Raw genomic sequence first — 50,954 nt, 5'->3', positions numbered from 1 at the left:
ATCCATCCATCCATCCATCCATCCATCCATCCATCCATCCATCCATCTATCCATCCATCCATCCATCCATCTATCTATCCATCTAAGAGAGAGAATATGAAGCAAGCTCTACCAACTATGGGCTTTCCCACATTCATCACAAGCAAAAGGTTTCTCTCCAGTGTGAATTCTCTTATGTTCAGTAAGTCTTCCTCTCTCTACGAAGGCTTTGCCACACTCATTGCAAACAAAGGGTTTCTCTCCAGTATGAATTTTCACGTGTCCTTTAAGTGATGAGCTATTGCTAAAGAATTTCCCACATTCATTACATTTGAATTGTTTCTCTTCGGTATAAAGTTTCCACTGCTCTTTAAGGGATGCACTGAAGGCCTTTACACAGACATACCCTAAACCTTTAAGGACGCCAAGGATTTTAGGAGGGAGAGAAGCAAATGTGTTTCAAGCATTGGTGATAGCCTGTGAAAAAGCAAGGTAGGTGTGTGTGTGTGTGTGTGTGTGTGTGTGCGCGTGTGTGTGTGTACAGGAGGGATGGGCACTGAAATTCAGAATTTAGGAAGCAGTAAGCAGGCTAGTTTGGAATGTAGAGCTCATGAAAGACAGTAGTGTGAAATAAGCCTACAAGGGTAGGTGGAAGCCAGATTCTTTTTTTTTTCCCTTTTTGGTGAGGTGATCAGGGTTAAGTGACTTGCCCAAGGTCACGCAGCTAGTAAATGTTAAGCGTCTGAGACTGGATTTGAACTCAGGTCCTCCTGACTCCAAGGCCAGAGCTCTATTCACTGTGCCATCTACCTGCCCCTTGGAAGCCAGATTCTTAAGAACGAAAAGATAAGCTGGTGCTTCGGGCCTTTGCACATTTATTACATTCCGTGGGCTCCTCTGCTGTATCAAATCTTCAAATAAATTATAAGGCTTATGGCATAGGTAAAGGCTATCCCCATTAATCACGGTTTTATATTTTCTCTCCAGCATGAACTCTTTCATGTTTCCTTAGAGAAGAGCTGGTTCGAAAGGTCTTCCCACATTCATTACATTCAAAGGGCTTCTCTCCCGTATGAATTCTTTTATGTACACTAAGGTTTCCTTTTTGTATGAAGGCTTTTCCACACTCAAGACATGTAAAGGGTTTTTCTCCAGTATGAAGTCTCTGATGCTTCCTAAGGGATGAGCTTTGGTTGAAGGCTTTCCCACATTCACTACATTCAAAGGGTTTCTCTCCAGTATGAATTCTCTTATGTTCAGTAAGTCTTCCTTTTTCTATAAAGGCTTTCCCACATTCATTGCACACAAAAGGTTTCTCTCCAGTATGAGTTCTGTGATGTTTCCTAAGTGATGAGCTTTTGCAGAAGGTCTTCCCACATTCATTACATTCAAAAGGTTTCTCTCCAGTATGTATTCTTTTATGTACACTAAGGTTTCCTTTTTCTATGAAGGCTTTCCCACACTCATTGCAAGTAAAGGGTTTCTCTCCAGTATGAATTCTCTGATGCCCCCTAAGCGATGAGCTTTTGCTGAAGGCTTTCCCACATTCATCACAAGCAAAAGGTTTCTCTCCAGTGTGAATTCTCTTATGTTCAGTAAGTCTTCCTCTCTCTACGAAGGCTTTGCCACACTCATTGCAAACAAAGGGTTTCTCTCCAGTATGAATTTTCACGTGTCCTTTAAGTGATGAGCTATTGCTAAAGAATTTCCCACATTCATTACATTTGAATTGTTTCTCTTCGGTATAAAGTTTCCACTGCTCTTTAAGGGATGCACTGAAGGCCTTTCCACAGTCTTTACATTCAAAGGGTTTCTCTCCTGCATGAATTATCTGATATTCAGTAAGTTTTCCTTTCTCTATAAAGACTTTCCCACACTCATTGCATGCAAAGGGTTTCCTTCTAGCATGAATTTTCTGATGTCTGCTCAATGATGAGTTTTGCCTGAAGGTTTTCCCACATTCATCACACGCAAAGGGTTTCTCTCCTGTGTGAATTCTCTGATGTCTCTTCAATGATGAGCTTTTGCTGAAGTATTTCCCACATGCATTACATTCAAAGGATTTCTCTCCTTGGCGAATTCTCTTAAGAATACTAGGCTTTCCCCTCTGTATGCAGTCTTTTCTAAACTCATTGTGTACAAAAGGTTTTGCCCCACTATAAATTTTCTGATGTCCTCTGATAGATAGCTTTTTGCTCAAGGCTTTTGCACTTTCATTCCATTCACATGTTTTTTCTCCTATAAGTTTTTTATGATATTGAATAAGGTCAGAGTGGAAGCTAAAAGACTTCTTGGGTTTGCTGAACTTCCAATGTTTCTTACCTGAGGAGGTTTTAGGACATTTAAGAATGCTTGAATACTGTTTAGAGCTCTTTCCATGGACACCAGATTTAAAGAGACCGTTTTCTGTTGTAGTTCTCTCTTGTGAAACAAGGACTGACCCCAGGCTGAACTTTTGCCCAAACACATTATATTCACGGATGACTGTCACTGGCTTGGATTTCCTCTCCTGCTTGTCTTTCTGCTTTCTGACATCATATTTCCAGCCTTCTCCCAAATTGCAATTCCAAGGATCATCCTTTGTAAGTCTCAAAAAACTATCCTTCTCTGGAAGAGCCTCCTTGGATTCACTCCTCATCTCCTGATTAACAGAACCTGAAGAAAACAAACCAAAAAAAAAAAAAAAGGCTCAGTATTTACTGTTTCCTGTTGGGAAGAAAGAAAATCTGCTTTTTGTGATTTTTGGACTGTCTCCTCCATGAAGGACTAATGAGCAAAAATATATACAGAAAATTGTTAAGGGTTTGGGAACCACATCATGCTAAGACATGGGAAATCTCTTCCTCACAGAGAAGTGACTGGGTAAAAGTACAGAGTGACACATACACTTTCTGACATGGCCAATGAGCAAATGTATTTTCTTGACTATACATATTTCTCACAAGAGTTTTGGTTTTCTCTTTTTCAATTTGGGTCTAGGAGAGGTAGGTAGATTGGAGGAAGTATGTATTCCAAAAACAGAAAGAAAAAAGAAAACAGGGTCATTGAAGCAATTTTTAAATGAATAGAACAGAAAGAAGGCCAGAAGGAAACACAGACAAGTGGGACAGCTTTGAAAATTACAAGTTAAATGTGTTAAATACATTATATGTAAAAATAAAAGGACAATTTCATGCACAGTCCTCTTCTTTTATTCTATCTTGTATATGGAAATGCTCATTTTATTTGAGTTGCCAAGTTCCAAATAAAAAGAATAAAGTAAAAATAAAAAACCTGGAAACTCTTAAGGCTGAAGAAGAAGGGACTTGGGCAGAAGCATAGCAGCCACCCACAACAATTTAAAATCCTGTCATGGAGATTAGACATTCAGTGCTACTCTAGTGGACAACTCTGGAACCAACCCATTAGAAGCTGCAGGTAGTTGGATGTTTAACTCATTATAACAGAAGAATAAGTGAATAATTAGCTTTCAAAAAATGAACTGTCCTTTACACAAAATAGTGATAATTTCATCTGTGGAAGTATATGAGAAGAAAATGGGTAACTCCATGATAGGGATATTATAAGGCAGATCTCTGCAGGAGTTGAAAGGTTGGGCTAAATAACCTCTCAGGTCCTTTCTAACATTGAGATTTTATCGTTATTAATCTTTCTTATTCATTAGACAGTTACTTGTGAAACATAAAAGAACCAAACAAACCATTTAAGAGGTGTGTATGGGGAAAGAGGAGACACAGCTTAGAAGAAAGGAATATGGCATGTATAGGATATTAAGGAAAAAGCAAAACAAGAGTAGAGTTCATAATCTTGGAATGTAATTTTGGAGTTTCATTAGAGGCCTTGAAAATAAAGTTTACTCATTTAGATTTGGTACTTGGAACAATAATAATAATTTATTATACCCTTTTAAGGAAGGTTCTTTTTTTTCTTTTTTTTTTTCCTTTTTAGGCAATTGGGGTTAAGTGACTTGCCCAGGGTCACACAGCTAGTAAGTGTCAAGTGATTGGTCTGAGGTCGGATTTGAACTCAGATCCTCCTGACTTCAGGGTTAGTGCTTTATCCACTGTGCCACCTGGCTGCCCCTAAGGAAGGTTCTTAAGGCAAAAGATCTTTTATGTACAGCAGTCTAGCATATCAGAGACTGAAGTGAGAGACACCAAGAATCTGCTCAAGTCACCTAAGTGTGAGATGATAAGGACATAAACTGGGTTAACACAGGAACAGAGAATAAGTGAATCCAAGAGACATTAAAGGAAAAACCAAAAGGACTTAGTCATGGTTGTAATCTAGAAAAAAAAAAACTTAAAAAAAAATTTTTTAAAGAAAAAAGTAAAACCTCTTTTTTTGGACTAGTCTTTGTTCAAGAAGCTATCCGTTCCCTAGCCATGCCCCTTCTTTCTCTTGGTAGCCTATTTTTACACTGATCCTTTTCTGAACATCTATTTCTTCCTGCCCCGCTAATAACAAAGCAGCCTATGCACACCCCACTATTGCCTTTATTGACTTTACCTGAGCTGCTCTAATCACGAAGCCGTCATGGCCTAAGGAGCTGTCCTGAAGCACAAACCAAGGAGTCCCCGTGAGAACCTGAGGTAGCCATGCACCAAGTTCTAGGAGCATCTTCCCTCAAAAGCATCATAAACTCCCACTTTCTGCCACGGCCCAAAGCCTCTAGCGATGTCCCTAACTGTAACCTTTCCCTACCCTTCGCAGGCCCACTTTTAGGATGTCAGTCCAGCCCAGGTCAGGGGGAGGAGAAGGGTCAGTCAGGCTGCCTCCTTGTTACCCTTTCTCTCTCATGTTCACCTGGATGTCTTCAAGTTAGCCACGTGGCTTTCTCTTAAAGATGCCAAACAAAAGGCATATTCGTATTGTTTGTTACCTCAGCCATTTCTTCTGCGAAATCCATTTACCCCCAGAAATAGACCCTGACACAGTAACAGGTGCTATTACTTTCAGCTTTTTTTGCCTCTTCCACAAATTTCATTTATTCCTGGCACCCAAAAGATGATGACACTAATTAATGGGATACAGTGAACGAAGGAAGTCACTGCCTTGGAAAAATCCTGGATCAAATGTCAGAAATGAGAAAGTGGGTGAGGATGAATTTTGGGGGGAAAGTTAATCTGTTTTAGATAATACCATATTTGGTAAACCTTTGGTCATCCAAGTAGACATTTTGAAGGCAGACCTAAATGTAGAACTGGCGTGCCAGTGAGTGGTCAAGTAGTTAAACTCATACGTATCGATGTGAATTTGGAAATCAACACTATAGAAGGAATAGTTAAGGGCTTGAGAATGATCTGTCTAAAGGAGTGTGTGAGTGAGTGTGAGTGTGTGTGGGCGTGAGTATGTGTAAGGGGGAGGAGAACATGCATTTTATTAAGCCCCTACTAAGTGACTAGCTGCGTGACCCTAGGTAAGTCATTTCGCCTCTGTCTGCCTTAGCATCCTCATCTCTAAAATGAGAATAATAATAGCAGCTGCCTCCCAGGGTTGTTGTGAGGATCAAATGAGAAAATAACTGTAAAGCGCTTAGCATGGTGCCTGGCTCATAGTAGGGGCTTTATAAATACTTGTTCTCTTCCCCTTAGCCCCTTGAATTTCAGGAGAAGCAAGAGAGACAACACAATGTCAAGGGAAAAAGTCCCAAGATCTGGACTCAGAAAATCTGTGTTCAAGTCTCACTTCTGACACTTATGTGCCATGTCTCAGTAGGGCCAACCAAAAGTGTTTCTTTTTAAAAATACACATCAGGGGGCAGCTAGGTGGTGCAGTGGATAGAGCTCTGGCCTTGGAGTCAGGAGGACCTCAGTTCAAATCCGACCTCAGACACTTGACACTTATTAGCTGTGTGACCCTGGGCAAGTCACTTAACCCCGACTGCCTCACCAACAAAAAAAGGCAAAAAAAGGAAATGAAGAAAAATACACATCAGCCACTAGAAAAAAAAGTAAAGAAGTCTGCAACCAGGAAGAGATTAAAAACAATGCCCTGAAAACAATAGGCATTTAATAAATGGCTGTTAAACTGAATTAAACAGGAAAAAATCATGAGAGTGGGCAGGCAAGGATGGGAACCAGAGTCCAGATGAAAGTGCTAATTAAATGGAGAGAAGAGATAGTTACTTCTAAGACTGGAGTGAAATATGAGGGAGGTAGGGGGAGGAGAAGGAGACAGAGAGACAGAGAGAGAGAGAGACAGAGAGAGAGAGAGAGAGGGAGAGAGGTAGAAGCCTGTGGTAACTTTCTCAAAACTATATTTTTAACTGCAAAAGGCAAAATACAGAGATTCCAAAGGAAACCAATTATATTAAAATATAATTATGAAGATATTAAAAAACAAAACACAAGTACACAGGCCCCAGGTTAAGAACTCTTGCGCTGTACTATTGAAAAACTTGTCCAATGTCTGGGGGCCTTCAGAAGGACAGCTCCAAGGCCAGCACTTCAAAGGGGCTGTCCCATGACTAAAGAGAGGGGCTGTTACTGAAAATCGATCCCGTCTGCCTGGTTATCACTCACTTGCTCACCTGCACAAGCGCCTCTTAGCACTTCTCCCCCTGGCATCAGGGGCACTTCACCATTCTCCAACTGGGAGATCACATCTGATTGGAAAACTAGAAGACCTGCTCCCGGGGAAAAGAGAGAGAGTTATCACAGTGAACAATAACCATAACTTCTCCCACTTGTACAGTACTCCAAGGTTTGCCGAGGCCCTACATATATTATACCCCATCTGCTTTGCTGCTGCCCTAAGGACCACGGAACCTTGCCATCTGACCTCCCATGTTCATCATCAGTTCCTTGAAAGGGCCTGTCTTGATTTTCTATTTGTAACTCCAGGGTTAGCTCAATGATTCATTCAGTACCTTATTTGATCCTCACAACTCTGTGAGCTAAGTACTACTAGGATCTTCATTTTACAGATGGAGATACTGAGGCTTATAGAGATGAAGGGCCTTCCCAAGATAGTACAGCCCGTAAACACGTGAGGTGGAATTAAAACCCAGGTCTTCTGACTCTCAGAACAGTACGTACTTTATCTGCTATGCCACCCTGAGAAGTCACAGGACAGGTATACAAATCCTTTGAAAATCAGTTCATTTGCCCCACTCCCAGGATGAAAGGTTCCTTTTCTCCTTCTTCTTCACTGGGACTTTGATTTCATTGGTGCGGAGAGCTCCTAGTGAGGAAATTTTTTAACCAGTGCAGACCAGCCTCTTCCCTACAACTCAGACGCTTAGAGGGAGGCCCAAGTCACTAAACGATAAGTGACTTGCTCAAGGTCACGCAGCCCAGGGGCAGCAGAAGGGGACTTGAAAAGTCAGGCCTTGTTCACTCTGTCACATGGCCTCAAGGGTCCCTTCTTAATCTTGGAGTGTACCACCAAGGCCGTGGAGGGAGAGGGAGGCATCGCCATCAAGGCTGTACAGAGAAGGTGGAGATTCACAGTTTAGAAAACAAAGACCTGTCACCTGGGAATGACTGGAGAGCATAAACATTATTTCTCTTGACTCTAAACCAAGGGTTTTTCACCTTTTTGAGGTGTCCTGGGCCCCTCTGTCTGGTGAAGCCTATGGATCCCCTGATCAGAATCATGTTTTGAAATGCATTTAACAAAATACATAAGGAAACCAATTATACAGAAATACAATTCTCTAGATATGTATACATGTGTTTTATAAATAAAAATAAGTTCATGGTTAAGAATCCCAGCTTTAGACGATTTAGAAATCTCTCTTCTTCACTACTTGTGTCCTTACATACTCCTGGAAACCAAGCCAGGCCCTGCTGGTGGCAGGAGCAATACTCTAATGCAAGTTTGGCTAATTTTTCCTTAAAAGGTTCTGAAACCATCCTCAAGACTGTTAGCCCAGGGCACTAAAGGTTCAGGCTGTGGCATCGCTGCCTGGGTACAGCACAGCCACAAGGAGCTCCATGGACCCTCGCCTCTGTCCGGCTGGTGGATCGTGATGTGCGAGCCAGACAAGGGAGCTTCTCTCCGCTGAATCAACCTGAAGCATCCTCAATGCCATGCCTCACTGAACATTGTGAACACCCTTCTCCTGCTACAGCTCAGTACGTGTCCTTTTGTGAACTGCAGAATGATCCGAACTACCTACTAGTACAGCACCCACCTGCCTAGCCCGAGTCAGGCCCAGCCCAGAATGCCAGGCGATCACTTCAGAAACCCCACAGCCTTTTACGAGTAACAATGCACACTGCCGCCACGGAGAGCTGGAGATTCCCAGAGAAAAGCTGTCCTTACCCAAGGACACGAGGTTCTGATAGTTCTCCAGCATCACATCCCGGTACAGGTCTCTCTGAGCCGCATCCAGACGCTTCCACTCCTCCCTTGTGAAGTCCACGGCCACATCCTGGAAAGTCACTGATTCCTGAAACAGCAAACACATTCCTGCTCACCACGGGAAATTCCTCCCATGCGCCATGGAGGAGGAATGAAGCAGGCAGGATGGATAGGGATGTCTGGCGCTGAGGGGATGAGGAGGCCATATCCAGTATTTACTGGTACTCACCTAGCATCACCTTGTGGCTGAGACCTCAGCACACAGGGTGTTTTAGTTACAAACCATCACCCAAAGTGAGCCCCAAGGGAATCACAAACTTTACTGTTAAACCACAGAGTTAAGAGAATCAACATACAGATCTCATACACACATAACCCTGACATCAATTATCTCTCCAGAGATATGATTTTCCAAACAGCTATAGGACAGCAAACACTCTCCATGACTGCACCAGATCTGTGGTAGAATTACTCAGAAGACAAGGAGCAAACAGCATATTAAGAGGGGGCTCTCCCCGCTTCCTGTCACTAACGTGACCCTGATTTCTGGGCCAAACCACTGCTTCCCTTATTCAAGAATGCCCTCTCACTCTGCCTTCTGACTTCCCTGGCTTCCTTTAGGCCCCAGCTAGGATTCCAGCTTCTACAGGAAGCCTTTCCCAACCCCTTCCAATTCGAATGCCTTCCCTCTGTTAATTATTTTTCATTTATAGCTGTGTGTGTATGCATGTACATATACATATATACTATGTGTGTACAGCTATGTGTACGTATGTGCGTGTATCTCCTTCATCGGTTTGTGAGCTCCTGAGAGGCAGGAACAGTCTTTTTCCTCTTTCTGTATCTCCTGCATGTCCCACAATGCTTGCAGTAAAGGAAAAGAAAAGAACAACAGAAGTAATCCAAATTCTGAGTACCAGTAAAAATCAGTCTTACTCCATTAAAGGAGATGAAGAAAAATACTTCTCTTCTCAATAGAGGTGGAAGGCTGAGGGGGCAGAATGTTGGATAACGTCTGAGGCAGAGAGGTGTCAAACTTGTGGCCTCCTATGCTGCTCCAATTGGGAAATGTTTAACCAAATAAATAAAAATACAGTGCAACACGGATAATGTTAATTGATGGTTTTCTAAGTCAAGATGCAGCATACAGTCACTTCTATTTGAGACTGACTCCACTGGTCTAAGGTCATTATTTCAGCTGGGCTTACTTAACCATTTGGCTGGGTTACAAGGGAGTGTTTCACGCCTCAGGGCTAGAGGAGAAGGTATTTATAAATGACTCATGCACATCAAAAGGCATCAGTAAGAGGGTATTTTTTTTTTTAAACAGCATAAGCAGAGCCGCACAGGTAGGACAGTGTGGGGCATCTCTGAAGATCATGAGTCTAATCTGGCTGAAGCATGTCAACGTGGAATTAAGTGAAGTAAGTGCAGAAAGTTAAGATATGGCCAGAATGTGAAAGGAATGCCACACTTAGTTTGAGCTTCACCTAATGGGAAAGATGAAGCTACTAGAGCAGAGAAGTGATGCAATCCGGTCAGTGCATCAAGAGGAAGGACAGACTGGAGAAGGAAAATGCCCAAGGACAGCTCAGCAGCGGTCGAGGTGCAAAGTGATGAAGGCTGGCATCAGGGTGACTGCAGTGAGAATCCGCCCGGTAGCCTGTAGAAGCCCCAGCGCCCTAAGGGAACACTTCCCTTTATCCTCAAACTTTCTCATCACTTCCTTCTACCTCTCTACTGGGACAAAAAGGTAGATGTCCTTTAAATGCCCGGCCTCACATCCCCTACTGCTGAGGCCTCACATCTCTTCCTTCCCCTATACCAATGGAGGGGAAGGGGTTCTCCTGCCCCTTGCTCTCTGTGACCATTTCCAGACCAATGATCCACCAAGCTCTCTTCCTTCCAGTTGAAAAGCATGTCAATCACTGAGCATGTGCTGTCTTCAGTCCAAGTACTGCCCTCTATCCTTTGCTATCGTCTACCATTTCTACCTCCCCATATGAATTCAGCTCCTGATTCCCATTTCCACTATCACCCTCACTGATGTCAACACTCCACTGCAGGCACATGACTTGAACATTCATTGGCAGCTCTGACCACCACCTTCACCCCACGGCCAGTCGTCCATTGCCCGGCCATGGCCCAGGCCATGCCACCACATGACACTGCCTTGCCTCCCAACGTCTCAAACCTGACAGCTGGGGTTCCTTCCTTGAAAGCCACTCTCTCGCTCTCCATCATCACCTGACGATGCTCTCTGAAGCCTCCCCAGTATCTCTGATGACTCAACCCAAGCCAAAGCCCCAAAGGGATTCCAGAGCTTTAAACCAAAAAATGCCCCGCATGATTAAGAGCATGAAATACTTGAATCTGGTTGATGGCAAAGTTCATTGTATTGAAAAAAGAATAAACCTTGCATCCCCTTTTTAAACACTATGATTAACTAAGAAAGACTAACAGAGGAAAGGCTAATTAAAAAATATATAATGCTAGTAGTAGGGGGTCCATAGGTGTGATATATAACATATAATGTCAGATTTTTTTCCATGTATTTATCAATATTGCTGAATTTTTTTCTCTCTTTTTATTTAAAAAAATTATGTGTTCTAAGAGTTGACTGTCTGGAAGGGAAAAGAGAGTAGGATACAGGTGGAAATTCAGACAATGTACAAAGAAAACAGATCAATAAAATGTAGTTTAAAATAATATTGCAGAATTTAAGTGGAATCACTACCACCATTTTAAAAACAAGATTTTATGGAACGGATTTAATGGCAGATCTCAATAATATGTTGCCAAGAAAAACTCAATATTGAATACAGAATGGGAACATAATTAATACAGAGATTTAAGCTGAAAGCTTGGTACAGCCAATTAAAGCCAAGTGGTAATGGCAAGGGTGACCGTGGCATTTGCCTAATGTAAAATTCAAAGAGATCTGCGACAAACACTTTTAGTTAATCCACCTAATTTCCAGGACCTAGCAAGGACTTACACCTACAAAAGTAATTCTCACTAAAGCAAAAAGCAAAACAGGCAGCTTAGTGTAAGGGGCCCCATTGTGGAGAGATCGCGGCAGGTGGAGGTGGCAGGCCTGGATCTGAATGTGCTACTTAGGACCTGTGTGAGCCCACAGAGCTCCAGACAGCGGTCAGACTGGTTAAGTGACCAGCTTCAGTTTCATCTGAAAATAAGCCTTGGGCTAAATGATTTTTTTTCCCTCATTCTTTTAATTTTACTCTAATTTCCATGAACAAATTCAAGAATTCAAAAGTAGTAACAAGAAAGAAAACTGAAAGGAAAACCTAAACAACCCATCTAACTGTGGCTCAGACATAAAGGGTTATGAGTCTTGACTATCCCCACTCTAGCCAGGCCGGTCTCCACCCAAGTTCCCCTGGGTGACAAGTCAATCAGTCACTCACCAAGCATTTATGAAAGGCCCACTGCGTGCCTGGCACTGTGCTAAACACTGGGGTTACAATGAAAGGCAAAAAACAGCTCCGGACTGCAAGGACCTCAAAGGGGAGACAACCTCCAAATAACTAGCTACGTACAAGATATATACAGACTTGTTGTTCTCTCATTTCAGTCACATCCAACTCTTCATGACCCCACTTGGGTTTTCTTGGCAAAGATCCTGGAGTGGTTTGCCATTTCCTTCTCTAGCTCATTTCATAGATGAGAAACCCAGGCAAACAGGGTGAAGTGACTGGCCCAGGGTCACACAGCTAGGAAGTGTCTGAGGCCAGATCTAAACTCAGGAAGATGAGTCTTCCTGACTTCAGCCCCAGTGCTCTAGCTACCAAAAGGGAGAGAGGGGGACCAGAAGATGGAAAGAAGGACAAGTAATAGGAGGATGACTACAGCAGCATGGCACGGCCCTATAAACATGCCCTCAGGAATGCTAAAAAAAAAAAAAAAAAAAAAAGTAGATTGAACTGAGGAGGGCAAGGACCACCATGGACTCTAACAAACGGGGCCTTCTTCCAACACATGTCGAGAATGTAACAGATCAAAGAAGGGATATCCCCACTGTTTGGTGTGGCCGGGACAATAACGGATATGGAGAGAGCGCAGAACTATGACACTTTCATTCTCTTTTGGGGGGAATGACTTAGAATTTTCTTGGACCTAGAAAGAGTAGAACAAAAACAGCTACTACAGAGTTGGAACCCAAGGCATACTGTATGAACTGGCATCTGGGACTGCCGAGTTCCTGGCAGTGATCGCTGAAAGGGGATGGAATACTGTGGTGTGGTGAGGGACCTGGGGAGACCGGCAGGCACTGGTTCAGAGTAGAACCAGGAGAACAATGTATGTAATGACCACAATGCTACAAAAGGAAAAAACACTTTGAAAGGCTTGAGAAATGTGATCAATGGCCCATCCTGAGTCTACCAGACTGACAATAAAGCATGCTTCTTACTTCATGGCACAGAGGTGGGGGGCGACAGGCACAGAATGGAGCATTTGCTTCTGCACATGACCATTACAACACAAATCTGTTTTGCTTGACTATACTTTTGCTATAAGAAAGAGCTTTTATTTGAGGGGAAAAGGGGAAGGGAAAGGAATAAGCATTTTTATAGTGCCTAATGTGCCAGGCACTGTGCCTAAGCACTTCAGCAAATATTATCTCATTTGATCCAACCCTGTGAGGTAGGTGATGTAATTATCCCCACTTTACAGTTGAAGAAATTGAGGCAAATGTAAGTTAAATAATTTGCCCAGGATCACACAGCTAGTATCTGATGCTGAACGTGAACTCAGCTCTTCCTGACTGCAGGTCCAGGCCTCTATCCATGTACCACAAGAACACGGCCTGCCAGAATCATCCTTTTTCCTTTTTCAACAGTTACAGGGCTGGTGATCAGGAGAACAGGGTAGGTGCTCACCCCCAGTGACATCTACCATTCTACTAAGATACAAGCTCACCATCTGATAACATCACACATGCTATTCATTTGGACTCTTGGAGCACACAGTAACAGCGATATTGTAACAATAATCAGCCGTGAAAGACTTGGCTATTCTGATCAATACGACGATCCACAACAGTTCCAAAGGGCTCATGATGAAAAATGCTGTCCATCTCCAGAGACAGAACTGATGGGCTCTGACTGCAGATTGAAGCAGATTTGTTTCACTTTTTTTTTTTTTCATTTTCTGTATTTTTCTTACCTATTTTTTCCTGGCAACATGGCTAATATTGATATATGCTTTGCATGACTTCACATAATAACGAGTTTCTTATTGCTTGCCTTTTCAATGGGTGGGGTTGGCTCTGGAAGGAGGGAGATAATTTTGGAAGTCAAAATTTTAAAACGAACATAAAAAACAATAGCAATAATAAAGAAATTGGGGCATGGCAAAAACAAAAACAAAAACATAATCTACTCTCTGAGTCTTCCAGAGAGCCTGGGATTCCCTCAGCCTTCCTCACCAGCATGGTACACATGTATATCTGCAGAGTTGATTGGGACTTCTAAAGCTATACACTTTCTGCTGAATATGTGAGTGGCTATGAGTACCACCTGAGGGGCACGGTTATTTGTATTTGTTTTCTTTTACCCTTTTGTTTCTTTATTTTGTTCTTGTTTATCTATTTTTGTATTTGTAAGTGATATATGAGCAAGGTATTAATAAAATATTATAAGAAAATAAAAGGAATAGCTGGAGCAATGTGGGTCATAATACCCTTATATAGCGCACTTAGATTTGGAACTGGTTAAGTGGCTAGACCCAAACAGAGGTCACTAACTAAGGGTAAGAAAGAGGCCTCCAGGATGGCACCTGAAGAGGTCTATGCCGTACAAAAACAGCCCCTGTGCCTGTGGGGCATTGGAAATATTCCACTATTCACCCGCCCAAGTCTTGGTTTCTTCATGTGTTCAGTAAAGGGGCTGAACTACATAAAGCTTGAGACCCTGCCAGCTCTACTGATCCCAAGACTGCCTGACTTCTAAATCCTCCATCAGAAGAGAACAGTCAGTCTTCTGGGGGGTCAGGATCCCTGACTGGGCCATAGCTGACCAGAAAAGATCCAGGACAAAGGAAAGCCAAGTGTCCTCACTCTGAGAAAGAAGATGGCATCTGAGGAGAGAAGAAACCCTAACTCACCTGGTATCTGGCTGGCAGCATTGAGGACGCCATTTCTCCCTCCTTTCTCTGTGCTCCTTTCCTGAAGGGCAGAGTCTTGAGAAAGCAGAGCTGTGGAACAAGAAAAGAGGCCATGAAGGACAATCCTGCCTCGAAGCTCCCACACTGTCAGGGCAGAATTTCCCAGGTGCCAGCAGGGCAGGAGGCCCTGGCTCCTTTAGAAACAGTGGTTAAAGAGAACCTTGTGAGCAGCCCAAAATCTCTCTCTCTGCTTCAAAGCTGCCCCAGCTCCCTTTGCTTCCTGGAGCCTCAGTTTCTTCATCTGCTCTGCTAGTCCCAGATACTTGTGAGGGCAAAATGAAATCATGGAACTGGAAGCATTTTGGCAAGTGAAACACCAAAAGGCATACATCTCAGATGGATGGACCGAAGTCAGGCTGGAAGGCCGTCTCTAGGAGACACAGGCCACAACAATTTTCAACCCAAGATTTGGACTTTGGCTCAGTCAATCAACTAATACTTCTTTGGTGCCAAATCCATGGATGATAGGAAGCCAATGATGAGTACGTACCAGGAGGTGCAGGAGGAAGGGCCTCTGTCTGCCCCGGAATTCTCTCTTCTCTCCCATGGTCACCAGGTGGACTCCTGCCTCCCACACTGTCACCCATATCAATAGTTTTCCCTTCTTTCCTTAAGCACTGAGGCCAGGGTTTCCACATTTACACAGCCACCCCCTCCTCATAATTTCTTTGATATTCTACATTTACCCAAGTTCTGTCCTCAAGACTGGAGGATCAGAAACCAGTCTAGCGACAGTCCCAGGATCTGCTCCTTTCCAGAAATTTCTGCCCTGAAATTACGAGGAAAGGTCTCAGGGTAGGAAGGTCGTCATCTTGGATTGGTCCCTGCATCCCAGGGGTATTCTTTACCAACTTCTCAATCCTGGAATCTGGGGGATCAAAGACATAAAGGCCACTTTAGTTGGAACCTTCACTCTGACAGACACTTACTAGCTAGGTGAAACTGGGCAAGTCACTTCACCCTGTTTGCCTCAGTTTCCTCATATGGAAAATGAGATGGAAAAGGAAATGGCAAATCACTCACTTTCTTTGCCAAGAAAGCCCCAAAAGGGGTCACGAAAAGTCAGATACAACAGGACAGCAGCAGTAGCTTCCAGGGCTCTGCTTACATAGCCAGGGTTCCTGCCCACTCTAACAGGTCCCTGTTGAGTATCACCAATTCACCAAGCACATAATGCAAACTCGCTATGGGTTCAGCCTTGCAGTAGGTACAAGAAGGGATCAGAAACAGCTCCAAAGCCATGTGTGTGTGTACATGCACACATACACATGCTTAATATATAATAAGTAGTATATATATTTATGTATTATATAATATATATAATAAATAATAATAGTTAGCATTATATAGCACTTTAAGACTTTCAAAATACTTTATAAACTTTCATAACCTCCTGGGAGGTAGATACTATTATTATCCCCATTTTACATATGAAGAAACTGAGGTAACCAGAGGTAAAGTGACTTGCCCAGGGTCAAACAGCTAGTATGTGTTGGAGGCCAGATTTGAACTCATATCTGGTGCTCTCTGCAGTACTCCACCTGGTTGTCTGAATGAGAAACACAGAGGCACTTCAATACTACAAAGAGACATGACTCCTTCCAGGGGGGACAGTCCTTTCACAGATCCAGGTTCCAACGTCCCACTGGTGAGCCTCTGCATGAGTCGCAGTGGGTGAGAAGAAGCCACATACATGGTGACCAGGCTTCTGGGACAGAGCTCTCCACAATAACAAAGAGCAGACAGAGGATTCCGGATGAGAAGTCACTCCACCAATAGAGCTCCGATGTAGTCTCAGAGATCTGGCCGGGCACTTGGCGGGGGACACGGAGCCCCTAGGTGTCAGACGCCAGACACGAAGCCAGGCCTTTCTGGCCCCACGGCCAGCGCTGGAGCCATGGGGTCATGCTGAGTGTCTACACATCCCATTTCTCCTAAAGCCCCACTACGAGGAAGGGGAGGGAGGGAGATTACACAGCCAGCTGTCTGCAGAGCAGGACTAGAACTTCCCTGTTCTGAGGCCTTCATGCTGCTTTTTCATCTTCTTTCTAAAATGAGGAAAATTAGGCCCAGAAATATTAAGTGATTTGTCCAAGGTCACACAAATGCTATAGACAGGATTTGAACACAGGGCTTTCCAGACTCTAGGTTCAGTACCCAGAAGAATTCTGTGGATAGAGGTTTGGTCTTGGAGTCACAAAGTCCTGAGCTCAAATCAAACCTTGGCCACATACTAGCTGTGCGACCCTGGGTGAGTCTACCTTTGCCTCTGTTTCCTCAACTGTAAAATGGGGATAACAATAGCACCTACAGGGTTGTTGTAAGGATCAAATAAGATAATATGTGTAAAGGGCTTTACAAACCTTTTAAGCTATATAAATGTCAGTTGTTAGAGGCTATGTGATTGCATAAGTGTGGCTACACGTTCTGCCTCTCTGTAAATCTGCTTTAAATTGGTGCTTGGCTTCATAAAGAACAGATCTCAAAAGAGGCAAGCACAGGGGAGGCTTCTTGTAGGTGGTAGTAACTGAGCTGTGACTTGAAGAAGGCTAAGGATCCTAAGAGCATAAGATGAAGGAAGCGTGCAAGGGGCACAGCCTGTGCAAATGCATGGAGGCTGGAGCTTGAAATCACCCTTAGGTGAACCATAAGTAGTCCTAAAAAGGGAAGAATGTGAAATACTGTAGGGAAGGTCAGCTGGAGTGACAGCAGCTCTGGAGGAGGAGAGCACTTAGATGTGAGGAAGAAGAGAGAAAGGGAAGAAGGGAAACTGGGAGGAAGGAGCGAGAGGGAGGAAGAAAGGGGAGTGGGAGGGAAGGGAAGGGAGAGGAGGGAGGAGGGAAGAAGGAAGAAAAGAAGGAAGAGAGAGAGGGAAGGAAGGAGTAGGAAGGAAGGGTGAGAAGAGTAGGGTGGGGAGGAGGGAGCAGGGAGGGAGGAAGGAAGTAGGGGTGGGAGGAGGAAGGAAAAAAGGGATGGGAGGAGTGGGGAAGGTACGAAGGAAAGAAGGAAGGGAGAGAAGAAAGAAGGAAGGAAGGAAGGGAGGGAGGGAGGAAGGAAGGGAGGGAGGGAGGAAAGAAGGAAGGAAGGAAGGAAGGAAAGAAGGAAGGAAGGAAGGGAGGAAGGAAGGGAGAGAGGAAAGAAGGAAGGAAGGAAGGAAAGAAGGAAGGAAGGGAGGAAGGAAGGGAGGAAGGAGAGGAGGGGAGAGAGGAAAGAAGGAAGGAAGGAAGGAAAGAAGGAAGGAAGGGAGGGAGGGAGGAAGGAAGGGAGGGAGGAAGGAGAGAAGGAGGGGAGAGAGGAAAGAAGGAAGGAAGGAAGGAAAGAAGGAAGGAAGGAAGGGAGGAAGGAAGGAAGGGAGGAAAGGAGGAGGGAGGAAGGGAGGGAGGGATCAAGGGAGGGAGGAAAGAAGGGAAGAAGGAAGGAAGGAAGGAGCACCGCACCCAACCTGGGCCTGGACCCCCTCCCCCACCCGCGCAGAGGCCCCCTCCCCACCTCGGACACACTCACGCGTGCACCCCCGGCCCGTGAGTCACTGGGTGTCTCTGATGCTCTCGCAGGGGCCCCGCACCGTTAGCCGCGCGTGCGCACTGACTCCCTTCCCTCCCCCCCCCCCCCCCTTCGAAATGCCCCCCGAACAATAGCCCCCGAACCCCCGACCCCACAAAGAGCGGGACCGAGAGCCCACAGAACCTCCGAACTACCACTCCCAGAATCCCTCGGATTCCCAGGCGAGCTAGGCCGGCCGGGCCCTCGGAGCCGAAGGGGCCGTGCGCAGAACCTTGCGGCATACCAAGGAACTCTGGGAAATGGAGTCGCGTGACTCAAAAGAGCCTGGTACTTGTAAGCAGGTGGGTAAAACTGCGCAGGCGCATTGCGCAATCCTCAGGCACCCTGGGCTGAGCACCAGCCCGCAAACCTCGCTGTCTGAGGCGCTCAGAGAGCATGCGCAGGGGGAGCTTTGTGTGCGCCAGGTGCCTCCTTCGGGCATCGGGGTCTCATGCGACCCCTGAGCCGTGCCCGGGCTGCCGAGCTTTGAGAAAATCCCTGCTGTGCCCTTGTGACCTAGGTTATTGATAATGCACACAAATGGCCGGTGAACCTTAAAGAATCGATCTGAATCAGTGGTCAGCAGCGTTCTTCCCCCGCTCGGTGGGATCTCACCTTTTCTGCCATCACTCACCGGGTCCTTAAGCGCCTCCTATGCGACGGACCCTGCGCTGAGCCGAGGCAGCGCGGGCACAAAGCGCACGGCTGGAAGGCTCTCCCTCCTCTTCTCCATCTCCATCTGCTGGCTTCCTGCAAGACTCAGCCAAAATCCACAGAATGCCTTTAAGGAGCTCTCTTTAAAATATATGTGTGTGTGTGTGTGTGTGTGTGTGTGTGTGTATATGTATACACATATATGTATATATATATATAAGCAATACTCTTAATCCTAGTGCCTTCTATTGATTATTTCCAATTTATTCTGCACTCTTGTTTGCACAGCTATTCTCATGTTGCCTCCCCGATCAGACTGAGCTCCTTGAGAACAGGGACTTTTGCCTTTGTAGCCTGCTTTGTATAGTGCCTGGCACATAGTAGGCGCTCAGTAATGTTTGATTTACCAACAAAAAGGAATCCATACTTAATAAATGCCGGAAGGATAACTGATTAACAATAGAGAGAAAAGTTTAGATCCACAACGATACTGTTGCATGTGTTTGCTTATCTGTTGGACTAGCTGATGCCCGTTAAGCCAGCAAAGATTCAAACAGGTTTTATTCCCCCCGCAAAGTGTCGCGTACCCTCCCAGCAGTTGACAGGGAATGTGCATTCACATTCAGCTAGTATGTGAAACAAACAAGGGAATGAACAAAAAAGATGGCTGCTCATTGCAGTACATCTGGCCATACAAAGGAAATAAAATATGCTTGTTAAAAAGTATATATCATTAGCTACAGAAGATAAATAAGGGATGTGTTCTTGTTGTCATAGTAGTATAGCTAGTTTCACTAAATCAGAGGGAGCTACCTGTCCAGATAAGGAAGAAAGCTATTCCAGAGGCTAAAGTTCTCCTTTTATGTTTTTTAATTTTGTTTTGTTTTGGTAGCAGTTAGAGAGAAGCATCAATACGTTGAAGCCGGTCGACTGTGGTAGATGGCCCTGCAGTTCATGTAGGGGTCATACACAGCAAGTGTTCACTACAGAACAAAGTGGAGTCAGTTATGTTCTCCCCAAAAAGTCACTTTCAACAATACCATATACAATACATTCTAGATAGAGCCCAGCCTGAGCCCCTCATCACTTGAAGAAGGCCATAAACCTGGTCTGGCCAATTGGAGAGGATGATTTGAACCATTCTGGACTGACATACCAATAATCCTTTGCACTGCTCTGTGAGTGAACCCGAATTCCTCCTGCTGCATCAGCAATCACAAGATCGGATTAAGCTTGCACAGACATCCTGAGTCAGGGGCACTTCCTCGCCTTATGGAAACTGTAATCTTGGCTGACAAAAGGCCAGCCATCCTGAGTCAGGGGCACTTCCTTGCTTCATGGCTTTATAATCTGTGCAGCCCAACCCAAAAGGGAGCTCAGTTCTGACTGCAGCTCCGCATGCATGCATGCCCGCCCACTTGAGAGAAATAAACACACATACAGCCTAATTCTATTTGTCTTTCTTACACTAAACTCTGGAGGCTGACAATAGAGAAATGAATTCTACATAATGAATTTGTGTGTGCATCATGTTGTTATGCTTTAGGTTATGCATCTACATACAGATGTATATATACACATACTTCCATGCATTATACAACATATATATGTGGAGAGGGGGGAGGAAATTAACTAGAAGTAAATGGATGGCACTCCTTGATACAGAGGTGAGTTCATTTTTACTATTGCTTCAACACCAAAGAATTTCAGGGGCTATGCTGATAGATTTAATTATATAAAAATAATGAGCATGGCTATATAAGGATACTTGGTAGAATTTACAAGGAACCGATACCTCTGTCCAATGGAATATGCAGACAATTGACACAAGAAAATAAAAAACAATTTGGAAAGAAAAACTTTGGAAAATGTTCACCAACATCAAAGCATTACAAAGCAACACAACTATGAGGTCCCATCTCCTGCTCATTAAAGTTGTTTTTTGGGCTTTTTTGTTTGTTTGTTTGTTTGCTTATTGCAGTGTCAATAAAGCTATTAGGGGAATCTAAATTCATTAACTACTGGTTTGCGGTGGTCTTCATGGTTAGCATTCTGGAAATATTCAAATTACATGACATAAAACTGGTCATACCTGTAGAACCAATAATCCCACTACTAAGAATATATGCTTAGAAAATAATTTAAATTAATGAGGAGAGGCGAGGAAGAGACATTTAGTAAAAGACTTATAAACTTATAAATTGCTAGAGCTGGAAACAAGTTAATTTTATTTTATAAACCAGCAAACAACATGTAAGAAAACATGACATCTCAACTATCTAGTATTTAAAGTTATAAGAATGAATACAATTTACTCTAATTAATACACCCCAGAAGCTCATCAATAACATGAATTTTATGATGTCTGATGAAAAACAAATTACCTCTGAAAAGTTTTTCAGTGATCATTACATTCAAAGGGCTTTTTTCCATTTAAAAATTTTAATTTGTATTCCAAACTTTAATGCCAAAAGAGCATTTTTCTATTTATACACAGAACACAAAAAAGAATTATATAAGATACCATGAATTTCCATTTCATCCCAATTTCCTCTTTAAAAAAGTGTATAATAAATGGGAATGTAACCCTGTCTTCAAACCCATTCCTGCGGGACTCTCTCCTTGTTTGTGGAGAATGCCCTGTCCTGTGGGAGGGGTGGGCAGAGTTGGCCAGGCAGAGAGCTCAAGCCTTCCCCAGTCCTGCTTGGGGACTCTCAGGGCACATACCAGTTCATCTTCCACATTCCAGTGGAGTCACTTCTGGCTTCCAACTTCAAGAGAAAAGATAGAAGAGGCCAACCACACTTCAGGTTGCTGAAGAAAAGACTCCGGGAAGACATGAGAGGAACTGGCAGTCTCCATCATGTCCTTATTCCCAGCTTACTGCACCAGAGACTACAGGGAGTCTCCCCTTGGGTGAGATCCAGGTCTTTCTCTCTAGAGTGGGTGCATTCTCTCTCTCCCAATGAAGAGAGCCTTCATTCAGTATTATTCAGTACATTCTCCTATGTAACCTTCTCTGATTTCTGTTTAGCTACTGATTTGGAGAAATGGGTTTCTTTGCTATGTGTATTCTTTTTTTTTCTTTATATTCTCTCTCTCTCTCTCTCTCTCTCTCTCTCTCTCTCTCTCTCTCTCTCTCTCTCTCTCCCCCTCTCTCTCTCTCTCTCGGCTAGGCCAGGGTCACACAGCTAGTAAGTGTCAAGTGTCTGAGGCCAGATTTGAACTCAGGTTTTCCAGGGCCTTTTCTTTCATATATATCTATATCTATATATGTGTGTGTGTACATACATACATACACATATATATGTACATACATACATACATACATGCATTATATATATAACATGAGTATGTATGTGTATTCTTTATGTCTATTATTTTTATGTCTATTTTTAGATTTTCTTTAATTTGCTATGTGGATTCTTTGTGGACGTGGGATTTGGTGGGAAAGGGGTCAAGCCTTGGATATATATCTTGGAAGTCTCCCTCCTCCCCAGAAATGACAAAGTAATCAGAAGTAAGAATGAACCCAATCTTGTCTCCTAGACTAGCAGTATTGAAGGGAACAGATCAATATGTTTCTAGCCAAGTGCCCCCCTCTCTAGGTGAAGCTTCTGGTTCCAACTTCTTGCTTCCCATCCTGGAACAAATGAAAGTCTCCTTTGGAGAAGGATGAGGGGAGAGGAGACTAGAAATGTCTATTTGGCTTCTCTTTGAGACCCATGAAGGCTGTTCTTCATCAACATGGGCCTTTCCCCTCTACACCATATTCATTCCAAAACTGTCCTGCTCATCTGTGCTTCCTTCCGAATCTCCTTCTGTTCTCTTCTGTACATTGAAAACAGTTTTAGGATAAAAAAAATCCCTTGCTAACTCCTGCTCCCCCAATTAGGAGAGAGAAATCTTTGTAATAAATAAGCACAGTCAAGTAAAATAAATCCACACAGTGGCCATGTCCGAAAACTGTGTGTCTCTTTCTGCACTTTGTGTCCATCATCTCTTTGTTAGGAGGTGGGTAACTTGCTTCATCACAGGTCCTCTGGAGATAGATGTGATCATTGTTTTGATCAGAGTTTTTAAGTCTTTAAAAGTTGTTTTTCATTGCAACTCATATCTTTTGCCTTTTGGAATATTGTATTCCATGATCTCCTCTCATTTTTAGTATAAGCTGCTGCCTTTTCTGGGATCCTAGTGGTTTTTCGTTGGTGCTTGAACTGTTTTTCAATGCTTACAGTATGTTTTCTTTGATAGGAATGCTCTGGATTTTGACTAGAATATCCCTGGGACCTTTCCTTTGATTGATTCTTTCTTTCAAGAAGTGATTGATGGAGTTTCTCTTCAATTTGCCCTATAGTTCTAGTGTATCTGGGCAGTTTTTATTTATGACTTATTGAAATATAATGTTTAAGCCTTTTTTAAAAAAAAGTATGTTTTTCAGGGAATTTAATGATTCTTAAATGATTTCTCTTCAACTTGTCAGATATTTTGCATTTTCTTCTAGTTTTTTAATCTTTTTCTTTTGTTCTAATATTGCTGTCTCACAAAGTCATTGATTTCTGTTTAATTTAGTTTGGATTTCAAGTAGTGTGATACTGAGTAAGTTTTAATACTTTTTGTTCTTAGCTATTTATTCTCCTTCCAACTCATTCCTTTAGAGTTTTTATTCCATTTATTTTATCTCGTTTCATTTCTTCGAGGTATTCATGTAGTCTTTGTGAAAAATCCATTTTTCCCCTTTAAGTTAATGCTTTTAGTTGTCATAGAGTTGTTGTTTAGTCAATTAATTGTGTCCAACTCTTTATAAGCCCATTTGGGATTTTCTTGGCAAAATTCTGGAGCGGTTTGCCATTTCCTTCTCCAACTCATTTTGCAGATGAGGAAATGGGGTTAAGTGACTTGCCCAGGGTCACACTGCTAGAACCTGAGGCTGAAATTAAACTCAGGTCTTTCTGACTCCAGGCCTAGCGCTCTATCTCCTGCACCACCTTGCCTTCCTGCTAAACTAATGTAGGGATTATATATTTAAAGCCCTGAAAGGCTTTTTTTGTACATCTAGTGAAGCTGCTCCCTTTAATTTTGTCAGAGAAAGGTATTTGTACTTCATAATGGGATCATTCAGTATTAACTTCTTGTTAATACTTTAATACCTTGTTACCTTTGTTTTCTACTTTTTGTTTTCTATGCCATCCATCTATAGAGTAGATTTGGGGAACCAAATACCCCCTACCTTACAGGGAGATTGATGGAGTGATATTTAACACACTACTATTGGCAAACCAGGACAGCTAGGTGCTACAATGGATAGAGCACTTGGCTTAGAATCATGAAGACCCCTTTTCCTGAGTTCAAATCCTACCTCAGACACTTACTAGCTGTGTGACCCTGGGCAAGTCATTTAACCCTGATTGCTTCAGTTTCCTCATCTGGAAAATGTGCTGGAGAAGGAAATGGCAAACCACTCCAGTATCTTTGCCAAGAAAATGCCAAATGGGGTCATGGAGAGTCCGGTAGGACTGAAATGACTAAACAACAATGTAGGCAAACCTGGAGAAATAGGAGGAGGTGGGTTTACTACTCAGGTTGCTCTGGTTTTTCTCTGTCCTGGCATCCAGGAATCCAAGCTCATTGGCTAAAAGGGGTAAAACTACGTCTCCCACACCCATGGATCCAAGAGTTCAGGCCATTGTGGTACAGAAGGCCCTCCGTTCTGGTCACCTTTAAGGGGGAGAAGGGAGGGGAACTGGTCTATAGGGGTTTCCCACTGTTTGATAGTGGGGGCCAGGTCAACATCGTCCTAAAAAAAAAAACTCCTATTCAACAGAGAGCACTTGGGCGAGGGGCCATGCACGAGGTCAAGATGACAATGACAGGCAGGGAAGCAAGCCTTTACTCCACATTGCTATAGCAGTGACATTAAACGATGTATGGTGGATACATGGATCTGTTATAGACCTGGGAGCTACTCTTCCTCAGGGTCATCAGACGGAAGTCTCCCTTGGGATTGGTGGAATAGGTCCATTGTGAGCCCCCTGACTTAGCCACACCATTCTGCATAATCAGTATAAAATAAAATTGCGTCCCAAGAAGAAGTAAGGAAATTCCTGCACCCACAATGGACATGAAATCAGCTGAGGCGAACATCATTCAATAGAGACCTGAAAGAGATTGCTCTTCTCCCAACAGTCTGCATCACTCTGTTCATGATGTTAGGCTTACTAGCCCTGTCCAGGACTCCACAAAGGTACAAGCCATTGAAAGAGCGATTATATCTACATCCAGGGATGGGAAACAAACCCCCCACACCCCCCAAAAAAAACTGGTGTCCAGTAACCTGCTGCAATTCCTGGGTATACAATTGCCCAGCCCTAGAAAGAACACACTGACTGAAGTGGGAGATAAGCTGCTAAGTCCGGCCCATCCGCCAGTAAGGAAGCCCACACTAGTGGGATAGCTTGGCCCCATAGCCCTCATTTCGGGATGCTGCTAGCCCCAATCTAACAATTCTCTAGGAAAACTGCCCCATTAGAATGGAGATTTGAGCAAGATGCTTCCTTAGAAGACAGTAAGGCTACAGTGCAGAAAGCTCTACCCTTAAGCTCTGATGATCCACACGGGCCCATGACCTTGGAAATGCCTGCTTCCCCAAGCCTATGGCAACCCCATGCATGGGAGGAAACAAGAAGCTATGGGACTTGATATTTGTTGAGGCAGGCAATGGAAACTGAGCCTTTAAGAGGTAACTATCAGGGGCAGCTAGGTGGTACAGTGGAGAGAGCTCCGGCCTTGGAGTCAGGAGGACCCGAGTTCAAATCTGGCCTCAGACACGTGACACTTACTAGCTGTGTGATCCTGGGCAAGTCACTTAACCCCAATTGCCTCACGAAAAAAAGAAAAAAAGGGAAAGAAAAGAAAATGAAGGACAAACATTTCTCAAACCAAACTTATCTACCCCAAACATATCTCCTTCCTGAATCTCCTCATTTCTAGCCACAGCTAGTAAGTAACAAGTGTCTGAGGTCGGACATTGCTCTGAAGAGAGCAAACCTGTGAGAAATGAACTTTGAACAATCCACCTGCCAACTGCCTTTGGACTCCTCCATCAGCCCCCCCAAGCTGGGTACCTTCCCCTTCTCCCACCTGGAAAGCCACCTCCCCTAACCTTTTCAGTCACTCCCTTCAGATTGTAAGCTTGTTGAGACAGAGGCTGTCTCTGTTTTTATTTGCATTGCATCCCCAGCGCTGAGCTCAGTGACTGGCACACAGTAGGCACTTAATAAATGTTTATTGACTTTATTTTCTTTAAACCAGTGTGGTCTTGTTTATGCCACAACATTATGTCCTCATAGACATAATGCCAATATATCCTTTTCTTCATTCCAGCGGCTGTCACTTGGGAGCAGACACTCAGCAGCCCGTCTGGATGGAAGCATTTCTTCACAAGCCACATGAGAATTCACTTCCATTGGAAAATCTCATTGCCATCAGGATGGTTTGGGCCAATCCAGTCCTGGTCAGAGCTGCCATGCTAAGGGGGTATTTGTGGTGAGGAAATAGATCCCAACGATGTAGAGGAAGGGAAACTTGCCATATAACCACGGCGCTGATGGATTTAAGATGGAAGAAGGGGATAGACTAGCCCAGCAGACTCTTCTGTCAAGTCCTTGGGTGGGAGTTAAGGGGTGGGTGATGCCTCAAGCAATGACCGGGGGTATGAGGGACTAGAAAGTACTGGTCCTAGCCCCGGGAGGTCTAGCACAGAGGAGCTGGGGGAAGCAAGAGGTCCAGTTAACACAGAACAGGTGACTGAGAAGAGAAAAAGATGCTGTAGGATGTTTCTGAAAGACAGACTTCAAGAAAAGGGCTTACACTCCCCCAGCAGAGTTCCAGATTCAATGTCATCTCTATGACAATTCTGTGAATACACACCTGGGTGATATGGAGCTGTAGTAGCACGTATGGACCATAGGAATACTTGTGAACATGGTACTCCTTCCGAAAGATGACAGTACTAGCAATTGACTACCATAGCCCAGGGATGTGTTTCCTGTGTTCTGAGTTCAAATCCTGCCTCAGACACTGTGTGACCCTGGTAAATCATTTAACCTTTTTCAACCTGTTTCCTCATCTATAAAGTGGATTATTGTGAAGAGAAAAAGAGATTACATAAACCTTAAAGGACTATAAGTTAGCTATTATTGTACTATCATCATCACCATCATCATCATTATTCCTATCTCTTAAGGTGGGGCACACAATGCTGTACCTGGGACCATAGTAATGGTCTGACTCTGAGGTGGGATGGCATGTAGCAGGCTTTGGCCAGACCCTGCTTCAAAACCTTCCCCCACCTCTACCCTCACAAATCCTGGTTGCTTACAGAGAATCAGGTCAAGGAAGGAATTACCTGTAACAAATAGAATTGTAAAATGCAGAGGGACAGTTGAGACATAGTGTTCCAAGTCACAGATCATGTTTGGACAACTACCCAAGCGATCCTGGTCTTACACGGCATCCAGCATCTGGAAGCAAAGCAGTTTGCAGGAACTGCTCCTCTTCTGATCTACTGAAGCATCACCTTTGAGTAGGCAACTGTGGCTAGCAGGTGTGAGGGCATGCCTCTGAGAGGAGCCAGAGGGGTTGGAGGGCTTCCTATCCCCAGCTTTCATCTTGTAGCCTTGATTTGTTATTGTTCTCGTATCCACTGATACCTCGGCAGAGAACTAATAAGCACTTGGAGCTGAACTTGATACCTTTCGAGGTGATTCCATCTTTGCTCATGCCTAGTGACGGGACATGTAGATTTCCCATTCTACCGATGCAGGTTGGCATCTTCTCCCCAACTTAGTCTTCAAGAATGACTTAGAACACTGAAGGGTAATTTGGCCAGGATTATGCCAGAGGTGGGATGTAAACCCAAGATATCCTAGCTCTGAGCCCAGCTCTAGACACCATCTCTTAACATCTATTACCTTCGCCACGTTCTCCGCCTTGGTTTTCTGGATGACTACACATTCTTAATAGGTATTGCTGCCTGGCCTTTACTTATCCTCTTCTTAAATAAATTGTAACCTGTTGGTCATACGCCTATCATGAGTGTTAGCCTACCAAATCTCATATCTACGGGGTAATTTGCTCTCTTACCTTATGAACTCTAGCTCATCCTGCTTGTTACAGAATCTTAGGATTAAAAAGGTTCTCAGAGGCCATTTAGTCTAAACTGTACTGGAATAAGTCATTCTTCCAGGCTTTGAGAGTAGTGAGTGTTAATAGACAAATACACACAAGAATAAACATACTAATGCACTATACATACATATGCAAAACAGCTAGAAAAATATGGACCATTGTCCTCAGTGAGTTGCTGTTCATTCATATCTGACTCTTCGTGACCCCATTTGAGGTTTTCTTGGCAAAGACGCTAGTGTGGTTTGCTATTTCCTCCTCCAGCTCATTTTATAGATGAGGAAACTGAGGCAAACGGGATTAAGTGACTTGCCCAGGGTCACACAACTAGTAAGTCTGAGGCCAGATTTGAACTCGGGTATTCCTAATTCTAGGCCTAGCACTCTATCCACTGTGCCACCTCATGCATTAATGAGGAGTGGGGAGATACAATTTCTCTAACTTCAAAATCCATGAATTTCAAGAAGATTTGATAGATTCAATAACAGGAAAATGCTTATTAGAACAGTTTAAAAAGCTTGATTTGTAGAGTTTATTGGGAATGGAGAAATCTATGAGGATAACGCCCAGGACTCCATGGATAAGTGCTCAAAGGATATAAACAAAGAGTTCACACAAGAGGGAAATATAAGCAAACCTTTGAGAGGTAGCATGGTGCAGGGAAGAGAATTCTAGCTACAAAAATCAGATGATCTGGGTTTGAATCCTGCTTGCTCCTTATATGACCTCTCATGTCATTTCAGTTTTCTAAACCTGCTTTTTCATCTTTAAAATGTGTGTGTGTGTGTGTTGGATAATCCCTAAGACTCCTTCCGGTTTTAAATCTCTGACCCTTTGGGAAAATGTCCTACATCTTCAAAGAAGAGGAGTAAAAGTAATGCATGTATAAGGTACCACATCACCCATTAAATTGGCAAAACATAATAAAAATGATCAAACTCAGAGTCAGCAGGGGTGTGGGTATTTGTAAGAGGACTTGGCCTTATGAATTGGCATCCAGCAATGTGCTCCAAAGAGGCAGAAAACTAGTTATTAGATGGAATATACCAATGGAAACAGAGAAGGAAATAAATGGGGATCATCATTTATATAAAACTTAGACTCACAAAAAGTTAAGAGCTGGAAATAAGATGATTTTTTGCTTGTACACCAGAAACAATAATGTATCAAATAAATATTGGACAGTCACAGTATCAAAATTTAGCAAGTGACAAGTCTGAATAAAGTTCCTTTCACATCATTAGCTTCCCACAGTTAGACTTCAGCATGGATGACATCAGATGTCTGACGAACGATAAATAGTTCTGCAAGGATTTTCCATGATCGTTACATTCTTAAATACCTCTCTCCAATATGAATTGTCTGATATAGTATATGACATTGCTGAGTTTCCCTCACTTGATACATTGAAAGTACCCTTCTATTACTTCTGTCCTTTGGTTACTAAGAATTTCCCCTATAGCTGAAGTTTTTCTCATCTTTATTATTACACTTTCAAAGGGCCTCTGCCTTGTATGAATTCCGTTTAGTAATGTGTTTCAGATGACTGAAGGTTTTCACACCTTCATCACATTCAAAAGCTTCCCCTCATGCCATGAGGCTTGGTTGATAGAAAAAGGTATTTCTGGCCTGGAGAATATTTAGAGGGAGGGAGTAAAATAGCTGTCTTCAAGCACTTGAAGGATTAAACTCGTTCTGCTTTGTCTTAGGAGCAATCCAGCCATCCATCGGAAAGCAATAAAATGTCTCCTTTGTACATGGAGATACAAAGGCAAAAAGGAATCAGTCCCAAGGAGCCTACATTCTACTGGGGTAGACATATACACATGTAAGTATATGAAACAACATGATGGCAGTGGGGTGGGCTGGGGGAGGGAATAGCAGCTGTAGGAATCTGTAAAGATTCGTCTGAGAGGTGGCTTTTGAACTGATCTTTGAAGGAAACTAGCGATCCTCAAAGGTGAGGACAGAAGCCATTCCAGGCAGGAAACAGCATGAAAATGGGAGATGGACTGTTGTGTATGATGAAGGGCCAAAAGATTGGTTTAGCTGAAGTGCCGAACATATCAATGAGTGTTATATAAAATAAGAGTGGAAAGGTAAGTTGAGGCCAGTCTGTAAAGGACTTTAAATGATAAACAGGAATTTTTATTTGATCGTAGTGGTAAGAAGGGGCCACTGGGAGTAGAATGTTCTAAAGCCTGTGCCTTAGGAATATTACTCTCAGTTGGGTAAAGAATACAGGTGGTCATGGATAGAAGTCGCATCAAGTGAAATTTTGGTTTGATGTCCAAACAGAGCTATCCAAAAGTGGAATGGGCTGCTTCAGGAGGTAGTGAGATATCTCTCACAAGAAGGTCTTTAAAAAAAGAGTCACTGTCATTTCCCAATGACCATCTTTCCCCCAGTAGAAGCCTTTGGTAACAAAGAGATTCATTAACCATGTGTGATAGCATGACAGTGCCTGGCACACAATAAGAACTTAATAAATGTTTACTGCTTGACTGATCCACACCTGTCATTGACCCTGTTCTAATGAGGAGAAAGGTATGTTCCTGCATCAATACTTCAGTTGCCTACTGCACTGAACTGAGCTCTGATATCTTTTAAGAGTTGTTTTCCTTTACATGATGGTGGTCATTGTTCACATTGTTCTTAGTTCTACTTATTTTAGTCTTCCTAGTTTATACAAGCTTCTCAATATTCGCCAAATTGTTCACGTTCATCATTTCTTATGCCACAATATTCCATTCCATCCAAAGATCAAAAGTTCAGTCAACAACATTTACCCAGCACTATGTGCCATGCACTGAGCTAATTAATCAGTTCGTTAGTTGTTGTCCTTTATTTTCGAGGAGGACCAAAATGACATCACTGTGCTAGAGGTGAGCTAAGCATAAAGGCAAAAACACGACTCGTGTCTACAAGGAGCTCTCACATTATTATATAGAAGACAACATACACATAACTATACAAACAAGATACATACAGTATAAACGAAAGGTAATCTAAGTTCTTCCCAACCTGATGGACACCCGTTTTGTTTCCAGTTTTTTGCTATCACAGAAAAAGCAAGACAGTCTGCCCTCCAGGAGTTTACATTCTAAAGACAACATATATAGGGAATAACAGCCAGGGAGGGGTGCTGGATCTAGGAAGTCACTTGGCCTTTTCAGGAACAGTGGTGTGCAAATGATGAATATTCAGAGTTAGAAGTGGAAAGTGGAAGAGAGGAGAAGAGGTGCCCAGAGAACAGTGTGGTGCTGGATTAGCTGAATTCTCACAAATCAGGAGCACAGGGTTCCAGGGCAGAAGCTGCCCTGGAGGAGTAGACCAAAGCAGAGGGTGGAGTGATGGCAGTAGCATGGCAGCAGGTGGCCAGAAATTAGCACTGTGGAAAGTTCTCCCACATTTATTGCATTTAAAAGGTTACTCTCCATTGTGAATTCTAATGGTCCCCAGGGGAACAGCTGGTGCTACATGCCTTCCCAGAGTCATTACATTCAAAGGGTTTCCCTGATGTATGAAGTTGCCATTGCTTTCCCACACTCACTGACATAACATAGTTTCTTTAGTATGAAGTCTCTGATGCCTCCTAAGCAATGAACGTCGCCGGAAGCCTCTCCCACATTCACTACATTCAAAGGGCTTCTCACCAGTATGAATTAACTTGTGCTCAACAAGATTTGCTTTGTGTTTGAAGGCCTTCTCACACTCATTACACTCAAAGGGCTTCTCTCCAGTATGAAACATCTTATGTAGAGTGACTCCAGTGTGAAGCTTCCGATGCTTTCTAAGTGCTGAGCTTTGCCTGAAGTTTCTCCCACACTCCTTACATTTAAAGGGCTTCTCTCCAGTATGAATTAACTTGTGTTTAGTAAGACTTGCTTTGCAATTGAAGGCCTTCCCACACTCATTACATTCAAAAGGTTTCTCTCCAGTGTGAATTCTCATATGGAGAGTAAGTTTTGATGGATAGGAGAAAGCCTTCCCACACTCATTACATTCAAAGGGTTTTTCTCCTATGTGAATTTTCTTATGTTTAGTAAGTCTTCCTTTGTCTATAAAAGCTTTCCCGCACTCATTACATTCAAAGGGTTTTTCTCCAGTATGAATTCTCTTATGGAAAATAAGCTTTGATGGGTAGCAGAAAGCTTTCCCACACTCATTACATTCAAAGAGTTTCTCTCTAGTGTGAATTCTCTTATGGAGAGTAAGACTTGATGGGTAGCAGAAGGCTTTTCCACACTCATTACATTCAAAGGGTTTCTCTCCAGTGTGAATTCTCTTGTGTCCAATAAGACTTGATCGGTAACAGAAAGCCTTCCCACACTCATTACATTCAAAGGGTTTCTCTCCTGTGTGAATTTTCCTATGTCCAGTAAGTCTTCCTTTGTCTATAAAGGCTTTCCCACACTCATTACATTTAAAAGGCTTCTCTCCAGTATGAATCCTCTTATGGAGAGTAAGTTTTGATGGGTAGCAGAAGGTCTTCCCACACTCATTGCATTCAAAGGGTTTCTCTCCTATGTGAATTTTCTTATGTTCTGTAAGTCTTCCTTTTTCTATAAAGGCCTTCCCACACTCACTGCACACAAAGGGTTTCTCTTGAGGAAGGATGTTGTCATGCTTCCAAAGTGAGGTTTTCCTGAAAAATTTTCCATGTGGTTTTTCTCCAGTGACTGGTCGATGATACTGACCAAGGTCTGAGTGGAAACTGAAGGGCTTCCTGCATGTATTATATCTACAATAGTTCTTATTTGAGGAGATTTTATAACACTTAAGGAGACTGGAAAACTGCTTGGAGTTCTTGGCATGGACACCATGTTTACAAATGCTTTTTCCTTTTGAAAGTCTCTGTTGTGGAAGGTTTAAACTCAGACTGAAATTTCTCTCAAGTCTATTACCACCATGATTGGTGGTGATTTTTCTGGATCTTCTCTCCTTGTTTCCCTTCTGCCTTCGTAACCTGATATCACATTCCCAGTCTCCCGTCAACTTGCAATCCCTAGGATTATCCTTTGCAAGTCCTTCCTTGGATGGCTCTCCCATAGAAATGCCCTGTTTTGGAACTGACTCCGTTTCACACCACATCTCCTGAATGAAAGTATCTGAAGGAAACAAAAAAGTATTAACCTACTGTTCTTGGGAGTGGGGGGCAAGGAGAAAAGAAACTATGTGTTATGAGTTTCTCGACAGCCTCCTGCATGAAGGGGAAATTCCTGATCTTGCAAATACAGAGCAAACAATGTTAAAAGTGAAGGATAACTTGGGCAGGAGTAAGTTAGGTAGGAATGCTAACAAACCACCATGCTGCCTTAAACAACAGCCCCCAGGACTAACTTGTTAATTGTCATTCATGGACATTCTCTAAGCTGGCTGCCCTCATTCTCTAACCCGATAGCATTATATTCCCAGTATTCTGCCCTCCTAGAGTCACTGTAACGGGCAAAATATCTAAATTTTCAGAAGGGGGAGAATGAACTTTATAGGCTACAGATGGGATGTCTGAAGCCTGATGCCAATTACTGGCAAAATTCTTGAATTTACTGTCAAGCAGATAGTTTATAAGCATGAAACAGTGCTCATAAAGACCCAGAATGGATTCAAGAAGAGTAAGTTCTGCAAAACAAAACTTGTTTCTCTTCATTGATAACATTTTTTTGACTGGTTAATCGGGGGATGCTGGACAAATCAGGTACTGAGATTTCAACAACGTATTTATTCAGGTCTATCAAGATAATACTGGTAATAAGAGCCATGGCTTTGGATGTTTACATATAAATGCACAAAACAGTAAGTAGGAAGCAAGGTGAACTGAAGATTTTAACTAAAGGGGATAAATCCGACCAATTAAGGATCACAAAAACGTACTGGGAAGATAGTCATAACCATATCCTCTCTGGGCCTCAGTTTCCTTTTCTGTAAAATGAGATAAGCTTTGAGGTCCTATTAAGCTCTACATCTGTGAAACTACAGACAATGACTATTTGAGGAGATGTCTCACTTAAATTAAACAGGATAGATAAAAGAGGAAAGAGAGTGGCAATGTATATTAAGAAGATATGCAAACAGAAATGCTGGGAAGCATGGGAGAAATCACTTAGGTAAAGATCTGTGGAGGCAGAAACAGAAGCAACATGATCATCAGAGTACACTACAGACCACCTGGAGATAACACTGAAATAGATGAAGACTTTGGGAAATAGATCCAAAGAATGACGCAGAAGACAGGCAGGACAGGGAACACCATCATCTGGACATCTAAGATGCTGAAGCCCCCTTTCTCCACTAAAAACAGAGAAGCTAATACAATCATTTCTTGATGTGGCTTAATGATAATTTTGAAAAAGTGGAGGAACCAACAAGGGTAATTCTATTCTGGATCTGATTCTCAACAGTAAGGAGAAACTTGTTGCTAGAGTGGGAATGACATTGATCTCAGGGGTAAGCAATTACTCCAGTCAAAAGAGAGGAAGAATCCCAAAAGTCCGACATGCACACTAGATTTTGGAAAAGCATAATTCAAAGAGTTCAGAGTAGAGATAGGTAGGATCCCTTGACTTGAAATTCTACAAGGGAAAACAAGCCACGAGGGATGGAAAACTATCAAGAATTAAATTCCAAAGGCACAAGAAGTAATTCCAATAAGGAAGTAAAAGGGAAGTTGTCTAAAGGGGCTGTTTTGGATGCCTAGGGAACTCACCAACCAATCGAGATTTTAAAACAACTAGTATAGGAGAGAGAACTAGGGGCAGGTAGTAAGGAACAAATATAATAGCCTGGCATGGTCCGGTGAGAACAGTTCCCAGAATGCTAAAGATCGGAATAAACTGTGCTGAAAAGGAAAGAAAGGGATGACTCCAAAGGTTTTCAAGTCAAGCACAGAAGCACGTGCTAATGGAGAAACTGAGGCTGGTGTCTTGCTTCAGCCTGCAAGTTCTTGATAGCTATGCAGATCCCGCGTCTGCACCAAGTTCAGCAACAATATGGTGAACCCCCAGAAGCAAGGGGCCACCAGGCTGCCTGAAGAAGGGTGAACTGGTCCACATCTGAATCTAAGCAGGTCAAGCTCCTGTACCAATAAGTAGTGGGATGGGGCCTGTGAATAGCCCCTGTACTTTCTGTCTAGACAAGATAGGGAAACCCAGGCTTTAAATTTTTTTAAGCTATATATTAGACAAAAAAGAGGAAGATGAGAAAAAGGAAATGACCCGTGCTTGGAGTAGATGGGCTGATCGCTAATGAGAGGGGAAAGGAAGGACTGCTCACTTGTATTCTGCTTGTTTTCTCTGCCACTGAGAAATGGCTCACATTCTCCTGAGAAAGGAAAAAGAGGGAACTGATAGAGCGGAGCTTTATCATGTATCCAAAGGAAACTAGAAACTTACATCACGAGACACTTCAGCATCTCATGTTGCAGTGCTCATAATAATCTATTTGCCAAAAATGTAAATAAACCAAAACAAAATAACACATGCAAATAATTGTGTGACCACATGTTGCAGAGGTTAAAGAAAGAAAGAAATTCTCTGAAAACCAAGAAGACCCTCCAAATTAAATCCACCAGTACTTCACTACCCAGTAACTTCAGTGCAATGGTGGACACAGGGAAAGATGGTGAAATCACGTTTAAAAATATGGTTCTAGGTGGCGCGTGGATAGATCACCAGCCCTGGAGTTGGGAGGACCTGAGTTAAAATCTGGCCTGATACTTGACACTTACTAGCTGTGTGACCCTGGGCAAGTCACTTAACCCTAACTGCCTCACTAAATAAAATAAAAAATAAAAATATGGATCAGGAATAAAGTGTAAAGAAAAAAAAAAGCAGTCTCTGCCCTCAAGGAGTTTATATTCTATTAGGGAGAAACCACACAAACCTATGTAAAGTATAATATAAGGGAATAAAGGAGGTAAAGGAGAGAACCATTCACTCAGCAAATAACTGTTAACTCCCTTCTCTCTGCTAGGACCTGAGAATGTGAATATAAAAACAAAACGTTCCTGTACCTCTAGGAACATAAGAGGAGATGAAGATCACTAATATCTGAGGTCTCTCGTTAGACTGTAAGCTCCTTGAGGGCAAGGACTGTCTTTTGTCTCTTTTTGCATCCCCATCTACTAGTACATAGTAGATGCTTACATTTATTGACTGACTTTCTAAAGCATCAAGTGAAACTAAGCCTCAAAGAAAAAGGAGGCTACCAAATAGCAAAGATGAAGAGAATACATTCCAAGAATACCAGGGGGTAGAAGGGAGAGTCTCTTACAATGTGGTATAACACAGGCTGGCAAGAGATGATTTAACCTAACACTTCCTATCTTCAAAATCTTCTGTGTAATCCTTAATATCCTAAGGTGACAGCTGTCACACCTCAAGGTCTTCTTTTATAGAATCAGTGAATCCTGATCTTTTCCAACCTCTTGACTTCACTAGGTTCTCCACATTTCTCAAATAGGTTACAAAACTCATGCAAGGACCTGAGCAATGCTAAAAAAAATGGGGGTAGATTAACAAGATGACCACTTAACTTGTTCTCGTCATTTCTGCTTGCCTCACTAGCAAGGCTCACTTCTAATCATTCTAATCACTCTAGTGTCTACAAGTTCTAGTAGGATCAAACGTTAGGAGTTAAAGAGGGAGAGATTTTTGTCTCAATATGAAGCAAGAACATTCTAATGTTTAGGAGTAATTTAAAAAGTGAATTAGCTATTTCACAAAATAGGGATGGCTCCAGAACTGAAAGCATTCAGACAGAGCCAGGGTAGCCAATACTATCCAATACTATGCAGATCCTTGTACAGACTGAACTAGACAGGTTCAAGGCTATAGGGGGTTTTCAACCTAGATTTTCTAACAATAAATCTTTCTTATTCATGATGGCATAATTCCTGAAAGTTGTGAGAGAATTAAACTAATCCAGAGATCACACTGATAGGCATAAGCGCCAAGGCGGCCAAGGATAGAAAGCAAATACTACACACAGCAAAAGACTCACAGCAGCACTTCTTGTTATCACCAAAAAAAATGTAGAAAGGGTAGATTCCCATTGCCTAGGAATTGGCTAAACAAATCATGGTATGGATAAAACAGAATGTTACAATGCTATACAATGATGAGTACAGAGAACCATGGGAAGATTTACATGAATGGGTGCCACGTGAAGTAAGCAGAATGAGGAAAACAATATAGAAGATGGCAACAATGTAGACGGAAAGAACATGAAAACAACTGAAACTGAACACTATAAAATGACAATAATCAAGGATGGACTTCCGGTCAAGATGGCTGCTTGAGCGGGAGGCAGATAGCCTAGTTCCCACATACCTGCTCCAGCAAAACCCTGAATTTTACACTTGGCTGAAGAATGACCAAGAAATCTAGTGGAGAAACTACAGCAGTCAACTTCCTCCACTCCAGAACTACACATGAAGGCAGCCAGAAAATGGAGGAATAAGGGGGTGCTTTAGATTGCCTCTTGGATGACCGGGGAATGGTTAAACAAACTGTGGTATATGGATGTCACAGAAATTATTACACCTTTAGAAATGACGTAAGAGACAGTATCAGAAAATACCAGATAGTCTGAACAGATATAGAGTGAGTAAGTAGAACCAGAAAAATAATCTGTACAAAGACGACACTGTAAAGATGGTGTTGACTGCAATCAATTCATTGACCAACTACATCTCCAGAGGATCCATGATGAAGCATGTTACCCATCTCTGGACATAGAAGTGATAAACACAAGGTGTGGAAGGACACATTTTTGGACAGGGACAGCACACAGATTTGTTTTACTTGACTATGTTTAGACATTACAAGGCATTCTTTGTTTCCTTCCTCTTGGTTTTCAATTGAGAGAAGGAAAGAAAAGAATTGGCAACAGTGATGCCAAAAAAAAAAAAAAGGACTATTGAAACATTTAAAAAATGCACAAAATAGAAAAGAAGGAAGTTTAGAAGGAAACACAGACAAGCAGGACAGTTTTGAAAGTAATATAGACTTTCTTAATTACTTTTTGAAAAACAAAAGGTGTGAGACGGAGATTCACAGTTTTATAGAAAAATTCTCTTGTGTTCTGCTTGGTAGATGGAAATGATCTTTTGGGGGTGGAGTGTTTAAGTTCAGAATAAAAACAATTTAAATTTAAATTTGAAAGAAAGCTTATAATAATCTAGCTTGCCCATTCCCTTAGAGGCAGTTAGGTGGCTCATTGGTTAGTGTCAGGAAGGCCTAAGTTCAAATCCCACCTCAGATACTTAGTAGCTGTGTGCCTAGGCAAGTCACTTAACTTGTCTGCCTCAGTTTCTTTAAATGGAGATAATAATAGCACCTAGCTCTCAGAGTTGTTATAAGGATCAAAAGAGGTAATACTTCTAAAGTGCTTAGCACAGTACCTAACACACAGTGAGTATTCAATAAATGCTTGTTTTCTTCCTTCCCTTCCTTCTTTGCAAAAGTGGGGGATGATGGAAGTGGAGCACAGAATACAATGCACAGAATGTGGGAAAACAAGCACATTAACACATAACTGGATGAGTTATAAATTGGTGTGGCCATTCTGGAAAGCAATTTGGAATTATGCCCCCAGAGTCACCAAGCCATACACACCTGTTGATGTAAGCAGACCACTACTAGGCCTATAATCCAAGGAAATGAAAGAAATAGGAAATGATCCTCTAAGTACAAAAGTATTTATAGCAGGGTTTTTTGTTTTTGTTTTTTTGTACTGGCAAAGAATTGGAAACCAATGGAGTTCAGCCACTCCCTATAAATTAAGGAATGTCTAAACAAATAACAGTATACAAATGGAATAGAATAAAACATATAAAAAAATTTTTTAAAGAGAAAAACAAATGAAATAAAGAAGTTGGCATAGTTGAATCAGTATTGATCATCATGTCACAGAGTCTGGATTTAAGCTCCAATATATTAGATGTGTGACCACGACAAATCATTAGACTCAGAGTAAGCCTTAGTTTCACCATCAAGAAAACAGGGAGGAAGAAGATTTATATTATGGTCTTCATGGGGCTGCTATGAGGAGACTGCTTTATATACCTTAGTCACCAAGTAAATATGGATAACTTCTACTAATAAACACAATAATAAAGTAATTAAGGTGAAGTAGGTGGTTAATAAATGTTTATTGATTGACAGCACTACTAAGCACATATCTCAAGAAGGTCAGAGGGGAAGATCCTGCATAAACAAAATATTCATGGCAACATTTTTTGGTAATAACAAAAACTGGAAGGAAAGTGGGTTCTCATTTTTTGGAGAATCTGAACAAACTGCATTATATAAATGTAATGGGATAGTATGTGCCATAAAAAAAAAAAAGATGACTATGAAGAATTCAGAGATATTTCATTATGTCTTCTCTTTCAGAGCAAAGCAAGTGAAACCAAAAAACAGTTCCTGAAATTACTACAATATAGATATAATAACGTAAAGCAAAACAACACAGAGAATTCAGAACTCTGATCATGCGGTGACCAGTGGTGACTTCCAAGAACTTTAATGGCGAACCATACTACCCTCCTATTGGTAAACTGATAATGAGCAAGAGGTACATAAGACAGATGTTATTCACATATGACCAATAGGTTGATTTGTTACTTGATTATACTTGTCACAGGAGAAGGTGTTATTGAGCACTGAGGGTGAAGGGAATTTATTGGGACATGACAATGATGCTTAAAAAAGAAAATCTAAATAAACCTTTTTTTAAAGAAAAGAATGCTTTTTCCCGTGTTTTTTTTTTCCTTTTTGATCTGTCTTCTTTCACAACATGACTAATATGGAAATATGTCTTGCATGATTGCACATGTATAACCTGTATCAAATTGCTAACCATCTTGGGAGGGAGGGAAGGAAAAAATTTGGAACTCAAAAAAATTGTAGATGAATGTTCAAAGTTATCTTTACATGTAATTGAGAAAATAAAATATTATCATAAAAATATAGAAAGGAGTAGCAAAGGGCTAGAATCAGAGACAGTTAGACTTAGGTTTGAATCCTACCTCTAGCACTTCACTGAGTGACCACAAATAAGTCAATTAACCTCTGTCCACCTCAGTTTTCTCATCTGTACATTGGGGATAATTCTGGCACTTAACTCATAGTACTGTTGTAAAGACAGAATATTTGTTAAGCACCTTTCAGATCTCAAAATGCTACATAAATATCAGCAATTATTATTATTATTATTAGGGAGAATAGCCTGGCAGATTATTACAGAATCTCTAAGCTGAAAGGGATCTTAGAATCCAAATAGTTCAACTTATACCTAATGAAGAATCCCTTTTACAACACACTCAACAAATGGTTGGGGGCATTTAGGTGTCAAATCGGAAAGAGTCTGGGGCCTGGAGTCAGGAACACTCCTCTTCCTGAGTTCAGATCCAGCTTCAGATACTTACTAGCTGTGTGACCCTGGGCAAGTCACTTAACCCTGTTGCCTCAATTTCCTCATCTGTAAAATGAGCTGGAGAAGGAAATGGTAAACCACTCCAGTATCTCTGCCAAGAAAACCCCAAAAGGGGTCTCAAATAGTTGGATACAACTGAACAACAACAACAAATAGTCATCCCATTTTTGCTTTAGGACCTCCAGTGACAAGGAGCTCACTTTCTCCTGAGGGAGCCTTTTTCACTTTGGGAGCTCTGTTAAGAACCTTTTCCTTGCATCAAACCTAAACGTGCCTCAGTTTCCCCACCTTCTTATTTCTGCCCTTTACCAACAAGGAGAAGAAGGTACTGGAAACTAGCTATCATGTCCTGTCTCCCCCAAACTCAATCTGTTTAGTGGGGACTAAACACCCCTTCTTCCTCCAACTGATCTTCCTATGACATGCACGGGGGGCCCTTTACCATTCTGGTAGGCTTCCTCTGGACACGCCCTAGCTTATCAGTGTTCTTCCTAAAATTTGATGCCCAGAACAGAGCACAATACTACACAGAAGAGACTGGAGGAAGGGATACCAAGTTTTTATATAGCTAGCTATATATATGCTAGCCAGTGCCTAGCACACAGTAGGTAATTATTGCATGGATGAATGACTCATCTGAGCATATAAAATGTTGCCTTTTGCTGAGTGGGTAACAAAACTGTATGCAGTAGTAGCCAGAGTGGGAACGTGACCTATGACTCCACAAAAAAGAACATAAACTATCTGGAATAAATGTAAACAACAGAAGAAGCTGCAACCATCTCACGGGACACTTGCACGGGACCCCGGGCCACCCCTGGCTAGATGCCTTCGTTGTTCAGTTTCTGTTTCTATATAATACCTGGCCTGACGTGGGGTTGGTGTGAGAATTCATTACACCATTCTGTCCTCCTGCTGCCAAGGATTGAGTCTCATGAGTAAATGCCCTTAAACAACCGAATTAATCATAATAAAATATACATATATTTACTACCAAGCTGGCTTGGGCCCCTCTTTCTTCAGGATTTCAATGTTGTCTTGGAGGGTCTATATCCCTATAATTGGCATATTAGGGCAAAACAGATCAGCCCCCTTACATTTGGTCTTAGAATTAGTACAGCTGGCAAGATAATTCTGTCTCCCCACAAATCTTGTGTCCTTACAAAATGTTCCATGAGAAATACGGAAAAAGCAGCCCATAGAGAAAGAACACTCATTCGGAGTAAAGGTGGCCGAAATATCCTTTTTCCTAACATCTAATTTATATATACAACTGGTAGGGACTTTAACATTGAAAGTAGGAAAAAACCTGGATAACTAGAACTATTTCTCTGATGACTACTTTGCTTACTTGTGCCTTGGCTGACAGAAATATGGATTTTGGTCCCTCACCATAAGATAGAAGGGAGCCACTTCACATGAGACGCTCTGAGAGGGTCTGTGAAGGGAGACTTCAGAGCCTACACTGTCACTGGATGCTTAGAAGAGCTGATTGGTAGGGAAATTTGTGCTGTGTAGAAGAGCAAGGTTCTACCTTTCCCTGCTCCTCCATCTACATGTCTTACAGGTAGAAATGCCTCAGAGCCTAGACGAGGGAGTGGACCAGGAAAGGTTGTGCAGATCCCAAGTTTAGGGTTTCTGTTTAGCTGAGAGAGTTCAGCACTGCTCTGGCAGCTCAGAAGAAGAGCCCTAACCAGCAGGAGAGCTGAGAGGCCCCAAAGAGGAACAGTTCTACCCATAAGTAGACTGCAGAGCTGACCACCTGAAAGAGAAAAAGGACAACGTGGCCCATGGTTCAGAGTTATGAGTTGCTCTCGGCACATATATCCCTTACTCATATGCAACTACCTCTGATTCTATAAGTTTGTGCCTACTTGTCCCCACAGTCACTAAGGGCAGTGTTGTGAGAGTGTGGCCCGGGTTTATGGCTGGAAGGTTATGTTTAATTTTCTTGATTTACCTTTCATCTAATAAATGCTTCTGGTAAAGAGTTAACTGTGTCCTCTTGGCTGATTTGTTAAATAGAAAGCACAGTATTGGGGGGCATATTCCCTACAGTTATGTGTAGGAGGAGTCTATAACCCCCATCAGCATTACCCCCTAGGATCCTGAGAGTGAATTTTCACAGCAGGGCCGCTTTCATCTGGGAAAATATTGATTTGCCAGAGGGAGGGCAGGTTGGGTGATCTGAGCTAGCTGGAAGAGGGAAAAATAGGGGTTTGGGGCCATACCGCGCATGGCTACAAGAAGATGGGGGTTTGGAGAGGGCTGATAATAATAGATAATAAGTGAGTTCAGAAGGCATAGCAGGGGATCAAACAAATGGATTCAATAACTAATGAGAAAAGGGGGTGAACAAGTTTTGTAGCTTGGAAAAATAATAGTCCTTTGGCTAAAAACGAGGAAATTCAGGAGGGAGACATGTTTGGGGTAGATAAGTTTGGTTTGAGAAATGTTTGTCCTTCATTTTCAAAGAGGACCAGTGATATCACGGGTGATATCTTGACTTGGGAGTGAATTGGATTTAAGTGAGGCAGAGGCGCACGAAGTCATTGGCCTCACTTTCTCTTCCAGAGTCATCGAAGTCCAGTGGCAAGATAAAAAGCAAGATGACTAATTATGGCCTAGAATGAAGTGGATGATCTTGGTGTCTTTGATGTCTGACCAAGCTCTAGGAGCCCCACAGCCCCCGCTTCAGCTGCCTTCGTGGCTACTGGAACAAACATCCGCCCATCCTACAGGGAAAGTCTTCTCATGCTTGGGGTAGATACCTCTCTAATGGGTGTGAGGCCTCATGGGTTACCTTTGGTAAATACTGTGTTTGCAGAGAAAGGAAGTCATCCAAATAGGCCTGCCTCATAGGAAAACACAAACAAAGAATTAAATGCCAATGAAGGAAGTCAGGGCTGAAGATATGAATTTGGGAATCCTTATTATAGAAGGAATGAAAAAGACTTGAGGATAGAGAACATGTCTGAAGAAGCACAGAGATAAGAACAGAGTGGTGAAGAAACGAGCAGAACTTGGGAGTGAAGATTTGGGAGACAGGGAAGCCAATTTTAAAAAGAATGAAACAATTCCAGAGGTAAGAGCAAAAAGACAGCGTCTCAAATGGAAACGAGACAATGTCATGAAGGATAAAAATTTTCCAAACACTATGAAAATGTTATAGAAGATCATACGGTCAGAAGACCTGGGTTCAAATCTCAGCTCTTCCACTTACTTCCTGTGTGACTTTGGGGAAAGCCCCTAAGAAGAAGTCAGAACACTTGGGTAGGATTCTTGATTCTGGCACTTACTAACTCTGTGAGAACAGGGCCAAGCAAAGGTGTTTCTTTTTCTTTTCTTTTGGAAAACAAACAAACAAACCAACCACGTCACACCTGTGTATTTGAAAGGAAAAGGAAAGGAGCCTGAGAGGAGGAGGAGACAGAAAAAATATCGTGCACAGAGCAGGAATATAATAAACACTGGTAAATTCAAATGAATGAAAGACTAAAGAAAAGAAAGAAATCAAAGAAGGAAATAACTGTGCAAAAGGGAAGACTGGAGAATGGAGGAAAATGTGGAAGAAGATATCAGGAAAGAGTTTTACTAAAGAGAAATATGAACATACATTAGTGAGGTTTCACTCCCCTAGTTCATCCCTTCTCCAAAGTCCCCAGGGAAACACTGGGCCGACGGGATCCTCTACAACAGAGGTATCAGCCCTCAACAATCCCAAGTGTGGCCTGAACCAAATTAAAACGTAACTGGGAAATAGTTAACCAAGTAAATAAAAATATAGATAGCATACATCTTAAAGCTGAGTCAATATGTGGCCTTCAGGGATCTTTAGGAAGGGATTGGTGGTCCCCCTTTCTATTTGGGTGACAATGCTGCTCTCCGGTCTCTAGAAGGGACTCTCCCACGACTGAAGAGCAGGGCCATTTCCCTCAACCTCTCTTGTCGGCTTGGCTGCCACTCACTCACCTGAATAAGAGCTTTTTGAGCCCTCTCCCTCTGGCGTCCATGGTACTTCACCATTCTCCAAATGGTAGATCACATCTGGTTGAAAAACAAGGAGCCCTGCTCATGGGAAAAGAAATGGGAAAGGGTTGAGGATTGAGCTGTCTCACCACATAATCCTTCAATAAAAGATGACATTTTAGGAGAAGACCAAATGCACTTCTAAGGACCTCTGAGATACGTTCTCAATCATGGCAGGAAGGGGGTGGGGGTCAAAGTTGACTTGGCCCCAAAAGAAACAGGCTGCTTGACCCACACCCAGTGAAGAAGATGAGTACTTTCTTATATTCAGGGTATATGCAATGCTATATTACAGAGTAAGCTGTAGCCTGGGGCAAATGGAAAGTAGGGAAAGTGCTGACTCAGGATCGGCAGAATAAAGCTGTAAGTTTCCAATTTAGGAAAGAAAAGACTTGTCACTTGGGACTGGACCAGGAAGCAGAAACATCCTGCCTCTAGCCCTCAAGGATCTAGGAATCCCCCGACGTTACCCATAACCGAATATCTTTAAAAATCAAGCCAAAGCTCTTGTAAATGATTCAGATACACCACAGCCTTTAGCAAACAAGAATGGAAACATCCCAATGAACAGACTCTGATTAATAAGGGGAAGCCTTCCTCACCAAGTAAGGCCAGGTTCCGATAGTTCTCCAGCATCACATCCCTGTACAGGTCCCTCTGAGCAGGGTTCAGGTGCTCCCACTCCTCCTGGGTGAAGTCAACAGCTACATCCTTGAACGTCAACGATTTCTGAAACGAATACATTTCTTTTCAACAAAGACCACCCAATACACGGACCATCAAGGAGATGTGAAGTTGACAACCGGTACCGGGACTGGTCTTTGTGGTGATGAGTATTTTGAATATTCTACACTAAACATTTACTGAGAACTCATTCATTTTGTGCTTCAGCGACACATTAAGTTTTACTTGACTGTTCAATTTCCCCCTTACAAACCATTTCTCAAAGTGTGCCCCAAGCCAGTCATTATTCCCTACTCAAGCACAAATATAATCAACACTGTTGTTCGGTCGATCACAGTTGAGTCCAAATCTTCGCAACCCCGTTTGGGGTTTTCTTGGCAAAGATACTGGAGTGGTTTGCCATTTCCTTCTCCAGCTCATTTTACAGATGAGGAAACTGAGGCAAAGAGGGTAAGTGACTTGCCCAGGGTCACACAGCTAGTAAGTGTCTGAGGCCAGATTTGAACTCAGGAAGAGAAGTCTTCCTGACTCCAGGCCTGGCACTATGGCACCACCTAGCTGCCCCATAATCAATATACCTCATTTTATTAGAAATTAGAATTTAATTCTTCTTTACAACATGACTAATGTGAAAATATGTTTAATAGGAATGTATATGTAGAACTTATATCAGATTGCACGCCATCTTGGGGAAGGAGGCAGGGAAGAAAAGGGAGAAAATTTAAAACTCAAAAGCTTATGGAAGTGATTGTTGAAAACTGAAAACTAATTAATTAATTTAAAAAAAGAAATCAGAATTTAGAAAACAGCTCTGACATCAATGATCATATTATACACATTAATTTCTAAATAGATCAACATAGCCACAATGCTCCATTACTGGTCACTAAGTTAGGAGCAAAATTCAACAGGAAACAAATCACGTATTTAGGTGGTGGTTTTCTCCAACTCCTACCACTAATGTGACCCAGCTCTCTCACCCAAACCATTGTTTTCCCAAGTCAGATTCCCCCAGCACAGAATTCTCTGACAGTTAATTACACAAACATCTTAAAGTACCTACACCACACACTATATACAAAGAGCAATGAGACAGATCCTTGATGGAGTAAAAAGATAAAGAGTCATCCCTGACCTCATATACTTCACCATATATTACAAGGATTGACATCTGTACAAATAACTAACATATAAAATGAAACATGAGACGAACACAAGAGAGGTACAAAGCAAATACTTTATAATGTCCAAGGGAGGAAGTGCTGTTGCTGACTGGGGCAAGAAGGGATGGCATCGGTGGGATCAGGGACGGCTTTAGGTCAGAGATAATGAACGTTTCACCTCTAACATCTCACACGTGGAGGCAGAGCCGAGGGGATGGAGTAGCTAGAAGTAGTCCAGTTGAGCTCCCCTCCACAAAACTCCTCCAAAGAGACTCAGAAAATGCACTGGGCCGAGTTCCAATGGGAAAATGCAGAAAAAGTCACAATGAGTCATTTATCCAGCACAGGTTGGCATAGGGAAAGAGACAGAGTGGTCTGGGGACACTGGGGATAGAGTCAGGCCAGGGATGTGTTGTGCTCAGGACACTCCCGTACCCAGGTACAGGGCGAGCATCAGGGAAGAGGAGGTTCCAGATCCGTATCAGGGCACTGAAAAGGGGACAGATGCCAACTGGTATCTCTGCCACCCACTATCCAGATCTGGGTCATGGATCCAGGGAAGACAATGAAGGAGACCTGCATTTAAAGGGGGCATTCCTGGATTGGGAAGCCCTAGACCGTGTAGGGAGAGGGGGGAAGATCAGAAGTAAGCAGCACTGGTTTCCTCAGACCCCAGGAGCAGAGATCTCAGTTCCAGCACCTAGCTCTGTCTGCCGAGGTATTAATAACTAAGACAGGAATCCAAGGCCAAAGGCGAACCTACCGTTCTTTCATTCTAAATCAAACAGAGCTTTCTAGTTGGCTGACAGTGGCTGAGTCCAGCCTCAGTCCACTTTTGGTCAGACCCACACCCAGATCGGGAACTTGGCTGCAATCAGTCTTTGCCCCAGATCAGACTACTTTTGGAGTGCTGGAAACTTGCAGGTGCCCAGGCTGTCCCTGAGATCCTAGAATAACATGAGACTGAATACCCCCGAAAGCAACAACAGAGCTAGAGTAGCCGCCTTTCCCTCTAGAAATGAGCAGAGCCCAGCCCTAACATCAAGTCCAAAGTCAGGAAGCTATATGGAAGAATGAACAAACTAAAGAAGAATCCCACCTTAAAAAGCTATTAAGCAAGGAAGCTCAAGGCACAAACACAGAAGAAGAGAATGATTCCAAAACATCTACATCTTGACACGGCTAAGTGATGCAACGGATGGAGCACTGGGCCTGGAGTCAGGAAAATCTGAGTTAAAATTCAGCCTTGGATATTTACTAGCTATGTGACCCTGCACAAGTCATTTAACCTCAGTTTGCCTCAGTTTCCTCAACTGTAAAAGAGGATAATAATAGCATCTATCTCTCAGGGTTATGGTGAGCATAAAAATGAGATATTTGTAAAGCACTTACCACAGTGCCTAGTACATGGTAGTTGCTAAATAAATACTATTTATTATTATTATTATCACCATTATTACAAGTATAGCCTTGGAGAAAAATACATCAGCTGGAACTCCTACAAGAGATGAAGAAAGAGTTTAAAAATATTTTTAGAAATGAGATGAGAGCACTGGAAGGGGAAAAATGGAAAATAAATGAGAGTTACGAAAGAAAGTACAGAAAGGGAATTAAAAACTGGGCACAAGAGGTACAAAACTCCACCGAAACAACCAACTCCCTAAAAATTAGAATGGACAAAATAGGAGCCAATAACTTCATGAGACAACAAGAAACATTAAAACAAAGTCAAAAGACTGAAGAAATAGAAGAAAATCTAAGAAGAAAATGTATCTTATAGCAAAAACAACTGACCTGGAAAACAGATCTAGAGGAAAAAATTAATAATCATTGGACTGTTTGAATGCCATGGCAAAAAAATAAAGGGCCTAGACATTTTATTTCAATTAATTTTAAAAGAAAACTATCTGAATCCAATAGAACCAAGGGGCAAAATAGAAAGAGAAAGGAGCCATTTGTCATCTTCTGAAAGAAACCCCAAAATGAAAACTCCCAGGAATATCATAGCCAAAATCCAGGGTTTCCAAGTCAAGGAAAAAATACTGAAAGCAACCAGAAAGAAAGAATTCAAGTGGCCACAGCTTCTCACCATAATCTTTAAGTTGGACACTCTATCCACTGTGTTACCTAGTTGCCTCCCAAAATTTATTTAGCACCTATTACGTGCCAGGCACTGGGCATATAAAGACAAAAATCAAATGGTGTTTGCCCTGATGGAACTTATAATCTACTGAGGTGAAACAGTACATATACATGTATGTGTAGATAGACAAATAGATAGATAGATAGATAGATATGGAGAAGATGGAGACAGAGATATACAGAACATACTGAGTAAATATGAGGATATTTGTGGGAGGAAAGCACCAACCACTGTGGCTGGCTCCCCTGCTATACTCTTAAGGAAGCCAGGGGATATGGAAGTGAAGGAGAGTATATTACCGGAAAGGGGGACAATCTGTGCAGATGCAGAGAGACAAGAGAGACTGTTGAACACAAGGAATATTAAGTAGGCAAGTGGTTGACAATAGAAGGCATGAGGAAAAGCAATATCCAACTGAGGCAGTGAGAGGTAGAGATAACAATGCTTGTAAAAATAAATAAATGAAAATATTTTAAAGAGCACAGGTCATGCCAAACTCCAGAATGACATGTTGTCGATGGAATTCTTGTTTGTGTACTGTATGAACTAGGTCACTCTGATGTCCCATTGAACATAGGAAATTCTGGATTTCTTTCTATGAGGACATTAGACCAGGAGAGAGCTTCCTCTAAAGATACTGGGAAAGTCCTGGAAAGAAATTCATTCTCAGGTGCATCAGTTTCCTCCCATATTAAATACAGAAGTTAGACTGCCAAACTCCTTTGAGTTCTGAGGACCTGTAAGATTTCTGAACTCTAACTCATTCACTGAAATAGCCAGTCTTCCTGGGGGAGAATAATCTATGCTCAGGTCCCTGAATAAGACACAGTTAACCAGGAAAGTCCGAGAGCAAAGAAAAGAAATACATCCGTCCTTGGAGGAAAGACAACACTTAAGGAGAGAGGGAAGAAAGTGTATCTCACCTGGCCCCTGGCCTTCCGAAACACAGATGTCATTGCCTCCTCCTCTTCTATTCACCTTTCTTAACGAAGGGCCGAAGCATGCCAACGTAGAGCTACGGGATGAGAAAGAAACCGTGAGGAACAATCACGGAAAGACTTCGGGTGACTTGGGACTAGAAAGGATGCCAAAGCACTAGCCATGCTCAAAGCCAACGAACAAATGTCATTCGAACCTTTTGCACGGGGAGCGCACGCGCGTGCGCACACACAGCCACGTACTTTAAAGCAGAAGGAAACAAAGAGAAAAAAAATTAGAGGGGAAAGAGCCCACCCAAGAGAAAGGGAGAAGCTGTGACTCCCACTCAAAGCCCAAGAGTGGCATGGTTGGCGTGGGAAAAAAAATAACAATAACGCTTTTATGTGGCTGTTTAAAGATTGCAGAGACTTGACATCTGTTATCGTCCCCCCAGGAGGTGCTACTATGATCCTCATTCGCTGATGAAGACACCGAGGCTGGCAGAGGGTCGGTGACCCGCCCAGGGTCACACTGCTACTAAGCGTCCGAGAAGGGCTTTGAACGCCGGCTCGAAGATGCTGAAGGCTGTTGCTCTACGCACCGAGCCTCCGGCTCTTGATGTAGACTTGCTCACGCGGGCACCTCCATCTAGCACCTGCCGGGTCACGTCCAGGGCGCTCACCTGTGCTCCAGGCCCACCAGGTGTGGGGGCACGACCCAAACAGGAAGGGTGTCCGCGGTACTGGAGCCCCAAGGAAGCCCCCACCTCCCATGCTGTGGGGCAGGAGTGCGCAGGCGCCAGGAAGGGGGTGGCGAGGAGGTAACGCGCACGCCCACCCGGGGGGAGCAGGGGGCGTAAGAGGTGCCGTGGCTCCCCAGCCAGTCCTTTACAGCCCCTCCCCCCTCTCATGCACGCAGACGTAGCTCAGACCCCAGGCCTATCGCATTACATCGACACAGTCTAGGCCTGCCCCTGAGGCCCACGTAAGGAGCAGGGACCCAGGAGCGCACCTACTCACCTGTTCCACCGCCCACTTCAAGGGTAGCGAAACTCCCACTGTACCAAGCGGCGGAACTACGACTCCCAGAATCCTTCGAGCGCTCAAGGGCCGTGAGCGGCGCAGGCAGTTTCCAAGGTCCTTCTGGGAAATGGAGTCTAGCTACCCATCTGGAAGGCTTGGGGAAACCGGAATCCAGAGGTTTCTTCTGAGCAGGCGCACTGCCCAATGGGTCAGGTAATCGATGGAGGAGTCTCCGGCTGAGGACCGGCGTGTCTTGATCCCTGTCTGCTACGGCCGGCATTTGGATCTTTTCTGCACATACTTGGACTTGAGAGTACAGCCGGTTCCCTCCCTTCCTGCAGTTTGTGCTGTATCTTTTTCTCTAAGACAGTTCCATGAATTTGCCGGAATGAATGAAAAAACATTAAGTGCTTAGCTGTAAGGATGGAAGACAGAGACCTCTTCAATGAAGAAGCCCCCTTTACCAGGCAGGTCGACGCCTTCTCTACAACTTGTAATCGTGGAGAGTGGCCTAGAGACCAGAAAGGTTGTAATTAATCAATGGGGAAATAAACCCAAAAGCAAGACAGTATCCGTCCCCGGAGAGTTGACGTTCTAATAGGAGGAAAGAGGCAACACGAAGGGGAGGAGTGTCTCGAGGAGGGGCATTTTAACTTGGAAAATCAGGGATAGTTGCTTCTCCTTCGCTCTCGAAGAGGA

The 50,954-nt window shown here is 42.8% G+C and overlaps 2 protein-coding genes across 9 annotated transcripts; both read right to left on the bottom strand.

The window, feature by feature from the left end:
* Positions 1-737: 737 nt before the first annotated feature.
* LOC114041196 (gastrula zinc finger protein XlCGF26.1-like) lies at positions 738-18,051 on the bottom strand. Of its 6 annotated transcripts, none has more exons than XM_027859526.1 (6): positions 17,980-18,051; positions 15,162-15,343; positions 14,416-14,505; positions 8,251-8,377; positions 6,512-6,607; positions 738-2,634 (listed from the first exon to the last, which is right to left on the bottom strand). In XM_027859526.1, exons 3-6 carry the CDS (start codon positions 14,446-14,448, stop codon positions 950-952), a joined length of 1,941 nt encoding a protein of 646 aa, XP_027715327.1. In that variant the 5' UTR covers positions 14,449-14,505; positions 15,162-15,343; positions 17,980-18,051; the 3' UTR covers positions 738-949. The 6 variants fall into 6 exon arrangements, with proteins under 6 accessions (XP_027715327.1, XP_027715329.1, XP_027715328.1 ...); XM_027859528.1 differs by having other exon boundaries at positions 15,162-15,244; positions 17,980-18,044; XM_027859527.1 differs by having other exon boundaries at positions 17,965-18,036.
* Positions 18,052-28,871: 10,820 nt separating this feature from the next.
* On the bottom strand, positions 28,872-50,308 carry LOC114041197 (zinc finger protein 883-like). 3 transcript variants are annotated; one of them, XM_027859532.1, is made up of 5 exons: positions 50,253-50,308; positions 49,239-49,330; positions 44,928-45,054; positions 44,269-44,364; positions 28,872-32,969 (listed from the first exon to the last, which is right to left on the bottom strand). In XM_027859532.1, the coding sequence occupies exons 2-5, from the start codon at positions 49,269-49,271 to the stop codon at positions 31,408-31,410; spliced, it is 1,818 nt and encodes a 605-aa protein (XP_027715333.1). In that variant the 5' UTR covers positions 49,272-49,330; positions 50,253-50,308; the 3' UTR covers positions 28,872-31,407. The 3 variants fall into 3 exon arrangements, with proteins under 3 accessions (XP_027715333.1, XP_027715334.1, XP_027715335.1); XM_027859533.1 differs by lacking the exon at positions 28,872-32,969 and adding an exon at positions 40,385-42,058; XM_027859534.1 differs by lacking the exon at positions 28,872-32,969 and adding an exon at positions 43,095-43,147.
* Between the last annotated feature and the right edge of the window lie 646 nt (positions 50,309-50,954).

This window comes from Vombatus ursinus, unplaced genomic scaffold, assembly GCF_900497805.2.
Source record: "Vombatus ursinus unplaced genomic scaffold, bare-nosed wombat genome assembly UNPS02014170.1, whole genome shotgun sequence".
NCBI classification, from domain to species: domain Eukaryota; kingdom Metazoa; phylum Chordata; class Mammalia; order Diprotodontia; family Vombatidae; genus Vombatus; species Vombatus ursinus.
Note: the sequence above shows the minus strand (reverse complement) of the source record. Positions and strands in the feature narration are given on the sequence as shown.

Coding starts and splice junctions, on each gene's coding strand:
- LOC114041196 (XM_027859525.1), bottom strand. CDS start 14,529: ATGGCCTCTTTTCTTGTTCCACAGCTCTGCTTTCTCAAGACTCTGCCC. Junction 8,378..14,415: donor TGCTGCCAGCCAGATACCAG/GTGAGTTAGGGT, acceptor TTGCTGTTTCAG/GAATCAGTGACTTTCCAGGA. Junction 2,635..6,511: donor GCTAAGAGGCGCTTGTGCAG/GTGAGCAAGTGA, acceptor TGTTTTCTTCAG/GTTCTGTTAATCAGGAGATG.
- LOC114041197 (XM_027859532.1), bottom strand. CDS start 49,271: ATGACATCTGTGTTTCGGAAGGCCAGGGGCCAG. Junction 44,365..44,927: donor TCGGAACCTGGCCTTACTTG/GTGAGGAAGGCT, acceptor TCCCATGAGCAG/GGCTCCTTGTTTTTCAACCA. Junction 32,970..44,268: donor CTCAAAAAGCTCTTATTCAG/GTGAGTGAGTGG, acceptor TGTTTCCTTCAG/ATACTTTCATTCAGGAGATG.